This window comes from Sinohyriopsis cumingii, unplaced genomic scaffold (assembly GCF_028554795.1).
Source record: "Sinohyriopsis cumingii isolate HCF-2022 unplaced genomic scaffold, ASM2855479v2 utg000695l, whole genome shotgun sequence".
Lineage (NCBI taxonomy): Eukaryota > Metazoa > Mollusca > Bivalvia > Unionida > Unionidae > Sinohyriopsis > Sinohyriopsis cumingii.
Window position 1 is genome coordinate 7,268,703 of NW_028315924.1, and position 72,089 is coordinate 7,340,791.

The 72,089-nt window shown below is 39.3% G+C and overlaps 1 pseudogene; it reads left to right on the top strand.

Annotated features, from left to right (window-relative positions):
* The first annotated feature begins 12,235 nt into the window (after positions 1-12,235).
* LOC149773319 (uncharacterized) lies at positions 12,236-22,150 on the top strand (annotated as a pseudogene).
* Positions 22,151-72,089: the final 49,939 nt, after the last annotated feature.

The window sequence follows — 72,089 nt, forward strand, 5'->3', positions numbered from 1 at the left end:
AAAACATCGATTTTCTCTAAATGATTTCCTGGGGATTTTGCCCTCAAAAACCAACCAAAAACGGTCAAAAAATGGCAAAAAACGACCAAAAACGGTCAAAAAACGACCAAAAACGGTCAAAAAACGACCAAAAACGGCCAGAATTAACAAAAACGATAATTTTTTTAATCATCCACGAGTTCGTCTATGAGCGTTCGATACGCACTAACGTCCATGATACCGCCCGTAAATAACCGCTTGCAAATATCAGCGGCCTCATTGATTATTTCCGGAGAGTTATTTCCGGCTCGTTTTCCTCCGATTAGTACCTCTAGCCGTGATATATCACTGAGAACACTGTTAGGACAGGTAACGCCGTAGGATTCTTTACCAACAGAGTATCCTTTTCCTTTTTTTGGTATTCTACTTTTACTTTATTGTGGAATGCGTCGTAATCGGGGCCATCACCACGTAGTAATGCACTCTTGTGTTTACTCGCTAAATACACCATTCTTGTCCAATCCCTTAACGACTTTATATTTTTCTCGTAGCCGCTATTGATATGCCTATCTCGTAAATTCTTAGCAAAATTGTTGGCGGCAAAATCAATTAATTCTTCATCGCTGAAGGACCTGATTTGATCTATTGTGCCCTTCTTGAGTACATTACTGGGTATATTCCTCTCTCTCTCTTTTTCTTCTTCTGGTATTTCTTCTTCCGGTATTTCTTCCGGTATTTCTTCCGGTATTTCTTCTTCTGGTTCTCTTGCGGTAGCACCTAGTTCTTCTTCGTCGGCCATTGTAACATAAGGTTCTTGTGGTTCGGTTATAGCGAGTGGTGGTGGCCTCCGTGTTGTAGCAGCCGCTATTTTTGCAGGGAGTGTTTCTAAAGACCTTTTTGTTTGTTCGGTCTGAGCCGCTATCTTTTCAAGCGCATCGAGGACGGGCACAGTTGCCGCCGTAACATCTTTGGTCGCTTTAGTTACCGGGGCAAAGAGTTGTTCGCTTCCAACAGTAAAATCGGTTTGTAGTTGCTGCCGCGTTTGAAGTTGTTCTCGGACCCTGTCTCGTAACGGTATGAACTTTTTAAGCGCTGCTAGCCGCTCTCTGGCTAGCCGAGTAGTAAGTGATTCGCCTACCATTATTGCAATTGCGAAGCAATTTCTAATTTCTCGCCGGAGTTTTCGTCTATAATCCTTCTAATGTCTTTGATCTTACTAGAAATCTCCCGGCGTCGTTCATAAACACGTCCGAGTTTTTTTCGTATTATTTCAACGGCAGTGAATAGTCCAATGAATGCATTTGCGTCATTGTGGTACAAGTTTTCATTGATCGTATGTTGTAATCGTTTTATGAAAAAGTACTCGCGGGCCAGGGTAAAACGCCCCCGTTTCGATTGTTCGTTAATAATCTCATAATCGGATAATATTTTTTCACTGTCGAGACCATCAGATAATTCAATTCCTTGATTTTTTAATTTTGAAATCTCGGCTAATATATTTTTGATGTCTTCGATATTCATTATTCTTATAGAACATCTTGTTTTTAAATAATAAAAAAAAATGAAACCCCGTGTATCAATCCCGAGGTGTTCAACAATACTGAATACTTTGTTTTCTTCCGGAATGGACAATTTATTGTCATGGCGACTTCGTCAGCGCCATAGGCGCCGGTGACTTCGTATCTATATATAAAAATCGAATTCTATGCCCGGTCTTTTTTGAGATTGCTGTTTGATATACTCGTTCTGCTACTTTTCGTATTGAGGCGATACAAATGTCAAAGTATCTACTGGCTTCATTCATCGACTGAAATATTTTTTCCTCGTGAGTTGTTGTATCAAATGACTTTACGGGTTTTGCTTTCTTTGGGTATTTACCGGTTTGGCCTTTTTTGGTATTTTGACTCTGCGAGACAGCTTGCAAGTTTATAAGAGAATTATCAGTCTTATTATTATTAATATGATCAATCACAAGTCCATTTTCGATTAATCCGTTGAATACCTCAAATACCGCCCTATGAACATGGTACTTCTTCTTTCCGGCACCAAACATCAGATACCCCTGATTACTTACGGTACCAACCGGCTTCTTCAGTTTGCGGTTTCTAACAATGCCGTCGCGAGATGCCTCGTAATTGACGAGCACAGGATGCGGCTGAAATTCTTGGTCCATTTGTATAATAATACTATTTGTCTAATTTATTATTTGGTTTAATTATAAATCTTTCAACGTAGTCTTGGGGGGTTTTGATGACGAAGTCGGCGGTGGGGTCAATGACGGCGTTTTTAATTCGCTTGTCATAATAGCGTTTTAATTCCCTGTATCGCTTTCCGCCACAATTGATACACAACTGCGATTTTCCTCTTACACCGACGTGACAAACCAAGCACGGGAGGGGGCCAAGAGAACCATTACGAACGCTTTGTAAATGATACCCGCAGAATTCGCCTCTACATGATTTATTGCACGGGGTTGTCGACCCAATCATCAACCATTTGCAGTGATTCATTATACTATATTCTTTCATTTAAATACTTGTTTTAATTATATGGATGAGTTCGAGAGATTAGCAGCAATTAAGCCCTGGAAAAATACTAAATTCAATCTCGATAGAGCCCTCAAGGACGCACCAAAAGCGTTAATAAACGATAGAACCCTGCTGAGTAAAATACGCGATTGTATCGATGAATTCAAGCGTGATGGCGCATCTCATAGTTGGTCAACATTTCGAATTGATGGCGTTGTTGATGCTACCATGAACGACAACCGCGCAGCAACGATAATATCACAACTTGACGGTAAAAAGTATTTCTTCAGAGTAAAATTCATTGTCCTGGTGGAATCAGGTGATTGGATCATACGTGATAAATTTGAACCAGTTCTCAGCGACAAGAAAACAGTCATTGTTAGCCGCGACTCCAAGCCGGGGCTGTTAACCGGAATTTACAGACCATACTATGAACGGGCGTATCCTGAAACAGCAGTTGTTTATGGAATATACCCGTTAAATAAGAAACCTGATATCGGAAAACTGAAACCAATGAAACAGTCAACGGGGATAAATTGTGTAGCAGAACGAGTAACAGAGCATTTTACAAATGCATGTCGAGGAAACAAATTGACTGATTTACGACGTAGCAAAATCAACCAGTGGGAACTAACCGTAAAAGAGCGTGGAGCAACCATCAGCGACATAGCGAGATTAGAAACATCGCTGAGATTTCCAATAACCGTTACAACGATAACCGGTGAAGTATTATACGAATCAAAGTATAAATCAAATGGGGCCCCAATCAAAATTATTGATCATAACGAACACGCAACGACGCCCGCGATCACAGTGTTTCCACGGGATAGAACGGTAAAGTATATCCCGGGGGAATTCCTGGAAGAGAACGGGTTTCTCGCGGAGAGGAAACTATTTGATGCTATTGCTTGTTTGTGTAAAAACGACCCTGTATCAATGTGGTTACTTCGCAGCGCTGATACCTTTGATCAGTTTGTAAGACCAAACGGTGAATTATATCGCACTGAAGCATTTCACAACAAGATTAAAAAAACCGCCATGGAATTTGAAGAGCATGATGAACAACTGCTAACAAATTGTTTTACGATTCCATCGGTTGCGGCTCATGTTGCAGCGAGGAAAAATGCGTGGAGCCCAACGCGCAAGGAATTTCTACCGGATGTACAATCCAGTTGTTTGGAGTATTATCACGGTGGACTATGGAACACTGAATACAACCGCGACGCTATGATCTCGGTTGATATGGTTGCCTGTTATCCAGCGAGTTTTCTCGGGTATGGATCCGCCGCTGAGTACTTTAGACGATTTGGACACCCCAGACATGAAATGACTCGTGTTGCTATTAATGGACCACTGCCTGATTTTGATTTAACCGGATTCGCTCGCGTAGTATCATTTGAGTTCGCGGCAGGACTTCATCGCTGTTGCTATATTTGGATCGGTAGGCACATGGCTGAAAAGAAGTGGCTGCCAGTAGCGCTGCTACGGTTTATGATTGATTGTAGCATGCTTGTATCGTTGATTGTCAGTGACGCGATTATATCATACCGGGCGCAGACTGAAGTCTGGTTACCAGAACCGGAGCGTCTAGATAGCATAATTGACGAGTCCAAAAAACACATCGATGCCGACGAGGAATATATCATCGAATGGTCCAGGAGGATATTCAACCAACGAAACCGCGAGGCAAAAGATCTCGGTAGAAGAATAATCGGTAAGTTCACACAAGGTGGAAAAAACTGCGACTACAAACGATATTGCTCACGGCTGATTATAGATGACGCAGAATATGATTTCGTAATCAAGGACGCAGTGGCGAAAAATAGATACGTGAACTGCGAAACAGCTTTCTTGTCCAATGGAACAAGGTTGGGTACAGTTGTTACCTACAGCGATGGAGACAGCCCAGCATACCCGCATTTGAGGGCGTCTATGCTGGGTTACGCCGCTATCAATTTATTCTCGATGATAAATAGATTTCCTAACACCGCCGTTAGAGTAGCCGTTGATTCGTTTTATGTTGACGTAGCGTATCAGGAAAACGTAGCCGAGTTTACTAGTCCGGACGAGAGTTGGGGTACATGGAGAATTAAAAATGAAATACGACGCGATTATTCCCCGTCATCAGATGTCACCGTTGAAAACAATTACCTACGCGGTGATGAATTGTCAGAATGGTCTAATGCACCACCGTGTTCTGATCCAATTTGTAGGCACAAGACGGTTTATTTCAGCGGCTGTGGCGGGTCAGGAAAGACGACTCGGGCAATTTAATTATTTCGAACGCGGGCAAGTATGATCGTGCTTACACCGACCCATAGACTAGCGCGAGAGATAAAACAACGAAATGTTGACGCCGTTACTTATCACAGCTTTTTTCGATACAGCGGCGGTGAGTGGACTCCTGATCGAATGGGGGAAAAATTTATTCCTGGGGTTATCATTTGGGATGAGATATGTACTGTTTCGTTAGATGTTTTACAAATGTTTCTTGATTGGTTGTTGCTCGCGAATACAGCGGTGATCATGTGTGGCGACCATGACCAACCACCACCATTTGTCGGCGAGGGTCCACATGATTGGTTAAAGGGTTTTGTGGACTATTATGAAGAAACCGATACTGATTACCGGGCACTTGATGAACAACTGCGCGGGGTTAAAAAATTAATCAGATTACAACCGGATAGAATTCAATGTGAAATAATCCGCGAGGTGATTCCGGAAACGCCGTTAAATGAATTCTGGGAAACATGGAGACCAAACGATTTAATTGTAGCGAGTAGAAAGATAGTCAGAGACACACTTCAGCGAAAGTTGTTTACGTTGCATAAGGAAAAGTTTCCAACGCGTCCAGTGCCGTTATGCTATAGACCCGCGGACACACGGCGGCAGAACATTGAAGTTGAAATTCCAGGCCGGACAGAAAAACAAATTCTCGTGCTGAATGATATTGTGCTCGTTGATATCAGCGTCGTCGAGGACGCGCTACGTGCTGATAAATCCCCGTGGACGCTAGGATACGCAACAACAATACATTCCTCGCAGGGACTAACCATCACGGACACAATTGTTTGGATGGTTGATAATCGCATCGAATGGTCGAATCTAGTCTATCTTGCAGTGTCCAGAGTACGGAGGATAAATCAGCTTCGAAGAATTGTTATTGACGGAGTCAGTGACGACAACGACATCATCGATGCAAGCGTCATTGATAGAAAACTCTCGGGTTACCGCCAACAGGATAAAAAAAAACAGCGGCGTTTTGATATTGATGCCGAATTAATAATTGCGTTACGACAACAACAGAATAATCACTGCGCGAGTTGTAATTGTGTAATGCGCTGGCGTTATTCGGATAAAGACGCTCGCCAATTTACCGTGGACAGGATCGATAACAGTCTCGGTCATGTCAAAAACAATGTGAGGTTGACCTGTCTTGAGTGCAATAGACGCAACGGCGCTAGTTAAGACCACGCGGGGGTAATTGAGTATCGTCAGGTATCACTTGTAGTTGCTCGCGTGTAAATCCGCGCTGAGGAGCAGTTGAATCCAGTCTATAGATCGGTGGTCTACCAGTTGATCGTGTTATCGTTGATATGTTATGTGTGGTAACACTCCAGATAGGATCAGTAGCTCTTTTTTTACCGCCTTCAAGCTCTCCTGGTTCATACAGATATCTCACGGTGACATCGCCGAGAATCGGCTTGGAAACGCTATCTATTTTTGATCTTCCGGGTATATACTCGTATTTAATCGCGTCGCTGGGCTTCATGTTGATTGCTCGGGTAATCTCGTTATTTAACGCTGCAATTACGCCTGGCAACCTTTTGACCCATTCACGAGATCGTTTTTCTTGGATGAATTCCTTCGCGTATTGATATCCAAATAACCGTTCAGCAACAGTCCGATTGAATCGTTCAACAATTGCCTGATCACGATGTAGCGCAGTATGACCTCGTCGTATCGCGACGCTATGATGTTTCAGCGTTGATAAAACAGCGCCGCGAAATTCACTACCAGGATCAACTTGTAATAGATTTGGCCAGCGCAGAGGACCTCTTCGATAAATTCTTTCAAACGCAGCGGCTACTTCAGTTGCTGACTTTGTTTTTAACGGCTCCGCTTGTTTGTATCGACTCGCAACATCAACTACGGTTAGCGCGTATTTGTAACCGTTGTCATGCGGCAAAAATAGTATATCAGCCTGATGAACTTCATTAGGTACGCTGACATCAAAGCGCGAGAAGTTGATTTGTTTAGGCGGTGGTAGATATATTTGCCATATAGCCTGTCTGGATAACCAATTAGCCGCAGTGGCCTTTGTTACCTTTGCAGCGCTTGCAAGCTTACCAATTGCGGCCTTTCCCTTCCAGTATCCTCTCGGAGAATAATAGATGGATTCCATGTTGTTATTATAAACGCTAGCGTTTTCAATTACCAGCGCGAGAAGCTCCGCTTCCAATCATTAATTTACCTTTCATAGCCGATTTTACCAACCATGAGGCTAATTTTTCTTTGAAGGATTTATCAGGAATAGCATTTAGCGCGTGAATTAATTTTACGTCCGCGATATGACGCTGTTGCAGATCGCTACTTTTGTAAGCAACATCATGAGCATGACACGCCTTATCGATAGCGTTTATTGGATACTCACCGGGCCGGGGTTGATTTTGATCATCGAGTCTGATATCTAATCGTGTTCCGGGGCCACAGTAGCTATATCCTGGGAGGTGTTTTTCTCCTGGATACTTTGCCCACGGGGTTCCGGGGAGTTTTGATAACTTGGCTGCAATATCACCTCCTCGCTTTTTTTCAAAACATCCCCGGGTTTAATAGAAATAAATCTAAATTTCTTTATACCGCATTGTGCACACTTGCCAGTAAGCGCCGATCTGTTATTTCTTGTTGTAACGGTTGTCATATCATTTGTGCCAGTACGCACTCTACACTTTACACAATATAGATCCATAATTTATGTATAGAGACATGAATATAATTGACTTTTCAGCGACTAAAACAAGAGAACCAGTTAAGCATGTTGCAGCGTTACCAAACTCGATCCGGATGATTATCATCGGACCATCTGGATCCGGCAAGACGCAATTGTTACTCAATTTAATAATGAGATGGATGAAGTGGGATAAGTTGTATTTGGTTGCTCCTAGCGTAGATGATCAACGATGCTACGAGGTGTTGAAAGATTTCAACGAGAATGCATCAGCGATCGCTAAAAAAAATGTTATTGAGTTTATTACGGATATCAATGATGCACCAGGTATCGATGATATTGATGGCGACGTTAACAATCTAGTCGTGTACGATGATGTTATGTTAGACAATCAAAAAAACCCAGCTAGGATATTTTCCAGAGGCAGGCATAAAAACACTGACGTGATATATGTCACTCAACGATACACTCAGATTCCAAAAGTAATCAGAGACAACTGCAATATTCTTGCTGTATTCAACGGCGTTGATACACACACGCTACGAAATATTTGGCAGACATGGTGCGGCGGTGACATGGACTTTAATGTTTTTCGAAACTTTTTTAGTCATGCTCAGTCGACCCCACATGGATTCGTAACGATAAATTTACATGATCCTCGGACACGATATCGTATCGGACTTGACCAAATATTCGGTTAGTTGTAAATAATTTTCATTGTAAATAACCACTTAGCAGCAGGGGGGGCGATGACATCGACGCGGTCGTCGATGTGCTTACCGGACGCTGACGACGCTGGGGATCGACGCGCAGAAGGTATTAATTAAACCAAATGACGTCCGGACGATCCCCTCGACGACGACGTCGTTTTTTTTTTTACCAGGCGCTGACGACACCGGATCCGCTGAGTGCAGAAAGTAATAATTAAGCAAAATAACGTTTGGACAAAATGTCGGATTCGCCCCCCCTGCTGCTCATTGTAGCCTCGCGTTCAAAAGTTAGGCGCAATTTTCAAGGTTGAACCGTCATAATTTAGCTCGTTAACTCGGTATATTTCAATATATGTGTAGCAACCTATCCTATAATCCGAGAGATAATTTAAAGTCACAGAGTTATCATGTTAGTGAGTAAACTCAAAGGTGTGTTCTATTTTGCCATTGTTCGGGACTGTAGATTGGCGGTAGCGTTCTGTTTAACGTTTATGATTAAAATTCGTCAAAAAATGCCTTTATAATGATGCTCCACCCAATGATTGCAATGACAACTCTGCAGATCATTAATTTTTATTACTGCGCTTGCAAAACTGCAGTAATCTATGAAGTGCTGTCAGTTATCGACAATAGGGCTACGATGTTATAACATTGCACGCACACTTGCGAATCTCATTTCCATTATTCTTGCGGTCTTTTTTCCTCTCGCATATCAAATATAACGATTGATCAGAGGCTGTGACGTTGATTTTTTCATCCTCAAAGAAGACACGAGTTATTTTATTTCAAAATATCTGAAGGTACATAATCACTTTATCGGATTTGTTTGTTTGTTTAAAGCTCCAAGTGTCATTCGTTTGACATGTGTCATAGCCCTTTCAAAATGGATGGTAAAACTAAACTTGAGGAGCACATTAAAGCATGATCTTGAATAGCACTTACTGATATTTTTTGGACTTGATAAGTGATTTTGGAATGTTGAACTAAAAATGAAATGCTTTTGTCAAAGAGTTAAATACTCGATTTTGTTCCCTGATTACGTAGTACATGTTGCTGTAATCCATTTCAGTGGATGATACCTGAATCACATCAGAAACAGATGAGGATGCAGAATTTTATTCCGAGAATTTTGTTTAGAAGAGGGGGTTCAGAAAATTCAAATGGTAAACATTCTTGTTTTCACCTAATAATTTATCATTTTTGACAGATGAGCGAGGGAACCTAACCATTTGATACCATGCTCCCCCAAATGCATTTCTAAATTGAAGTTAATTAGTAGAACATTTTCAAAGCCATACAGAACAAAAGTATAAAGACTTTCCTCACACAGATCCCATTCATATGCTCTTATTTTTATCTGATTAAATAGTATTAAATGATTTGATGACATCATTCTTTTTTTATTTCACTATGACAGTAAAATCTCATGCTAATTAATGTTTACCATATATTAACATTTTCATTTTAATATTTGATATTACATACTTTTCATACCTCAAGAGATACAAACATGAAGGTATATGACAATGTTTAGAAAAGTTTAATTCATGCCATATCAGTTTTACTGATGCAGCTAGCTAGGTCAGCTTTGTTTGCAAGCTCGCGCAAGCGTGTAATTAGTAAGCTTGCACAAGCTTGTAACTGGCAAGGTTGCACAAGCTTGGGAAGCTTTGCGCGGTTTGAAATCTATAAGCTTGCAAGCAAGCTTGCCGCAAGCTTACATAACATGCTCGCGCAAACATTCCAATTGCATCCTTACCAATTACAAGCTTGTTCAAGCTTCACTATTACTAGCATGTTCTTGTTGTTTGCATAGGGTTTAACGCCAGCACAAGATAGGCTTTACATGGCGGCCAGTATTAATGGTGGAGAAAGAACCCGGGAAACCCCCAGAAAAAACCACCGACCCACGAGAAGCTATCAGCAAGCTTTCTCACATATCCACTTACTAGCATGCGCTACCTAGTAATAGGAAAGCTTGCACAAGCTTGCAACTGGCAAGCTTGCAATTGGACAAGTCTGCCACGGTTTCATATCTAATCAAACCTAATGATCATATTGATTGTGAAAATCATCTTCTCTTCTGGCCATGAAAATCTCATCGAATGAATTCATTTTCTCCTTCAAATCGTCTGCGAGATGTTGGGTCATCAGTGTCCGTGCACAAAGCACTATACTGTGTTGCTTTAAAATCTTTTCCATTTTTACAATTTATTTTCAAAAATTCCAATTAATAGCAATAAAAACAAACGAAAGTTGGCTTTCCTATGTTGGCCGACTTTGTATGTATGTATGTATGTATGTATGTATGTATGCATGTATGTATGTATGCATGTATGTATGTATGAATGTATGTATGTATGTATGTATGTATGTATGTATGTATGTATGTATGTATGTATGTATGTATGTATGTATGTATGTAGGTAGGCAGGTAGGTATATATGTATGCATGCATGCATGCATATATGTAGGTAGGTAGGTAGGTAGGTATATATGTATGTAGGTAGGTAGGTATGTATGTGCAGATTAACCTTTGAAGGTCTGTGATTTAGTGATGTGCCAAGAGTATATTTTTGAATCACAATAATAAAGAATCAAACAGTATATGGTTATTTGAATTTTATCATGAATCCATGTCTCTATAATTCAAAGAATTTCCAGAGAAGAATCAGTTGAATTAAATAATTTGAATAAATAAATTCCACCCCAAGTGAAAATCTGAACACACCATTAATACAATTGGTTCTGCTTAAATATTATAGCAAAATTAAATAATTCTTTCCAGCAACAATATATATAGTCCTCTACCTGACCTCAGGTCACAATTATTACTTTTTTAAAACAAAACTACTATCTGATGAAAAATATCATTTCAGAAGGCTCCAAATGTTTATAAAATAAATATTTAGTTATAATTAGATGGTCTGATACTAAGCTTATAATAAAAAAATGGATAACATAATGTCCTTGAATCAGACCAACATAGTTGTACTTTTATTAATTATGAACCTAATGCTAAACCCATCCTCATAAGGAAAATATTGTCTACGTAATAGTTGTTTATAAAACAAAATAAAATAGTATTGATTCAATTCAGGTAGAAAATGAAACTGATTTTGGAAAAGGCTAACGCCAAAATGCAATTATCCATAGCATGTAATAAATTGGAAAAAATTATATCAACACAACTGAAATAATCCAGAGTCAGCATCATGAGTTAGTTCGCTTTGTAATAAAATAACCTTTGTACTTGATATCATGTTGGTAAGTTCAAACAATGAGTTCATTGCTTGATACATGTGTTTATTCACCACCCAGTCTCATATTTGTTTGGCATCTGTATCATAATTGATACATATTGGCAATGAAGTCTGCTGGGTAAATATTATACACAGCAATAACTTGCTTCAATAACACTTTTTGCAAACTCATGCTAGCGAAAAGATTTTCGGTTGCACTCACAATGAAAGTATTTTCAAATAATGACTTTTATTTTGCACGATACTGTCATTTAGTTAACCTGGATATATTACAATCTTGTTACATGTACTTTGCACCTTACACTATGTCATGTATGAATGGCAATGCCTTCAAGCAATTGGTTGGTATCTCTCTCTCTCTCCCTCTCATTCTAATTTGCAATTTTGTTTGTCACAGTTTTCAGTCTAATAACATATTTAAGCCTTTGAGTACAATAACAAATGATTCTTGTCTCTATAATTTCATACATGAACAATGTGTCATGTGTTATCTAACATAAGCAATACACGCTACAGTATGGATGGATATGCTATATTTGCAGTGTTCGTGGATATACTGTTTCATTAATAAAGGCCTCATGACGAGGAAAAAGATGAATAAATGATAACAATACTAGGTTAATCTTTTCATTGTTGTACCAAAAACGTGTTTTCTTTATCTACTTTATTTTAACATGCTTTGGTGGGAACATCTCAAGGTATACAGAAAAATATAACAGGACGAACTTAACATGTGTATATTTAATTTATACTGTTTGCTAGGATTCTTTTTTATTTCAACATATGCTACCGAAAACGTGACGCGACATGGGTCAAGAAAGGTACATCACCACCTTCAACTTGGATTTAATTTGGATTTTCACATAATTGTATTCAACCTTAATTCATTATGACGTTTGTCTGTAATTCTAAAATTTCTGGGAGATTTAATTCGTAATGCCATAACTTCTTTCTTTAAAAATTTTCGCTTATATTATAAGGAAATAAATTATTTGTTGAATTTTACAAAACTTTTTGCTTCTCACTTTTATATATTACTTACTTTAAGACTATAGGAATTCATGGCATTGTTTACTTTAGACATCTTTCTGCTATTAATGTTGATTATGCCATGTAGTCGGATATAATTACATGACTGTTTAATTTAATATTAAATAATGGTTCTTGATGTTGCAACTCTACTGATATTACTGCGTTAACTGCACTTTAATTCCTGAGAGAACTTGAAATTCATCTTCCAATCAATCTGTGACTCAATGGAAACTATTGTATTTTGGTAATATTTATATAAAACAAATGTTGCAAACATTTAATGTATCAATACATACATTTTTAATTATAATGCTAGGAATAAAGACAGAAAAGTCACAAAGATTTTGTAGATAACTTATAATGTTTCTGAATTGATGGTAGATATCTAAACAGCAATCATCTGCATCTACCTGTTTTGACAAACCATTTGCCAAATTTGGTACAATGCTTTCAAATATAATTCAATTACATCAAAATGGCTTTAGGGAAGATATGTTCTTCAAGTTTTCTCAATTTCAATGGCAGATTTATATCATTTGTATGAATTTAGAGGCCCATGATATTAAAATTATGTCTATTAAAGACATAAAACCTTAGTAAAAATGAATGAAATTATATATTTCTTTTTTCAGTTCAGAATTACTTATTTAGACTAATAATTATGATTCGTGCCCTTACTGAAGCCAAAATCAGGCTAGTATCGGAAATTTTGTTGACAAAAACCGCGATTTTTCATTATTGTCTGGCAGACAGAAACTTGCTGTTTGCCACGCCTATATTTATGTAATCTCTTAGCTGACCTCTCCGAAGATTAAGAATTTTAGCCATGCGCAAACAAGTGTTTACAAATATAAAGGCGGAAAGCGAAAACTTACGGATTCTGAAAGGAAAAAGAATAAAAAAGCTCTCTGGGCAAATTATGGCAACAAGCGCATATGTATTCGTGACCAGCATGAACGATGGAATAAAATGAAGTACACTTTCAGCCTGAAAACTAATCCAGAGGTCGCCAAATTCTTGATGGATAGATGCATAGGGGCTCGTTACAAAGAAAATCAAGGGATGGGGATTCTAACCTGTAATAATATAACACAAGGGAAGACACCGGTCCGCACCCCTTAGTAGTTCCAACACTGCTAGTTTATCCTAATTGCGTCTGCTAATTTCCAACTTAGGCCTGTCGTAATCAAGAATAGTTTAATTTACAAAACAGCTCGACACACTTCGTTCAATTTGTGATATAATGGAAAAAATGCAATAATTGTTCGCCGATCTTGACTTCTGGACAACAGCCCGACTAGAAATGCAGTTTTGCATTCGGACAGTCTTGGATTTCACCACTGACCGAAAGGTAAGATCCGAACAAACTCGAGTGTGTATAAAATATTGAACACAATTTTACATTTAGATAATTAGCAGTATATACGCTACTAATCTAATTATACCATGGCACAATAAAATTGCCCATTTCTTTCTTTGCTATTGTCTGCTCGTATTTAGCGCTCAACTGCGCACTAGAGTTTGTTCGGATCTTACGTTTACGACTGGCCTAAGTTGGAAATTAGCAGAGGCAATTAGGATAAACTAGCAGTGTTGGAACTACCGAGGGGTGCGGACCGGTGCCTTCCATTGTGTTATATTACTACAGGTTGGAACCCCCATCCCTTGATTTTCTTTGTAACGATCCCTTATGGACAGGTGAGTCTCAATTTTGCAATGAACTGCCAATTTTAGATACCGCCATATATTTCTGTATAGTTAATTATTTATCAGATCTTTTAAATTAACATATTGTATTTAAACTGACATTATTCCATTTATCTTGTAATAAAATGTTATAGCCCTGCATGAATATAGCTGGACACGCGTGTAAACCATAACATGAACTGCTGTTGTTTTTGAGTCTACCTAAGGGGAATTAAGGATCATCTTCATTTTCGCAGCAACCATAACACTTTATTTAGAGGAAAGCAGTCACTGCTGGGCTTTTTATGATGCAAAATGGTGATGATTGTAAAGGAAAGTAATGCTATACAGTTGAGAACATTTTATGCATACAATTTTTGTAAAGTATATAGAATTATTGTGTCTAATGAAACATTTATTTTTTCCTGGGTATATTAGTTATGAATTGAATGGCAGTGCAAGGAAAACGGAAAGAGATTCATCAGAAACAGAGATAAATGTCATAGAAGATATGGCCACAACTTCTACACCTGGGCCAACAGTTCACCGTATACCAATTCCTGCTGTGTCTGATATAACCACATCAGAATCCGATATGGCAGCTGTGTAAGTATTACTACAATTTATTAAAATTGTATGTGTATTTATTTGTTTAAAAATGTTTTGGTAGATGCATATCTAAGGAATTTACTTATTACATGGAAATTTATCATTCTATATTAGTGAAATATTTTGCAGTTGGTAAAGATTGTACATTTTAAAAAATATGGTATGTTATTTTCTTTTCTTGTGCCTTACATATATTTAGACTATGAATCAGAATAATATTTTTGTTTTAAATTATTTGCTGACATTTGTAAACATAAATTACAACAAACATGAATCATTTGGGAAAAAAGAGTGCATAAGTAGCTAAAGCAGTAGAAAAGTTCCTTGTGTAATTTTTTGCAAATGATATTTGCTTTATAATTGAATGCTCCTCATCATGCAGTGGGTATTTTTGTTATAGGACCTCAAGGGAGAATAGTCCTTGACTAAATGAGTCACCCTCTGTAAATAAAATATGATTATTAGTATTATTATTATTATTATTATTATTATTATTATTATTATTATTATTTGTTGAAGCATTATATTTCATTTCCATCATAATAACCGTGATAAATGATAGTGCTTTGTTCTTGTTGAATGATAAAAAACTAAAATTTTCCAAGTTCAACATTAGTATTTACAAATTTCAAAATTGTAGTATTAGGGATTTAGCTTTGCAGGGAGTTGAAGAATTTCAGGAGAAGGAAAGTTTTATGATGAAAAGTTTAAAAGTTTTATCATCCCATTTGAGTAAGTATACTAACAATAATAATTGTGATACATACATAAAAGGATAGTATTTGTGGAAGTAATGTGATACATGCATGATATATGTAACTAAACTTAAAACAATGGTTTATATATATATATATAAATATATATATATTTATATAAATATATATATATATATATATATATATATATATATATATATATATATATATATATATATATATATATATATCACTAGATGGTATTTGTGTATGAAATAGAAAGTTGCTCCTACAAAAGCTTTCTTTTCTCTGTATGAACATACAAGTTACAAAAGTGTAATTACAATATATCGTAAATATAGTATAGATGCATAACTGAAATCATGAACTGGCTATCATCGAAAGGAAATGAATACATTGTATTGTAAATTCAAACCACACTAAGGCCATAGTTAGGGGCCGTCCATTTAATACATATGCATGGAAGTTGGAGGGGTGGTTAACCCAAATGCATATGCTTGAGTACGGGAGAGGGTCTACTGATAATGTTTGTAAACATAGGAAACGGCGGGGGTGAAACCTAGATAATAATTTGTCTAATAAGTAACCTGTTTACTGAGTTCAGGCGGTGTTTGATTTTAGTGGACACTAGACAAACTTTTTAAAGTTATGCAGCTTATTTCTTTGATACAACCAGACATTCAACATCGGTGGACTGTCTGTTTTATTAAACATGTTAATATTATTAATCCTTGATCTTTTCTGCATGGATTAAATATAGGCTGTTCTATAGAATTGGGGGGGAGGGGTGTGCTTGTAAGAAAGTATGCATGTGTATGGGGGGAAAAGCTTTGCCAGATTTTTGCGTACATATTAAATGGATGGCCCCTTAAGAATGTTCAGTTTTCACTTACCTATCAAACTGAGCTAAAAAGCCACTGACTCAAAATTATATCTTTCTGACTTTTTTAAATATATCATATTTTTTCTTTTGAAAGTAAAAGCTGGACTTTCCCATATCTGATGCGCTTTCCAACACACAACAAAATATATAAAAATGTCATACTAACCTACCAAAATTTGAATGTTTGTTATGAGAGAGAGGTATAAATATTTTTCGCATGACCTGACACTATTATTTTTTTTTAGTCTTACAATGGAAGTTTTTGAGAGCAGCTTTGAAGCTGATGACCATATGTCAGATGAAGATTATGAGCCATGTTTAAATCTTTCATTCAAGTAATGAAAATTTTAGTATCTTTTCAATAAAGAATTTGTATGTGTTTAAACTGTTATCATGTATGTAACTGTGTAATTGATAGTGAAAAGATAATGAAGCTACTATCATACTGCCTGTTAATATCATCGGATGTGTTTTTCATCAGAATCTCTGAATATGTATGTGAAAGCCAACAAATATTAGATTTGTATACTAAAACTTCATAAGATATAACCTTCTCTTCTTATAGCATTTTATGAAATCTCATAAATATTTCATTTTTATCTTTAAGACCAGACAGTAATGTTTGTTTGGAAGATGCTAAAGAAGATGACACAAATGATGAGGATGATGGTAGTTATCAACCATAAATAGAAGAAGGACCTGTATTTGGCGTATCCGTACTGTTGAAGATACCTTTAACTTTGTTGGTTACAGTCCTTTTTTAGTTTATTACAGTGCACTTCTTTGTCTTGCGAAGACAAATGTGGCACTTACTTGCAGATCTAGGGATGTGGGACAGAAATATCACTATGCAGGCAAGTTGTTGCTTCAGCATTATATTTAAAATGGGTAAGGTTGCAGCTAAGTTACATTCCAGTGTAATATGCATTTTTAGTTATTATTTATATTGCAATTTAAGATTTATCAATATTTTGTTTACTTTTACAAAGATACATTTACTCCATTACCAGCAAAACTGATAGATGTGCTCTGAAAGGTATCAGAGTTTTGCAAACTGAAGGATGTTATTCACATTATATTTATTCACATTATATTACTATACATGTTGTCATCATATCAGTCCACGTATAAACTAAGGTTACTGAATTGTTAGACTTGTTTGTGCATACTGTCCTGGTGGTCATACATATATGTTAGCTGTTAATGTCAGTGGGTTCACATTTAGTAAATGGCAGAATAAGCATAAACATATATGTAAAAGTCACTATTTTTTATACAAAACTGCCACACTAAAAATAAAAAAGAACTCTTTATGGTATGTAAAATAAATCAGATTTTATATGTATCTAAAGGTATGTGAAAATGGACATTGTGCCAAGAAATGGTGTTCACAGCCTCTGCTGAATCGGCATCTACATGTGGTGATTTACGTTTGGCATCTACCGTATTAATGTCTGGCAGTACCTTTCAGAAGATGGTCATGTTTTCGAAATTTCTGAAGCTACCTATTTTAAGTTCTACGACATTTCATACAATTCAAATGACGTATTTAATTCCATCCATTGACCAATATTGGATTGACCATCAGGACACATATTATAATCGTTACAGGTAAAGGAAGTTGTAATTCTTGGTAAGTCAAATTAATATAGAAAAATTTCAAATTTATCTGAAAATTAAATGTATATCCAAGATATACATGTTCTTTCAAAATTCAAATATCATGAAAACACCTCTAACCCAATTAAAACAACATAGCTATTGATGTCTTTTGTCATGCTCATCACTTGGTTTTGATATAAATTGTAACCAGTATTATTGTCGAAAGATGAACGAAGATAATCCATGTGATCAAGATGCTTACCTTGTTACTCAGGCTCTCTTAACATTATACAAAATATTTCGCATCTTATCTGATCTTAACACGTTGACATGAAATTTGATCATTCAGCTTGTAAACATGTTTGGAAAATTAGGTGGGAAAATACAATTTAGGCGGTGAAAGCTGGATTTCAGCATTTAGTCATTAATTTCATGCTAAATCCAAGATCTGATCATGTTATAGGTTACTCAAAAACAATGGGGCAGTCTTTATTATAAGATAGCTATTATTATTATTTATTACAAATGCTTATATGAAACTTAGAGCTAATATGAACTGCAACATGCTTTTTAGGGGATGGTAGAATGGACAGCCCTGGACATTCAGCCCAGTATTGCACATAACATTCATGGAAAATTCCAGCAAGAAAATGTTATGCATCATAATAATGGACAAAAGAATGACAGACAGGAAAAGCACAAACTTAGAAAATGCATGCTTTGTAAAAGTGCTGAATTTCTTAAAAGAAAATAAAATATAAATGTTAGAAGACATCACAGATTCACATTTACAGATTACTGCTCTGATGAGTAAGTTGGCTTTAGCTCAATTACTCTGATATAATGAAACGACCTGAACGAATGTTCATGTTTATTTTCTTAATAAACAACAAATATAAATTATGATAATTTCATTAAATATATAAAACGTGATATAAGCATGTACTGAATGCTGTATAGCAATATCTTTCATCCCGAGTAATACCTAATATCGAAATTCAATCTAATGCCACTTCATGAAAATAATGTATATTTCTCTTTCATTGTGTATATGATATTTGAATGATAATGAACTTAAACTCTAATGTCCTTAGGCTATCATATCAATGTTGGTTTGTCCTGCATTCGTGCACTAAGAGCGATCAATGATATGAGGTTTACATTGGGAAGATAACCACATTCAAACAAATCACAATTATTTATATATATATATATATATATATATATATATATATATATATATATATATATATATATATATATATATATATAATCCACGTTACTCATAACAGGTTATATATTTGGTAAATAAGGTTACACAATTTTGTGACCATTGACTCCTTCAAATACATTTGTTGTGCATAGTTATGTCCTTGTGACAGTTTGCTTAATTAAACAACAGTTTGTGTCCAGCACATGAGACATTTAATAGTTAAGATGTTTAGTCTGCAATATATTAGTTCTGAAGCACTGACGGTAAAATCAGAAACTTTATTTCTAATGATAAGTGTATTTAAATTCAACAGTTTATAGTGAAATGTGTCGGTATTTACAAGTGCATGCCACTGATGTCTTTATTTTAATCCTCAGAGAAAGACTTTCCAGAAATCAAGCATTCACATGATGTATTGCATGGAGCAAAGAATTTAGGCAAAAAACTAATTCAAGTAAGTCACAAGACAATTTTAGTATGAAATATGAATTGAAATAATTACCAGTAGATATAGAACTTGAAAAACAGCAATCTAATATTTAACATAAAAGATAAGTTTCGTATGTATCAAATGTTTGAATGAGAACTAATAATTAGTCCTTTGATTTGTAGGCTGGTCAGGAGAAACAAAACAGAAATATGTTGAAGTGGACCAAATATGTTGTTAATCATTTCTGGCACTGTGCACAAATTTCTGACAACAGTGAGGATTTTACTGTAAGTAGATATATAATACTCTTGTTGCATTATAATGATGTAAAACTGATTTTTTTTCAGCAAAATGTTTCCATTCTTTTTTTTTTTTTTTTTGTTTACAACATTTAAAGTTTAAAATACATTGTATACATTGTTTCATATTTATAGGGTATATGGAGTGGTAATTTGCAACATGTTGTAAATGATGTGATGTGATTTTGATTTTTAACGTAGCTTTAACAATTTTTCAGTCATATCGCTACGATGTCTGCAGTGTGGCAGTTTATAGTGATGTCTAGCACTGGGGCATCATGCCGCAGACATGCAGCATGATGTCCCACCCAGTCACATTATCCTGACACCAGGCCGACCAGTCCTAACACTAACCTCTTAATGCTGAATTCCAAGCGAGGCAGCTGTTAGTACCATTTTTTGTAAGTCTTTGGTATGACTCGGCTGGGGATCTAACCCACGACCTCCCGCATCCGAGGCGGACGCTCTAACCACTAGGCCACCGGAGCTGTTGTAAATGAACATGAATGGTTATTACCACATAGTCAAAGATGAACAAATGCATGTAATCATGGACCTCTTCCCAGTGAAAGAAGTAAAGAATGGCTCAAAAAGGACTGTCCACCTCATGTTGCACTGAGCAGAAATGTTCTGGATAAAAGGCTCTTGAACCGGATTCCTTACTACACTACCTTAGCTTTAGGTAAGTGTGAAAAAATGTTTTGGTGTTTTACTGCTGTTCTTTTAGCTACTAAAATGATTAGTTTCTAAACGTGTGTACTGCATTTTTGTTGTATTAACTCATTCAGCCCCAATCCCGCCTGTAGGCATGATGAGGCTGTATCCTACTTCCAAAGTGGGCAGTATTACAAAAAAAGCAGACAGGTGTTGCTCTAAAATGATGCCCAATAGTCTGCACTTTCTAAATGCATTACAAAATGCAGATGGGAAAAACGTACTTTTTGAGACCCGATTTTTTTACACCAAAAAGTCGGCCATTGTTGGAATCAGATTTTGTGACTGGATTTTAGTTTTTTTTGCCTGCGATCTGATTCAAACCAGTCTGAACTACACACAGACAGGTGAACCTTTGCAAAAGTAGGATAAGTTGGGGATTGGGAGTAAAAAGTGGCCAGGAAAGGAAAATCATGGGTCAGTAAACACAGAAAAGAAAAAACGACTCCAACTTTTACTCTCCTACACATGCCAAACGATGTTTCTAGCACACCTAGGCATCACTCTAAGAAACAACTCTTGGAAGCAGATGTATTTGGATGTATTCAGAATTAAGCCCCAAAATGCATTCCCTACCCCCATTTCAGGTGAAAATGAAAACAACCTTTGGGGCTGAATGAGTTGATTATTCTCTGCACTGTATAAATAATGTTACTGTACAATATTTTTATTTTCATCAAAACAGATTATTTTATGTCGATTTATAAATTTAAAATAGTTGTCTGCATCTGAATCAATTTATTCATTAAGTCATTTTACTTTAATTTTCAGAAGTACAGCAGAGCTGGATAATTTCCAGAATTTGGTTTTATTGTATGCCTCCAAATCATATAAGCCACCAGCTTTCAGAGCTAGGAATTTGCTGGCAGCTCTTGACCATAACAATCATATTGACAGAGATGTGATTGTTAACAAAGATGGAACAATAAGGTAATAAACTTGATTTTTGTTTTTAATGTCGTAATTCATTTCTGTTAAAACATTAATGCTTCACCTGAAGGTTGATAAACCATCTGTGTGTGGTACAATTTAATCTAACAAAATAAAGAAGAATATTTTTATAACTTAATTTCATAAACCAATTTTGGCTAGAATTAGCCTGTAATTTAATTAGAAAAGTCTGTATATAATCTAAACCTTTTTATGATATCTTGGTAAGATACAGGCGTGCTATATTGACATTTCTATCTGTAACAAAATGATTTGTTACATGTAGTTTTATGCTGTTTATGCTTGGTCTTTCTAGAATTTACAAAATATGAAATGACATTGTCAGTAAAATGTTTACATTTTCTTGTCAGATACCAAAAAGTGGGAGATGGTCTGCAAACCCAAAGAAAGCTGATAAACAGTACCTACATATTCCGGAAATAATTACGAAAATATTGAAAACGAGGTTAGATGATGGAGTTGGCATGAACCAGACAGCTAAATGATCCTAGAAGAATATCTGCTGTACTCGCTCCAATACCACCACCGCCTACAGAAGAGATTGTTACAAAGCAGAAATCTCGTTTTATGTTACAATGATGTAGGCCTTTTAGGTCGCATTTGATGAACTAGTATTTTAGTCTTGACACCTTTTTTGAAGTTTCTAGAGCCATTTTGGTTGTACTGAAATGTCATAACGAATGAACAGTATTATGCTGGATAGAATAGTATCCTAGTATTTGTCGTTCTGTTGATATATACAAACCGATCTGTATTCATGAAACACTGAAAGAAGTTTTCCTTTCTCAACTCAATATGAATCTGCATTATTTATCATTTTATTTAATGTGCATATGCAATAATACAATCATGTTCACCCTATACTTTTGTACCTTACATCCTTTACATCCCATGACAATGCTAGTCAACTTCAATTCATCCTATGATTTTAATAAACTTTCTGTATAATACCAGTAGTATAATACCAATAAATAATCTCCTCACAGTTGCTTTTAAGACACAGCCATACATATAATTATTCTTTACCGGGTAGGTAGATAATAAAATGTTTAGCAAAACTTGTTGATGCAAAATAAAAATTGCATAATACAAAAGAAATGCTTTATACAACTTAAAATAAAATCAAAATCGGGTAATACATCTCTGATATATTTAATGTACAAGTATTCAATTACAAATTTAAGATGTATGCCTAATAACACAATTTCTCACCCATGTGACCAAGAAATCTAGCCATTTTGCTAAACTTGCTTTTCTTATCTCAGCCTGGCTGTCTACGTTTTAAAAGAAAAACCCTTGTTGTCTTCTGCTTTGCCGGATGGAATATACATATATATATATATATATATATATATATATATATATATATATATATATATATATATATATATATATATATATATAAGAACTTTGCTCATAAATTAAAGCAACTTAGTTTCTCCAACTTTGTTAACACACCTTACAAAATATTTTGAGACAGACACACATACATATACAAGAGGATGATCTATTTGGTAGAACTGCAGACCCACAGGCAATATATGTCACTGGTTAAAACAAACCAAATTCTCTCAAGAACTACTGCAAAGCCAGGAACAATCATAAATGTGTTATGTCAAACTTGTTTGTTTTTATCAAAACTAATCAAACATCTGAATCTGCCCCAATTGAATCAAACATCATAATGAGATTGCATATGAAAAGTCACGCACTTGCTATTTCACAAGATTTTCATGTAGTGTACCACGACACTAGCAATAGCAATACCTGCCACATTTCCAGGACAGAAAATATAAATTTCCAGGTAAGTCATGAATTCAAATCTTATCAAAGTCATTAATACCTATTTAGAACTGTGCACCCAGTATTGCACTGCACGCTATCAAGCTGCTGCATACCACAGAATGTTTTCCAAATTGAGGAAACTTAAAGGTTAGGAGTATATAAGCTATTAATTACTTATTGTTACTTTTATATAACATCCTTGAATTAAATGTCATAATACAGCAATAACATCAAATGGTTATTTTTTCTTTCAATTTTCTAATGCGTGAACTTGAGTAATTAGTTTTGACAGGTCACCCAATTGCCCCCATTCACATATTTGTATCAATATTCTGTATTTATACACAATAGCGCAGTGTTCCAAATGCTTATTGTGCAGTACTTCCAACATGTAACAATTATAACTTTTTTCTTTATTTCCTTTTTTAAGAGCAGCATATGTAGCTAGATTATATTTAGGTAATTATTCTTATTTTCATACAAGAGTAAAATACCTGATGACTTTATATAAAGGGAGAGGCAATTATAGTACTTGCCTAATAGGTGTTGAATGTGCTAACTATATTGCAAAATTGCAGGGTTCTTATAATTGGAAAAATTGGGTGAGACAAATAATATACGTCAGTGTTTGTACCAAGACAATGAAATCCCAACCTTTGATTGGGATTTCCTCGTCTTGGTGCAAACCTCATCATAGATTCTATTATTCACACATCATATCACTGGAAAGATCAACCAAGTCTTCCTTGAGTAAAGCCACGGCACTGGCCAAAACTATCTGGGTATTTATCCCTTATACGCCATACACAACAGCTTGGAATGACACGTCTGTTGCCAGCACCAAGGTATCCATAAGTCCATAAAATAAACTGTCTATAAGCAGCATGCCTTTTTCCCCGGTTGTAATCATTATCTTCTTCTGCGGCCAGGACATTTTGCCTATACCTCTGTGCAACAACAAGCACAACTTCATCTAAAACAACCAGGTCAATGTCCTGCGGAAATTTTAAAAATTTGTCAGTAAAAAATATTCTAAACACATAAAAGCATTAAATGTTCTGTGGGAAAATATTTATTCTTGTGTTATGTAATGAAGCAAGCATATATAATGATAAACAAGTGTTTCAATAAGCTGCTTAATTCACTAATACCAAATAATAAATAATAAAAATATTAACTCTGGATGGGCAATTGAGGCAATTTACAGTTGCGAGACTTATGGAAAGTAGAACTAGAAAGACACAATTTACACAAAAATTGCTTACAGAAAGCCTTGAATAGCGGTTTGACATTATTTGTTTGCAGCACTGCTTTTCCTCATCAGTTGGCATTTCACGGCAGTTGCTACATATGCACCAACTTGGTGATTCACCTCCTGGTCTTGGATAATATCCTAGTTGCTCTGTTGATGAGCCATTTATTACTTCAAGGACCATGTTGGGGTGTTTTTAGCATATTCGAGCCAAAAGGTTATCTTTTCCTTCCTTTGTCATATTGGCTGTGCATTCCTGTAAGAAATGAATTCAACAATTTTTAAAAAAAAAACTGACAAAAAAATAAATCATAATTTTACAAGTCTTAATACAAAAGCTAACTGTAATGGGTAACAAAAATCATGTTTACCTTCAACTGATGATCTCTGACTTCAGCTGTAGGAACCACTTTTGTCCTGCTAAGTGATGGTCCTTGATTTCCTCTTGCTCTCCTTTGCCTTGTAACTCTTCCTCTACCCCTACTACCTGACTACTTTCCTGTAACCCTTCTACTTGACTCTCTTCCTGTACCCCTTCTAATAGACTCCCTTTGTGTACTCCTTCTAATAGACTCCCTTCTTCTAATACCTCTTCTTCTTCTAACATCTCTTATTTGATGTTGGTCTGGGCTATCAGTACTGTCATAAGTGATGACGTCCGAGATACTGATTCACTTACAGTGTTATCTGAAACCTATAATCAAATCATATGTGATAAAAGGCAGAAAAATCACAAGTTTTTTCAAATGTAATATGGGGGGGGGGGCTTTTTTATTTTTTGTTTTTAATTGTACTTGGCGAAGCTAATACTTGTATCACATAACAATGTACCATATATTTCTTACTGACATAGCCATGAAATGGACATTTATTTAGAATGGAGATTGCCCACTACACTATTATTATTATTATTATTATTAGTAGTAGTAGTAGTAGTAGTTATTATTATTATTATTATTATTATTATTATTATTATTATTATTATTGTCATCATCATCATCATTATTATTATTACTAAAGCGTAAAAACAAATGCGCAAATCATATCGAGTATCGGATACGTGAGCCTGAGGTGGTAATGCAAATGTTCAAGACAATCAACTTCATTCTGAGCCAAAGAGGCGACTTCAGCGAGAACTTTTAATAGTGGTTCTGATTACAATGATACGAATGATCATATTTTTAGTTAGTTTATTTTACAACATAACACACAATCTCACAAACACGACAAGTAATACGGAATGGAAATTTCAAGAATTGCCCCTTAAAGGAGCCCCTTATTGTCATGATACTCCATCATATTGCCTTTTTTGCCTACTTCTTGTAATTTATTATATACAATGAGAAATCTATACGCAATACATTTATTGCGCGTGACTATAAAGAACTAAGGAGAAGGACAAACGAAGAAATATTAAGAATAAGGCAATAATTACATCAAAAACAGAAACACATGCTTACCTCGACTTCCATATTTGTTGACGCTCGTCACGTGACACTGCGACTTCGGGGAATATCGGTAAATTCCGTTTCCGCATAATTAATTAGCAATCCGTATATAAGTGTCAAGAAAAACATTACATTTTCATTGATTAAACTGACGGTTGTACAATTTATGAAGCTGAATGACGTGTAATTACTCATTATTTGTACTATACGTTTCATAATATCATGCACTTGCAAGAACAGAAAAAGTCGAAAATCTTAGGTTGTATGCCTTTAAATGTGTTGCAAATTCCCTGCAGGACTTGTAAGAAGAGGTTATTTAAGAGTTGCCTTAACTGATGACAAATCGGCATAATTCGTTTTAGAAATCATAAAGTCTAGTTGCTAAATTCCATAATATGTTGGTCAGTGTTTTGATGAGAAGTAATTATTTTAAAGTAATAGCAGCCATTTTTGATGACATTAATAACATATGTGTAAAGTTCAAAGGCTTTGGAATTATGTATTATCTACGGAATTTCACTTATTTGCATGGAAATACGAAATAGACAAGTATAAATGTATTAATGCAAAAATGATCTTTGTACAATTTGGTGAAAATCTGTCAAGTTTTGTTTGAGGAGAAATCAAAGAAAGAAAATGTGAAGAGATGAAGGTGAATGAAGAGGCACAAAATAAACAATTTGTTTTATCCAGTGAGTTGTTCTTCGTGGTTGTGATAGGCATCTGTTTTCATTCTTTTGAATATTGATTCATAGTCTGATCAAATTAAAAATTGCCAGAACAAACTGCTATATAAAAAAAATGAAAAGGGGCATTGGCATACATATACTTACATTCCACAATTACGCTGGTTGATTCTTCTCTCTGTAGTAGAACACGATTATAATTTGTGCTGGAGCTGCTGGCCACACAAGTATAGGATCCTGTGCTGTTTGTTAGTATGCTAGGAATATGAAGAGTATTGCTAGGGGGATTCCTGTCCTTCCATTGTACAACGGGCTGGGGGTTTCCTGATGCCATGCAAGTCACTGTCAGATTGCTCCCCTCCCTAATCCTCAAAGGCTGTACTGAAGGGTTCAGGGTAATAATAGGCTTGTCTGTTAATGAAAAGTCAGCATGGCTTAAAATGTGATTTATTCATAGTTACAAGGTGTTATTAAATTGAGTGCTAGAACACGATTCAAGCAATTGTAACAATCAGGCACACTATCTAAATGCTTTTCAAAGAAACCCAAAAAACATGCTTCAATTCAGTTTAAAGAAGTTAAAAAGGTGTACCAGGTATGGCTTAAATACCTCAAAAGGTTTTTCACTTGACCAGCAAACGAAAAATGTGTCATTTCGTTTTCTTCATTATTTTCAACGAAAGATGAAAAATACTCAAAATGGTCAATTCCAAGCTCGTAAATGGCCTTTAACTTTTAGTTTGAAATATGTACCAATATAAGCAGAAATATTTCAATAAAAAGAGTTAATATAAGCGCTGTATGACTGGTAATGTAGTAAAATCATCAAATTCAACAAAGAGATACAAAGCTAAATGAAACGTGAACAAAGACTGGGGAGAAACTATCAATAACAGCACAAAAAGGGATTAGATGGATATCAAAATGCCAAACAATGACTCTTGTAGCAATATGTTGAGCACCTAAGACATCTGAGATCTGAATGAAATACAAAGAAAGACGGACAAACACTTTATTCCTCTTTTGGATGGCTGGTATGATCATCCATTTGTCATAAATGACCAGAGTTAATACCTGATCTAATACATATTCAAGATGTGTAATAAATTAAGTATGGTTGACATTAATCATCATTGGTCAGCATCAATTTCATTTAGGACAAACTAGATATTGTAACATTCTTTCAGTGAAAACCTCACCCACATAACATACTAATTAGCACTGAGTTTTGTTAAATCTATAAGTAATTATAGTTTTTATTGGGGAAGTATAATAACAAACCTATCTTTCTGGTATAATTAAAGGTATTAAACTGTCCACATTTTATTGCAACCAGAATAATTCAAAAATAGAAAGTAAGAGACTGGTTGTTTATGACCCTTTCATGAGTCGGTAACGTTCAGTCATTATAGAAAGGATGCAACCATCATCTGCTATGCTTGACCAGACCTCTAAAAAAGGCCAGCTAAGCACCTATGGGTATGTTTGTGAGAGAGATATATTGCAGGAAAAAAGTTCCGGTCCCAAGGGATTTACTCAATATCCTTCAGGAGGAAAGGAAAGAGGGTTGGATGAAGGAGGGTTGGATAACTTCCTATTTGGGGGTATTCAGCATCTTCCCAAGCACCATGAACCTGACGTACGGGGAGGTCTAGTTTGAGTTGTCTGTTGGATTGAATATGTTTGCAAAACATGGCAAACAGACGTTGAGGGCGATTTGCATTTCCATCTTTTTGCATATAAAGTGATGGCCTAGGAGTGGTTGATAAAAACCGATGTTGTTGGTCCAACAAGTATTGGGAAGCCACTATATGGATGAGTGCCCCAATGTGGGTCGCTGATTCAAATGTAGCAGCCCTTACAAATTCTTTACTATGGATAAACCAGACCTTTGAAGAATGTGAAGCAATGTCATGGAAGATATGAAGAAATTCAATGGATAATGCCATGCAAGAGAAAGTGGGTGTTTATACATCTTGGCCACTAATTCCAGCATGCGTTGTGTGGCATCTGGATTCAGTGATGGATCGTTCAGCATACTAAATGATGTAGTTGAGAAGATGTCAGCATGTGAAACAATGGTGACAAGTAACATGCCTGTTTGTTCCATGGCTTCAATTGTTTTGATCAGAAGGCAAGCCCAGGCTCCTATTTAATCTAGTTCATCCAAAGTGATAAGGTTTAGTAGGCGACTTTTTGGGATGTACCCGGCGTAGTAGTCAAATTTATCCCCTTCTTAAAGTTTCCCCAGGGAAAGAATTGGCTAGCCGATTTTTCCCCTATGAAAGGAACAACTGGATAGCCAATTATTCCCCCCTACAGATGAAAATGTTCCCCTTAACAAAAGAATCGGCTAAGTGAATATTTTCCCCCTTCGAATTACACATTTTATACATTAGAAGAACTACTTAGCAAAACGCAGTTTATAGAAACAGACGCTAACTTACTTAAACAATTTTATAAGAACAAATGCTACCCAAAAATGAATATTTATTTTTAAAACCAACCGTACTAAAATAAATATTCATATTACGACCGACCATATTACAAACAAATATATTATTGCCCCTACTTGATTGATCGGTTTTTACGTTTCTATTATTTTGTTTGGATTTTATATATAATCAGAATATAAAATGCCGAAGTATAATTATTTTAAGGTCTCACTTGGAAGAATCATGATTGTCCTAATTGTCAGTTTTTACTAGAATAGGTAAAATAATTTAGTAGTAATTAAAGTTGAATATCCTTAATGTTATTAGTTCTTGACTCACAAGCATGGATGATATGTCACACATTGATATATTATCACGTGTTAATGATAGCACATACCCAGCAAATCTGGCATCTACCAAAATTCTCAAAAATGAAATAGCGAAAAGCGCAGCATTCTTATTAAGGCTAAAAGTTTTACTGCAGGCAATGGGGAACTTTATAAAGATAACCGCAGTGTTTAAAGAAGAAATGAAGTATCAACAGTCCTAGCAAGCCTTTATTCTGGTAAGTGAAAATTAAAATATTGGTAATCATAATATAATATTAATGCAAAAGTCTAAGTTAATCAGTTAAAATGTACAGAGTCTGGGTCTATTGCACTTCTTCTAAGATAAATAAGATATAAATATATTCATACTCTAACAAGAACAATTATGCATAATTAATCCAGGGAGTGATTATATTTAATTAGAGGAACTGCATATTACTTGGTTAATTAAATGACCATTTCTGGAATTAAATGAATATGAATTCCTCCTTATTAGAGTATAAGATTGGATATATTTTCCTTTAAAGATATCAACTGTCTTCGAAACCTGTCTTCACTCTCTTATGTCTCTCACTGTCTTCCTCTCTCTTTCCCTGTATTCCTGTTTTTCTCTCTTTTCCACTCAAGTTTTCTCTGCTCTCTGTCTACGTCGTTGTTTGTATATATCTTCACATATGTCTTCCTCTCTCTTGTCTCTCTGTATGTAATACCTCTGTATTCTCTCTTTCTTGGCTATCATCCTATTTTGCTCTCTCTATATTCCTTATGTTTTCTTCTCTTTCTTCATCTCTCTCCTCCTGTCATCTTCTGGCATCCTCTCTTTCATCTCAAACTCTCTTCCACTCTCTCCTCTTTTCCTCTCTCTCTTCCTTGTCTTCTTCTCTTTTTTCTTCTCCCTTGTCCTCTCAATCCGTTCCCCGTCCTACTCTCTCTCTCTCTTTTCCTGTTTTCCTCTTTCTCTCTCTCTACCTCTCCCTCCCTTCCTCTGTGTCTTTGTCTTCCTCTTTTGTCTCATCCTCTATTCTTCTCTCTCATCCTCTGTCTTCTTCCTTATGTTTTCTTCTCTTTCTTCGTCTCTCTCCTCTTGTCTTCTTCTGTCCTCCTCTCTTTCACCTCTCACTTCCACTCACTCCTCTTTTCCTCTCTCTCTCTCTCTCTTCCCGTCCTCTTCTCTGTTGTCTTCTCTCTTGTCCTCTCACTCCCTTCCCCGTCTTTCTCTTGTCCTGTTTTCATCTCTCTCTCTCTCTCTACCTCTCTCTCTCTCCTTACGCAATTCTTCTCTCTCATCCTCTGTCTTCTTCTATCTCCGACCCTCTCATTCTCCTATCTCTATTCTTCTCTCTTTCTTTCTGTATTCCTCTCTCTCTATTTCTTTGTCTCAGTCTCTAACCGTTCTTTTCGCTCTCTCTCCCTCTGTTGGCCCGTCCATTTTCACCATCTATCTCTCTAGTACTCTCATTGTTCTCCCTTTTACTCTGTCTTCTCTTTCTCTTCGTTAGTCTCACTCTTACCCTGTCTCTTCCTTTCTGTCTTCCTCCCTCACGCTGTCTCTCTCTTACTCTCTAACATTTCATTCACTCTACTATACAGGTGGATATGAAAACCTAGAGAACAAATCATTAATGCCAGGAAGGGTATTACTGGAAGGGGATGAGACAAGATGTAATAAAATATGTCGGTAACTGCGAGAAAGGTAGTAGTGAATCTGGGGCTAATACAAGTAGCACCTCCACTGAATCCTATACCAGTGCTATCCAAAGAGTGGACCCTAGTTTGCAATCAATATTGCAGGTACTCTTCCTATGAAAGACAACGGGAACAAATATATTGTTGCAGCCACAGGTCATTTTTCCAAGTGGTCTGAGGCTGATTGTCTCTCCACCAAAAGTGCTAATAAAGTAGTATCATATGTTGCAATGGTCTATGGACTCAATCATAACTGATCAGAGAAAAAGAGTTCACCAACAAGCTCACATATCAGCTAACAAGCGAGGTGGATATAGACCATAGGATATGCTATGCATACCATCCACAAACAAATGGGCAGATAGAACATGACAATAAAACCCTGAAAGAAATGCTATCCAGGGTAGGCAATGACCAAGCAATAAACTGGGATGTCTGGTACCACAGTACACTGCTTGCGTACAGGACAAGTGTACAAGCATGTACCAAGGTCACGCATTTTGAGATTATGTACGGTAGGAAGGCTTGTATCATTTCTGCACCTAGCGAAAGAAGAGATTGCAACGAATTCTCTCGTGACATATTGGCAAATATTAAGAAGAGTTTATTGGTCAAAGTGTAACAGAACACAAGAAACATCCACAGATCTGCAAGAAGCAAAACTTGTATAAAAGAAATAAGTCATTTAAAACATTTGAAAAAGGAAGCTCTTGTTTTTATGAAGAACGCAAATAAAATAAGAAGATTTGGCTGCAAACTGGCACCACGATGAGTGGGCCCTTATGTAGTAAAATATGTCCTTACAAATGGCAAGGTAAGACTGCAACATGAATATAGTGGCAAGCCGCTGTCTAACATTCACTGTGGCTATTTGAAACTGTATACAAGTAGTTATCTAATGACAAAATCCACTACCACGAAATATGCCAAAAATTACAAGAAAAAACTGAAAGAACTATTGAAAAGACAAATGAGACAACAATTGAAAAGATCCCCAACAAGACATTCAACGAGGCCCCAGGTACACGAAGAAAACAAATACATTCATAATATCTTCATTCCACCTACAGAAGAACATTATGCAAAGATAGTTGCAGGAAAATACAGATTATCTTTATGCAGCAACCAACGGATAATTTACATAAAACATCCTCAGTCCCTACTAAACTGCAAATTGTACACGGTAGTGGTAATTGTATGTTTAGAGCTATCGACTTTGCAATTTCAGGAAGCAAAGAGAGCTACAACCTTTGGCCTAATAATAATGTCAGGCATATGCGCTCCAAAATGTTTACTATAATGCGTAACAATTACCTCAACAAAAATGTAAATAAGTATTTACTGGAGAGTAGTAATGGAGTCAAATACTGCATCGACAACTAATGCTGAGATTATGGGGGCAACATCGCTGTTATCCACAGACATTTATGTGTACTCTGCTAGTGGATCAAATTCAAAAGGAGTAAAGCAGTGTCATTGGTTGAGGTACCCATCATCCTTTTCCTTAGACACTTTCTCTCAGTCAGGAATTTATTAACAAAACCATGCAAATGACCATTTTGATGTAGCCTTTGGTTGTTAAGAAGAAGCATGAACATTAATTAAAAGTTGTTTCTTATCCAGTGTAAGTGCTGTCTGAAAGTGTGTTAGTCTGATAATGTAATCTGAATTAATGTAAAGGCTATGAAATAAACCCTATGTGAGAGTTCGTTAAGTGAACCATTACATGAATTATATTTCACAAGTGGGACTGAAGCAGATTAGGAAAGAGTTCATTAATGAACGGAAACCACTTGGTCGTAGTGGGGAAAGAATCTGCTAGCTGATTATATCCCCCCATTTGTTCCATGATTCGTTTTTGGATATTTCACTCACTTCCAGACCTTGAGTGAATTACCAAAGAGCCCACCAATGAAAAGAAATTATTTGGTACTAGGGGGAAATAATCGTCTAGCTGATTCCGTCCCCTCCCATTATTTGTTAAGTGACCCATTACATGTACAGCATTTCACATGTGGACATTAGGCTTATTACCAGAGAGATTATTAACGAAAATAAACTAATTGGTTGTCCATGGGGGTGGGGGGGAGAAAAAAGGGGAAAGTAATTTCATGTAGGGGAGGAAAGAAATAGCAAGAGGGGGAATTAATAAACAAGCTGATTATTTCCCGGTAAAACTCTCACGCAATTGCGTCAGAAAAAATCTTGCTTTTACGTTAATCTTACTTTTCGCATCTTTGTCTGGTTGTCACAGTCAGGTTGTTTCAGTCATGGTGTCCATGTGTCTGAAACTAAATTCTCAATGGAAGCAACCATTGTTGTCTTCTGCTTAGATCGATGGAGTTTTTTTTTGTAATAAATATTCCTTATTTATTGTTAATTTCATGCAATATCCATCTACAGAATGTGATAATACCTCAATACAATCAAACGTTGAGTATTGCTATTTGCTCTCACCTAAATTGTATACTTCGGACAGACAGGTCATGCCACAGCCTTCATCAACATATTCATCTTAAAACACCATATCAACATTTGCACATTGCGTTAGACCTATTCTCATTGCTTACTATATGTACCATTTATAATTGTTAAGTTATAGCTCTTTGCGGGTGAGGGTGTATGAGCTGTAAATATAGGTGGATTCTACTGAGATGATTATTCTGATTTTCCTAAAATTTTATAAGACAAATGATGTACAGATAAATGTGATGACATAATAGTCAATGATGAGTATGTGCTGAATGTGCTAAACTATATTTCAAAGATAAAAAGTTATTTTAAGTATAAAGGAACACATTGGGTAAGAACAATATTCTAGGTTTGGTTTTCCACTGAGACAAGGAAAACTCAGTTAAGGGGTTACATTAATAGTTTAATAATGAATAATGTAAACCCTTCACTGGGATTTCCTAGTCTTTGCGCAAACCCCACCATATATTATGTTAGTCTGTCTGCCCTATATGTTGCGACACCCCTATCCTTACAATTTTATGTGACCTGGTGAGAAGGTAATGGCATGTCAAAAGCAGGCATCATTACCTCTACTGTAAAGGCATAATGACCCTGAGATGGGTAGCCCTGTAATGTTATTTGTTATTGAAGAATAGCTGCAGAAAGTGGTATATACTATAGATTATATACAAGACATCAGTACAGTTAGGAAGTGGAGAAAAGACTGCCCAGGAAGCATTTTCCCCATGGAGCTTAAACCTTAGTGAACATATAACATAAACCAACTGTTGATGTATATCAGTTCTACTCCAGTGTGGAATGTCTGATTACTTTCACTGTCAAGTGATATTTCAAAACTAATTAGATTAAGGCTCACACTACATCTCCTCTCCTGAGTATGTTAACATTAAAACGAAATGACAAGCTACCTAAGTCTTTTTCAAAAGATCGGTCTCTCAGGTGGTTTTGACAATCTTCCCGAACGTGTGAAATATCCGTTTTGACTGTTCGGCACTGCTTTGCTTTCATCTCAGTCAGGCAAAATATCAGGGTCTGAAAAAATCACTTTGAGTTGCTCCGATAATGTGGTACGCATGAGAATTAATTTTATATTATTAGGCTGTATCTCTCCCTCGTTAGTTACCACCGTATATGAAAGATGCGTAGATGCCACAGATTTAACAATGCCTGAAGAAAACTGATCTTTTCCATACTTGATTCCCTACCTTAATCTTTTCATATTTCGTGCACAATGTCGACGGTCATAATTTTTCTTTTGAGTTTGTGTTTGATAGTTTTCCGATTTCTTCAATTTTATTAAATTTGGCCATTTCAGCTGTATGTTTTCTGGTGACACTGGCAAAGTAGTTTGTAATTTTCTTCCCATCAATAATTCGACAGGGCTGTGTCCATTCGGTAATGGTGTTGCGCGATATATCAAAAGAGTTATGTAAGGATAGTTTGCTTTTTAGGTATTCTTTTAATTGCCTGAACAGCTCTTTTAGCGAGACCATTGCTCTGTGGATATTTTGGACTACTTGTAATATGTCTTTCTCCATAATTTGTCTCAAATTCTTTGAATATTGCATATATGTAATGCGGAACATTATCTGAAACTAATACTTCTGGTATCCTGTGTCATGCAAAAGATTGATTTGAGATGACTGACAATTGTTTTTGAACAAGTGCCTTGCAATTTAGCTATTTAGATGTATCGTGAAAATTAATCAAGCACCAATTGATACGTTTTACCATTCAGTTCAAACAATTGTGATGACATTCTTTGCCAAGGTCGACTTGGAAATTCATCTGGTATCATTGGTTCAGCTTGATCTCTTGAGTTTGCGGTGCATTTTTGGCAACATTTCACCAGGTGTTCTAGCGGAGTACTTAGTCCTTTCACCAAACTAACATTTTGGCGCATTCTCGGCATTTAACTATGCCTTGGTGACCATCATCAATTGTCTCTAGGACCTCTTTTTGAAGTGATTATGGTACAACCTGTCATGTACTTTTCATTAAGAAACCATTCTGAACTGTAAATTTACCTCTATAATCCCAGTATAATTAAAGTTTTCCGTCAATAGCAGATTTATCTGGCCACCCCTTTTCACAGAATTGTACATGTTGTTTGCAAATCGAATCATTTCGATATTTAGACTTATTTGTTCAAATCGAGTAATTGATGCGGGCAAGTTAATAACTAGGAAATAAACATTAGCGTTAGTTTCTGCCTTAAGTTCTCTGACACTCTTAGAGTGATAAGTTAAAGGTGCTCTGAATAGAGCATCAGCAGTTAATATAGATTTGCCAGCAACACGAATTATATAAAAGTTAAATCTCATCCAATACAATCTAAAGCGTTGAATTCCAGATGCTGAATCCCCAATGATTGTTGCGACCATTAGTGGTACTAATAACGTATGGTCAGTTTCAAGTTTGAATTGTGATCCAATTAAATAATTACTGAAGCGTTCACATACCCAAGCGATTGCAAGGGCCTCTTGTTCTTTTTGAGCGCAGTGATGTTCAGTTTCTGACAATCCTTGCCATGTTAACCCCACCAGTCCCAGACTGCTGCCATGTTTTTGCTGTAGCACAGCACCTAGTCCAAAGAAGATGCATCTGCGGCTATACCGGTTTCTCTGTTTGAATCATAATGTGTTCAAGTTGGTGACAATATCGTTTCTTGTTTGATATCTCTAAAAGCTTGTTCTTGATCTGGACCTCAAGTCCACGAGTTTTTTTCCTTTCAAAAGCTTATGTAATTGTTTTGATTTTTATTGCCAAATTTGGCCTAAATTTACCACACCGAGAAATCGTCGTGTATCTTTTACGCCTTTCGGTGTTTCCATTTTAGTGATAGTTTTAACTATTTTCGGATCAGGTCGGCAACTATTTGTTTTCTTCAAAAACAAACAGAAGAAACCTATTGGATGATCTAAAAAAATTCACACGTTTCGGCGTTCAAAGATGCGCCAGACTTTAGAATTAATTTCATGACCATTTATAGTCTTTCGTCATGCTGTATTTGCGTTTCCTCAAAACTAAGAACATTGCCCGTGTGGCAAAATGTTCCGCCATGTCGTTTTAGAGTTTCTGACATTCTTTTCTGAAAATATTCAGGCACGGAACTGATTCCGAATGGAAGGCGATTAAAATAATATCTACAAATACGCGTAACGAAAGTTGTATGGCGACGTAAATTTACTGACAGGTTTTTCTGCCAAATGCCTGAGTTTGCATCAAGTTTGGCGAAAAACTTTGCACGTGTAAGTTCTGCAAGGGACTTTTCAACTGATGGTAGTGGGTGGTTCTCTTTTTTCTGATTCATTCAGTTTAGTGAGATCAACGCAAATTCTTACGACACCCTTTGGTGTAGGAACAATCATCATTCCCGTGCAACACTGACTTCATCTGCATTTGAAATAACACCCATGTTTTCATTCTACCCAACTCGTCTTGAACGTTATTCAGTAAAGGGATAGGAACCTTTCTTTGGTTAGGTAAGGCATAAGCTTTGTTATTTTTGTCGAGAGTTATTGTATAGCACCATTTTGCTTTCCCTAGGGCTTCAAACAAATATGGGAATTTATCGTGGTAATCCTTATATAAATCTATGGAATTATCATGAATTTCGCTTGCATTTTGTTGGGTTTCATCTGAGGGATTTACTAAAGATATATTTACCTGTTCAATAATCTTAAAAGACTGAATCACGGGCCTGCCCAAGTGTGCCTGATTCAGTTCATTTGCAACAAATATGTCGTACACGGAATGCATAGTTCGATTCCAGTTCACATGTACATTTTCCTAACGCTTTAAGGTCATAGTTTCCAGGTCCATACAGATTTTGATCAGACCATGATACTTTTTGGTCTCCGATTTTTCATAAATCCCTCTCAGGAACTACAGTCACATCAGCTCCAGTATCAATCTTGAATAAAAATGTAGCGTTGTTCAACCTCACCCGCGTTATTCACAGCTGACCCTTCTTTGTGATAATAGTCCCAAGAAATTCAGGTTCCACTCATGATTCTATCGTGCGAATTGTTGATTTTGACAGCATTTTGCTTAGTGTACCATTTTGTTACATATGTGGCATTCTGCTTCTTTTGCTGGACATTGGTCCCGAGAATGATTAACATTGATTCCACAATTCATGCATCCTTTTCTGCTGACATTATTCTGTTGAACGTTTGTGATTTTATGTTTCTGCTTCCCATATTTCAGCAAAGAGGATTTTACTGCATCCATTACAGTCATTTGTTCTCCAGTTGCTTTTCACTACCCCATTGTTATGGAGCTTAATTAACGGCAGACTCTACAGTTAGATTTGTATCTAATGGCATTGTTTCCGACCGTTTTGAATCTCGCAGTCCAAGTACAAGTCGATCTCTAATCATTTCATGATGTAGTGGCCTGAAATTAAAATTATCTGCTAACACATGACGAGCAGTAACAAAACTGTCAACTGTTTCTCCCTCCTCCTATTTTCGTTAATTAAATTTTGCTCTTTCAAAAATTACATTCGTCTTTGGAATGAAATATCGCTCGAATATATCTGTCATGGGTTTCCACTTGTTTTGATCTTCCTCTGTCAGGCGGAACGAAGACAAAATGTCATCAGCTTCACTTCCCATGCAATAAATCAACGTATTACAATATTAAGTATAATTGGAAATAGAAGCAGCATGTGAAATCATACATAACATAGATATTGACGAGTTGTTTAGTTTTTAAGTGGAGTTACATTCCTCTTCTGGATGAAAACTTCACATCATTTATTGTTCTTCTCATCTCAACCACTTTCACAAGTGATCATCAGAAATAATTCAGCTTTTATTTCTTTTTCACTTGCTTTCCATTATTTGTTTTAAAAATCAAATTAGTTATACATAATGGCTATTTATATTTGGCCCTAGTCCACAATGAAATTAGCTGGCATGGAAGGTTGGTGGCAATTTAGTATACTATCCCCAAAATAAATGTGGGAGAGATGTACAGACCAACAGCAGCAAAACAATATGTAATCTCAACCGTAACACCCTGATTTACAGTTTTGAAGACTATGAAATTTTATATTTCTAATATATTGAAATTGATCCACATTAGTAAGTCCCATACAAGGAAATCTGCATTCTTATGCAATACTTCTTAGTGTAATTAGGTTCAAACATACGTTTTATATTGATTGTAAATAATTCTATTTTATAAATTATCACTTTTGATTGTCCTTAGTACGATAAGTGCAAAACAAATACAACTCATTTTTTCATCGCCTGCTACCACATCAGGACATCAGAACTGGGTGGGAGGAGGGTACTTGACAATAGCCATGGTTAAGTATTGTATAATTCAAATTCGTTACACCCCTATAAAACTACATTTTAGTAGCCTCAGTATCTTACCCATGGCTATTGTTTAGCTGAATTTGTCAGTAAGGAGGGTTGGCTGATGCTCATTTGAACTGATCAAAGGCAAAAACTGGAACATACACACCACTAGAGAAGAGGTCCATGTTATGGAAGGTTTGTATTTCTCGAGGCCACATGTAATATAATGATGGGACCCAGAGAAAAGATGTCAGCGGTTTGTTGTAATAATGAGCAGAGCTCAAAGGAGGAAAAGATGTTATGGGAACGCCAAAATGCTGCCTTCATGGTGTCCTCAAAGGAGGAGTGATTAACGTAGGCCCAGGAGGTAGCAATGGCTCGAATCTCTTGGGGTTTAACTTCATAAAAAGGTATCGATCAGTAAAAGATTGGTACGCTCTTTTGATCGTGGTGACAATATATCGTGAACAAAGGTAGCTTAAATTTCTACAAAGCCCTTGAGAGGGAGAAAAAGACGTTTATTTCCTTTCCTTTTCTTTCGGATACCTTAAGATAGAAACGGAGTGCCCTCGTTGGACATTCAAATGTATTTGTATCAGCTACGGCACAGATTCAACTGAGACTGGGGATTTCTATTGGTAACGGAGCTATATAAGGCATTTTTTCTTTGGATAAACTTCCTGGTTGACAAAGGAGCAGCAGGGAGGGCGAATCGGACATTTGTCTAAATCGTCATTTGGTTTAATTAATACTTTCTGCACTCAGCGGATCCGGTGTCGTCAGCGCCTGGTAAAAAAAAAAAACGACGTCGTCGTCGGGGGGATCGTCCAAACGTCATTTGGTTTAATTAATACCTTCTGCGCGCCGATCCCCAGCGTCGTCAGCGTCCGGTAAAAAAGCGCGACGACCGCGTCGATGTCATCGCCCTCCCTGCTGCTAAGTGGCTATTTACAATTTAACCGAATATTTGGTCGAGTCCGATACGATATCGTGTCCGAGGATCATGTAAATTTATCGTTACAAATCCATGTGGGGTCGACTGAGCATGACTAAAAAAGTTTCGAAAAACATTAAAGTCCATGTCACCGCCGCACCATGTCTGCCAAATATTTCGTAGCGTGTGTGTATCAACGCCGTTGAATACAGCAAGAATATTACAGTTGTCTCTGATTACTTTTGGAATCTGAGTGTATCGTTGAGTGACATATATCACGTCAGTGTTTTTATGCCTGCCTCTGGAAAATATCCTAGCTGGGTTTTTTTGATTGTCTAACATAACATCATCGTACACGACTAGATTGTTAACGTCGCCATCAATATCATCGATACCTGGTGCATCATTGATATCTGTAATAAACTCGATGACATTTTTTTTAGCGATCGCTGATGCATTCTCGTTGAAATCTTTAAACACCTCGTAGCATCGTTGATCATCTACGCTAGGGGCGATTAAATACAACTTATCCCACTTCATCCATCTCATTATTAAATTAAGTAACAATTGCGTCTTGCCGGATCCAGATGGTCCGATGATAATCATCCGGATCGAGTTTGGTAACGCTGCAACATGCTTAACTGGTTCTCTTGTTTTAGTCGCTGAAAAGTCAACTATATTCATGTCTCTATACATAAATTATGGATCTATATTGTGTGAAGTGTAGAGTACGTACTGGCACAAATGATATGACAACCGTTACAACAAGAAATAATAGATCGGCGCTTACTGGTAGGTGTGTACAATGCGGTATAAAGAAATTTAGATTTATTTCTATTAGACCCGGGGATGTTTTAAAAAAAAGCGAGGAGGTGATATTGCAGCCAAGTTATCAAAACTCCCCGGAACCCCGTGGGCAAAGTATACAGGAGAAAAACACCTCCCAGGATATAGCTACTGTGGCCCCGGAACGCGATTAGATATCAGACTCGATGATCAAAATCAGCCCAAACCCGGTGAGTATCCAATAAACGCTATCGATAAGGCGTGTCATGCTCATGATGTTGCTTACTACAAAAGTAGCGATCTGCAACAGCGTCATATCGCGGACGTAAAATTAATTCACGCGTTAAATGCTATTCCTGATAAATCCTTCAAGGAAAAATTGGCCTCATGGTTGGTAAAATCGGCTATGAAAGGTAAATTAATGATTGGAAGCGGAGCTTCTCGCGCTGGTAATTGAAAACGCTAGCGTTTATAATAACAACATGGAATCCATCTATTATTCTCCGAGAGGATACTGGAAGGGGAAGGCCGCAGTTGGTAAGCTTGCAAGCGCTGCAAAGGAAACAAGGGCCACTGCGGCTAATTGGTTATCCAAACAGGCTATATGGCAAATCTATCTACCACCGCCTAAACAAATCAACTTTTCGCGCTTTGATGTCATCGTACCTAATGAAGTTCATCAGGCTGATATACTATTTTTGCCGCATGACAAAGGTTACAAATACGCGCTAACCGTAGTTGATGTTGCGAGTCGATACAAACAAGCGGAGCCGTTAAAAACAAAGTCAGCAACTGAAGTAGCCGATGCGTTTGAGCGGATTTATCGAAGAGGTCCTCTGCGCTGGCCAAATCTATTACAAGTTGATCCCGGTAGTGAATTTCGCGGCGCTGTTCTATCAACGCTGAAACATCATAGCGTCGCGATACGACGAGGTCATACTGCGCTACATCGTGATCAGGCAATTGTTGAACGATTCAATCGGACTGTTGCTGAACGGTTATTTGGATATCAATACGCGAAGGAATTCATCCAAGAAAAACGATCTCGTGAATGGGTTAAAAGGTTGCCAGGCGTAATTGCAGCGTTAAATAACGAGATTACCCGAGCAATCAACATGAAGCCCGGCGACGCGATTAAATACGAGTATATACCCGGAAGATCAAAAATAGATAGCGTTTCCAAGCCGATTCTCGGCGATGTTACCGTGAGATATCTATATGAACCAGGAGAGCTTGAAGGCGGTAAAAAAAGAGCTACTGATCCTATCTGGAGTGTTACCACACATAACATATCAACGATAACACGATCAACTGGTAGACCACCGATCTATAGACTGGATCCAACTGCCCCACAGCGGGGGTTTACACGCGAGCAACTACAAGTGATACCTGACGATACTCAATTACCCCCGCGTGGTCTTAACTAGCGCCGTTGCGTCTATTGCACTCAAGACAGGTCAACCTCACATTGTTTTTGACATGACCGAGACTGTTATCGATCCTGTCCACGGTCAATTGGCGAGCGTCTTTATCCGAATAGCGCCAACTCATTATACAATTACAACTCGCGCAGTGATTATTCTGTTGTTGTCGTAGCGAGATTATTAATTCGGCATCAATATCAAAACGCCGCTGTTTTTTTTTTATCCTGTTGGCGGTAACCCGAGAGTTTTCTATCAATGACGCTTGCATCGATGATGTCGTTGTCGTTGGTGACTCCGTCACTGACTCCGTCAATAACAATTCTTCGAAGCTGATTTATCCTTCGTACTCTGGACACTGCAAGATAGACTAGATTCGACCATTCGATGCGATTATCAACCATCCTAACAATTGTATCCGTGATAGTCAGTCCCTGCGAGGAATGTATTGTCGTTGAGTATCCTAGCGTCCACGGGATTTATCAGCACGTAGCGCGTCCTCGACGACGCTGATATCAACGAGCACGATATCATTCAGCAGGAGAATTTGTTTTTTTGTCCCTGACGCTGTCGGGGCCGGGATTTCAACTTCAATGTTCTGCCGCCGTGTATCCGCGGGTCTATAACATAACGGCACTGGGCGAGTAGGAAACTTTTCCTTATGCAACGTAAACAACTTCCGCTGAAGTGTGTCTCTGACTATCTTTCTACTCGCTACAATCAAATCGTTTGGTCTCCATGTTTCCCAGAATTCATTTAACGGCGTTTCCGGAATCACCTCGCGGACTATTTCACATTGAATTCTATCCGGTTGTAATCTGATTAATTTTTTAACCTCGCGCAGTTGTTCATCAAGTGCTCGGTAATCAGTATCGGTTTCTTCATAATAGTCCACAAAACCCTTTAACCAATCATGTGGACCCTCGCCGACAAATGGTGGTGGTTGGCCATGGTCGCCACACATGATCACCGCTGTATTCGCGCGCAGCAACCACTCAAGAAACATTTGTAAAACATCTAACGAAACAGTACATATTTCGTCCCAGATGATAACCTCGGGAATAAATTTTTCCCCCATTCGATCAGGAGTCCACTCACCGCCGCTGTATCGAAAAAAGCTGTGATAAGTAACGGCGTCAACATTTCGTTGTTTTATCTCTCGCGCTAGTCTATGGGTTGGTGTAAGCACGATTATACTTGCCCGCGTTCGAAATAATTCAATTGCCCGAGTCGTCTTTCCTGACCCGCCACAGCCGCTTAAATAAACTGTTTTATATCTACAAATTGGATCAGAACACGGTGGTGCATCAGACCATTCTGACAATTTATCACCGCGTAAGTAATTGTTCTCAACGGTGACATCTGCTGATGGGGAATAATCGCGTCGTATTTCTTTTTTAATTCTCCATGTGCCCCAACTCTCGTCCGGACTAGTAAACTCGGCTATGTTTCCCTTATACTTCGCGTCTATGTAAAATGAATCAACGGCTACTCTAACCGCGGTGTTGGGAAATCTATTTATCGTCGAGAATAAATTGATAGCGGCGTAACCCAGCATAGACGCCCTCAAATGCGGGTATGCTGGGCTGTCTCCATCGCTGTAGGTAACAACTGTACCCAACCTTGTTCCATTGGACAAGAAAGCTGTTTTACAGTTCACGTATTTATTTTTCGCCACTGCGTCCTTGATTACGAAATCATATTCTGCGTCATCTATAATCAGCCGTGAGCAATATCGTTTGTAGTCGCAGTTTTTTCCACCTTGTGTGAACTTACCAATTATTCTTCTACCGAGATCTTTTGCCTCTCTGTTTCGTTGGTTGAATATCTTTTTGGACCATTCGACGATATATTCCTCGTCGGCATCAATGTGTTTTCTGGACTCGTCAATTATGCTATCTAGACGCTCCGGTTCTGGTAACCAGACTTCAGTCTGCGCCCGGTATGATATAATCGCGTCACTGACAATCAACGAAATTAGCATGCTACAATCAATCATATACCGTAGCAGCGCTATTGACAACCACTTTTTTTTAGCCATGTGTCTACCGATCCAAATATAACAACAGCGATGAAGCCCTGCCGCGAATTCAAATGATACTACGCGAGCGAATCCGGTTAAATCAAAATCAGGCAGTGGTCCATTAATAGCAACACGAGTCATTTCATGTCTGGGGTGTCCAAATCGTTTGAAATACTCAGCGGCGGATCCATACCCGAGAAAACTCGCTGGATAACAGGCAACCATATCAACGGAAATCATAGCGTCGCGGCTGTATTCAGTGTTCCATAGTCCACCGTGATAGTATTCCAAACAACTGGATTGTACATCCGGTAGAAATTCCTTGCGTGTTGGACTCCACGCATTTTTCCTTGCTGCAACATGAGCCGCAACCGATGAAATCGTAAAACAATTTGTTAGCAGTTGTTCATCATGCTCCTCAAATTCTATGGCGGTTTTTTTCATCTTGTTGTGAAACGCTTCAGTGCGGTATAATTCACCGTTTGGTCTTACAAACTGATCAAAAGTATCCGCATCGTTTTCAGCGCTGCGAAGTAACCACACTGACACAGGGTCGTTTTTACACAAGCAGGCAATAGCATCAAATAGTTTCCTCTCCGCGAGAAAACCATCTTGTATAAATTCCCCCGGGATATACTTTACCGTTCTATCCCGTGGAAACGCTTTGATCGCGGGCGTCCACGCGTGTTCGTTATGATCAATAATTTTAATTGGGGCTCCCTTTGATTTATACTTCGATTCGTGTAATACTTCACCGGTTATCGTTGTAACGGTTATTGGAAATCTTAACGACGTTTCTAGTCTCGCTATGTCGCTGATGGTTGCTCCACGCTCGCGCACTGTCTCCTCCCACGGGTTGATTTTGCTACGTCGTAAATCAGTCAACTTGTTTCCTCGACATGCATTTGTAAAATGCTCTATTATTCGTTCTGCTACACAATTTATCCCCGTTGACTGTTTCATCGGCGCTAGTTTTCCGATATCAGGTTTCTTATTTAACGGGTATATTCCATAAACAACTGCTGTTTCAGGATACGCTCGTTCATAGTATGGTCTGTCAATTCCGGTTAACAGCCCCGGCTTGGAGTCGCGGCTAACAATGACTGTTTTCTTGTCGCTGAGAACTGGTTCAAATTTATCACGTATGATCCAATTACCCGATTCCACCCGGACAATGAATTTTACTCTAAAGAAATACTTGCTGGAGCCAAGTTGTGATATTATCGTTGCTGCGCGGTTGTCGTTCATGGTAGCATCAACAACACCATCAATTCGAAATGTTGACCAACTATGAGATGCACCATCACGCTTGAATTCATCGATACAATCGCGTATTTTATTCAACAGGGTTTTATCGTTTATTAACGCTTTTGGTGTGTCCTTGAGGACTCTATCGAGATTGAATTTAATATTTTTCCAGGGCTTAATTGCTGCTAATCTCTCGAACTCATCCATATAATTAAAACAAGTATTTAAATGAAAGAATATAGTATAATGAATAAATGCAAATGGTTAATGATTGGGTCGATAACCCCGTGCAATAAATCATGTAGAGGTGAATTCTGCGGGTATCATTTACAAAGCGTTCGTAATGGTTCTCTTGGCCCCCTCCCGTGCTTGGTTTGCCACGTTGGTGTAAGAGGAAAATCGCAGTTGTGTATTAATTGTGGCGGAAAGCGATACAGAGAGTTAAAACGTTATTACGACAAGCGAATTAAAAACGCCGTCATTGACCCCACCGCCGACTTCGTCATCAAAACCCACCAAGACTACGTTGAAAGGTTCATAATTAAACCAAATAATGAATTAGACAAGTAGTATTATTATACAAATGGACCAAGAATTTCAGCCGCATCCTGTGCTCGTTAATTACGAGGCATCTCGCGACGGCGTTGTTCGAAACCGCAGACTGAAGAAGCCGGTTGGTACCGTAAATAATCAGGGGTATTTGATGTTTGGTGCCTGAAAGAAGAAGTATTATGTTCACAGGATGGTATTTGAAGTATTCAACGGATTAATCGAGAATGGGCTTGTGATTGATCATATTAATAATAATAAGACTGATAACTCTCTTATAAACTTGCAAGCTATCTCGCAAAGTCAAAATACCAAAAAAGGCGAAACTGGTAAATACTCAAAGAAAGCAAAACCCGTAAAGTCATTTGATACAACAACTCACGAAGAAAAAACTTTTCAGTCGATGAATGAAGCCAGTAGATACTTTGACATTTGTATCGCCTCAATACGAAAAGTAGCAGAACGAGTATATCAAACAGCAATCTCAAAAAAGACCGGGCATAGAATTCGATTTTCATATGTAAATATCAGCGAGTGACGAAGTCACCGGCGCCTATGGCGCTGACGAAGTTGCCATGACAATAAATTGTCCATTCCGGAAGAAAACGAATGTTAACACACTGCCTAGAGTTCATTGTTTTTTATTTAAAAACAAGATGTTTTATAAGAATAATGAATATCGAAGACATCAATAATATATTAGCCGAGATTTCAAAATTAAAAAATCAAGGAATTGAATTATCTGATAGTCTCGACAGCGAAAAAATATTATCCGATTATGAGATTATTAACGAACAATCGAAACGGGGGCGTTTTACCCTGGCCCGCGAGTACTTTTTTATAAAACGAATACAACATGCGATTAATGAGAGCCTGTACCACAATGACGTAAATGCATTCATTGGACTATTTACTGCCGTTGAAATAATACGAAAAAAACTTGGACGTGTTTATGAACTACGCCGGGAGATTTCTAGTAAGATCAAAAACATTAGAAGGATTATAGACGAAAACTCCGTGGAGCCCCCGATGGCACATACACCCCCCCCCCCCCCGCCACACTCGGCGGGAAATTAGAAATTGCGGAGCAATTGCAATAATGGTAGGCGAATCGCTTACTACTCGGCTAGCCAGAGAGCGGCTAGCGGCGCTTAAAAAGTTCATACCGTTACGAGACAGGGTCCGAGAACAACTTCAAACGCGGCAGCAACTACAAACCGATTTTACTGTTGGAAGCGAACAACTCTTTGCTCCGATAACGAGTGCAACCAAAGACGTGAAAACAGCGATATACGGGGATATTCCCGACGAAGAAAGAAAGAAAAAGGCGTCACTGCTTGGCGTACTTGAAAAGATAGCGGCTCAGACCGAACAAACGAAGAGGTCTTTGAGGCCACCACCACTCGCTATAATGGACCCACAAGAACCTTATGTTACAATGGCCGACGAAGAAGAACTAGGTGCTACCGCAAGAGAACCAGAAGAAGAAATACCGGAAGAAATACTGGAAGAAATACCGGAAGAAAAAGAGAAAGGGGGGAATATACCCCGTAATGTACTCAAGAAGAGCACAATAGATCAAATTAGAAGCTTCAACAGCAGGGAAGAATTAATTCATTATACTGCCTCTAATTTTGCTAAGAGCATACGAGAAAAGGAGCACATCAATAGCGGTTACGAGAAAAATATAAAGACGTTAAAGGATTGGACAAGAATAGTGTATTTAGCGAGTAAACACGAGAATGCATTACCACATCGTGGTGATCCCGATTACGACGCATTCCACAAGGAAGTTGAAAAAAGGGCAAAACTAAAAAAGGAAAAGGATACTCTGTTGGTAAAAAATTATAAAATTGTCGTTTTTGTTAATTGTTGTTAATTTTTGTTAATTTTTGGTCGTTTTTGGTCGTTTTTGGTCGTTTTTTTGTCGTTTTTTTTTGTCGTTTTTGGTCGGTTTTTACGGGTGAAAACCCCAGGAAATCATTTAGAGAAAATCGATGTTTTTGCTGAAAAAATCGAAAAAAACGACTATAGGCAACAAAAAATGACCAAAAATGACTAAAAATCAAGAAAAAACCAGAAAAAAACCGGATTTTTATCGAGGGCAAAAACCCAAGGAAATTTTGACAAAATTTATTCCGGTTTTTCAACGCGGCGGTGGGAAGGGGGGGGGTCAATCACTAATTCGAAAACCGGTGTGTTTATAATAAAGATGATCATACATTACAACCATGATAAACTAGTACTCGTCTACGTGGTAAACTCGCGATTGCCTGTTTACCGCGCGTACTATGGAGATGGTCTCGGTAGCACCATTGCGGGGTTATTTACAAGAATGGCTCCAAAAGTAGCGCCGTTAGCCAAACAATTAGGAATGAAGGCTATTGATGTTATTCGTGATAAGGGTATTGATGTCGCCGGAAAGGCGCTTTCAGCCGCGCGGGACAAACTAATGTCGTTGGTGAGGAGAAAAAAACAAAAAACACCGGTGATGCCATCAACAACAGTGATGCCTGCGAATGTCAGTAAAGTAATAAATAACGCCGTGGAAGAAAAACTAGAGTCGTTGGCGGCGACGACTCCCTCGTTGGCGGCTCAGTCATCCGCCGATGCGGCAACCAACGCGCTCATGAACGCGATAGCGGGAAGTGGTCTACGACGAAAAAATCGCAATTGAAAACATCAACATGAATGATAATAAAATGTTTACGCGAACCGCTGATCCCGCGTTTGATATGGACGCCCCAGTGCGCAGGGATGATTCTGTCCGCGATTATGAATTTTATTCTTATTATGCAGCGCAACCTGACCTACGATCGCGAATTGAACTTCAAGTCCAAGATACCAGTAAATACTTTTTGCCGTGTGAAGCGTTTATCGAAATTGAGGGAGAACTCGTGACAAATGCTGCCGATAATGCACCGTACGCAGATGACGATCGTGTTCGAGTTGGTTTTGTCAACAACGGTATCATGGCGTTATTTGAGAGCGCCAGATATCTTATTGACGGGCGAGAAATTGAATCAATAGAACGCGAGGTTGATGTTGCAACGACGATAATTGGGTTAGCGAGATACTCGGATGATTATACAAGATCGGCGGGCCCATCTATGATGTTTGCGAAGGACACCACTAATAACGCTGATCATCTTCAGTACGTTAACGTGCTGGCGGAAAGAGATACCGCAGTTGACCCACAGGCTGAAGCAAATAACCCAGACCGCAGAGCAAGACCAGGCGCTAATTTTAATATTATAAAGAGTATCAACAATGATTACAATCTAGGATTCGCAGCACGAGTAGGGATGTTGCAAAGACCACGCCGACAGTTTTCATGCGCGATTCCACTCCATCACATATTTGGATTCTGCAGAAATGTCAGAAAAGTTATCTATGGGGCTAAGCATACAATCGCGCTGACGCGAAGGGGCGATGATAACAATGCAATATGGCGTGCTGCTGGCGTCGCTTCCGGTAAGATTGTTTTAACTAAAATGGCATTGTGGATGCCGGTGCTGACTCCATCAATTACCACGGAAGCACGATTGTTATCATTTATGGAACAGGGAGGAAAATCGTTGTTGAGTTGGCTAGCGGTAACAACTGATGCTAAAGAGGATAACGTCGCCGATACGTTTACATGGCACTTGGCGTCAAAACAGGGTGTTTCAGCCCCGCGTCATATATTCATAGCGCTACAGAATAGGGAACGATTGGGTAATCAAGAACGCAGCCATATGATATTTGATCAATTAGGAGTCAGGGACGTTTCGTTGAGAATAAACGGACAACAGGAACCATCCGAGGATATACAGCTTAATTACGGCGACAACCATATCGCACGTGTGTACCATCGATTGCTGTCATATATGGGTCGTGATCAAAACGTCGACACTGGTTTGCAAATATCACAATTTGATTTTAAAAACCTGTATCCGATTTATTATTTTTGCTGAAACATCTTGATTTAACGAGACAATCCGTCGTTGATATACACTTCCGAGCTCGTATAGCCCCGGGTGGTGCCAATTATAGAGCGGTTGCTGTCATTCTCAGCGATAAATCAATGCTGCTAGAAGGTGTTGGTGGACGAATGAGAATCGTTGATGCGCCAGTAGAAAACATGTAATTGAAAACACAAACGCGTTTACAACAAAATGTCGTATAGTGTTGTCAGTGTAGAGTTGACTGATGGTCAAGTCAAGAAATTACGATCAAAGTCGGCTAAACAATGCGGGACCACAATAACGCTGAAGCCGTCGCAGATGGTGGGTGGTAATCATAAGATATCGTTGACGGCGCGTCAAATAAAACATTTCAATGATGCGATGAAGAATAAAAAGGGTGCTCAAATAACTTTTTCAGCCGCAGCGATTAAAAACATGGAAAAGACCGGTGGGATATTTCCGCTGTTAGCTGCGATTCCAGCGTTGATTGCCGCGGCCGCACCAGCAGTGGCTAAGGCGGCGGCGTTGGGGGCCGTTGGTACCGCGGCGGTGATGGCTTTGAAGAAGGCAACCGGGAAAGGCTATACAAAAAAACGATCCGTGGCCGGAAAGGGTCTAAGACTACCGGGAACCCCGTATTCATGGTACTCGGGAAAGGGTCTAAGACTACCGGGAACCGTTTATTAACTCCTATGTCTAATTTTGATTTAATAGACGCCGCAAACGCGCTAGCGATAAAAAACTTCAGAGGTGTTTTTATGATGGATCAATTACCGGCGGCCCCAAGGAATATTTTAACCGGCATAATTAACCTCGATGGGTCCTCCGGAGCGGGAACTCATTGGGTTGCGTACGCGATTGATCCGCGTGCGATCGTCTATTTTGATTCATACGGGTTAGCTCCGCCGAAAGAGTTCATGCGGTATATCCGGGCGTGTTCAGCCCGGGCGTGTTCAGCCCGGGTTTTTTATTCCACGCTGCCAACACAGCGATTAAGTGACCCACCGATATGTGGCCGTGAGGTATTGAACGTACTCGCGGCGATTTCATCATCGCGGAAACCACCTCATGTGGTTGTAAACGAATACACTAGTGGGGTCGTAGAGGCCCGGCGGGTTAATTAGAAACGCTGTTTTTTTTTACAATAACGATGATTGATATTTGGGGACGACCGGTTTCGGCGCTGAAAAAGTCAACGGAAACGCCCGCCACCGATGACATAAAAAAACTAATCGAGGATGAAATCGCTGATACGTTGAATTTAACAAGTGTTGACCCAGGTGAAATAGTTGTATTTCAAGACCGCCAGGGTAAATTGAAATCCAGTAATGTGTCGCTGGATGACGTTTTAATACGACAGCGTAATGCCGCCGAGAACGCTATCGCGCTGTATACCAGCGACGGACGGCTCAAACCGGGTGAACATCTGTCGACGGTGACGGATAGGGTAACATTAGTCCAAGACGGTTTTATACGGTTAGATAGATCGGTGACCGAACTTGACACGCGGGTGAAAAAATCTGTCACCGATATACAACTCACTACCGCTAGTTTTTTTTGGGACCCCGACGGTAACCGAACCGAATCTTGCAACAATAAAAACTACTATTTCGGAGTTTACAACGCTGTCGGGCCAATTTTACACGTTACGAAAAAATGTTAACAGGATCGATGGCAACTTTGATAAATTCTTTGGTAAAAAAAATACTAAGCTGGATGAAATCACAACAACTATAAATGATATCACTGCGTATAGACAGGAAATATAAACAATCAAAACTAATGTTGCAACGAGCAAAGGGAATGTAGACGTGCATGAACGGGAAATAGGAATAATCGGCGCTAATGTTGCAACGATCATAAATAATGTAGACTCGCACGGACGGAAAATAGAAACAATCAAAACTGATGTTACAACGATCATAAATAATATGGACGCGCATACACAGGAAATAGGAACAATCAAAACTGATACTGAAGCGAACAAAAAAAAATATAGACGCGTATTGGCGGGGAATAGGATTAATCAAAACTGATGTTGCAGCGAACAAAAAAGGTATAGACGTGCATACATATGAAATAGGAACAATCAAACTTGATGTTGCAGCGAACAAAAAAAGTATGACCGAGAATACACGGGAAATAGAAACAATCAAAACTAATGTTGCAGCGAACAAGAATAATATAGACGCGAACTTGCGGAGAATAGAAATAATCAGAACTGATGTTGAAGCGATTAAAGACGGACTACCGAGAGTAGCAGAGCAATTCGAAAAAATAAAAAACCCTCATGAGAACATCATCAACACAGTATACACAATTCGGCATGGATCATTCAATTGGACTCCTACACAGAATACAGTAAATATTACCGCAACTGTTAAGGGCATTTATCGATTGACACTGGTTTCAATGATGCAGTTTAATATATTATCGTCGAGTTCATCCGGGTTTAACAATACAATATCAACAATTATAGACAGGAACGCAACTGAACCGATTACAATTTATGCCGTTGATAGAAATTTAGCCGGGGCAAACATTACATGGTATGTGGAATTTGTAGCGGATCTAAGTAATTAAAAACACTAGCTCTTTTAAAATAAAAATGACCACCAGGGTAATTGAATCAGAGGTATCACCGACGTCACATCAATATCGATTCGATACCGCAAAAGAGTTCTCCGCGAATTTGAAAACGCTTTCCGAACAATACCGCGCAAAAATAAAAAAATACCGCCGAAAAATAACCGCCATCGACGCGGTCGTGTACTCGGTGTCGGGTATAGTAGCCGGTACCGGTGTTATTTTATCCACGGTGACCACGATAGCCCCGATCGCTGTTCCAATCGCTATCTCCGCAATGACAACAGTTGCTGGAGTTGCCAACGCAATCACTAAAAAGATATCATCGTGTTCTCAGAAAAAACTCAACGAGTATACAGTAAAACATCAAATAGTATCCGACGCGTACTCGAAATTATCCGGGTTGATCTCGTTGTCGATTGATAATTTGTTCATATCCGATGTTGAATTCTCCACGATGGTCCAGTTGTATAGCTCCGCGATGTCAAAAATCGAGGATTTTCAACTGGAAGCCGGAAACCACTTCCATGGCTTAAAACATTCTCCTGAAAACAAACAGGTTGTTAATATTCGGTGTCAAAATTAGACACTAAAGACAACGAATAATAATAATGTCGCAGAACCCCGAAGGGTTTCAATTACTTCAGCGGATCGCGGAGAATACCACTCCGGTACAAACAAATATGATATCGATAACGTCAACGAACCCCGAATTCAGTGTGAACTTCCCATCACCGGTTCCAGTGAAGGAAATAGCACTGGCAAAATTGCGAATATATCACAGTTGGCCTAATATCCGAGCGGAAGCATTTAACGGACAACAACCTAATAACTCGCTGGTTTTTGCATGGACAAATAAACCCGATGGGACCCCAGACTCGAAGGAGGTTACAATACCAACTGGGTCATACCAAATAGAACAAATCAATGAAGAATTTCAACGCAGGATAAAATCGATCACAGGAAAAGAATCAAAAATCGCTATTACGGTTCATGAACCGACGTTATCGTCGACGATTGAAATAAGCACACCGGGGTATATGGTTGATATTTATGGCAGTTCAATAAGAACCATACTAGGTTGGCCCAAGAATCCACCTCATGAAATCCCCGAGGACTTGCACACGAATGAGCAATCGTATCATGAGATTACCCCCCGGTATCGAACTGATTGGTCTATTATAAAAGGCGCGTTATTACCCAGCAAGTTTATATTTCAAGACAGGAATACCATGCAATGGCATTTTCCGTATAAGGAAACTCCTAAATTATCCGCCCAGGCCACAGTTGGTTTAAATGATATCACTGATGCGTTTGCCGAGATTAATCGTATTTGCCAATCACAACTAGAACAACTACGGGAAACAAAAGCACAAAAACACGTTGAGGTGTTAAATCAACTTATATCAGACATGGACTATATCAATGAACGAATCGTTAAAACAATATCCGATAGCAGCGATGATAATAAACAAAAATTCCTAACCGAGTATAATATCACAGAAGCCGATTTACCCGATTTCAGGTTTCCAGGATACAACGCGCCAGAACTAAGAAAGTCTCTTAATGATTTTCTCAGTCCATCAACTATCCTCAGACACGATAACGGAGATGATGGTAGGCATATTGCTCCATACAACGTAAATATCGCATCGGTGATAGCAATTAATCTAGTGTGTGATGCTATCGAAGGGAGTTACCAGGTAGATACCAAGCAATCAAATCAAACTCAACAGGGGTATATCCTTTATTCATTTTCACCAACAGCCCCTCCGGGATTTTTAATCGTTGAGAGTCCGATTAATCCGGTCTATATGCGATGCCATAATCGGTTTTTAACGAGAATTAATTTTAGAATTACCGATCAGTCAAATAACCTAATTGATCTACAAGAGGAGGAGTTAGTGATCACTTTGTTTGTAAAATCATTGTAACCACTTAGCAGCAGGGAGGGCGATGACATCGACGCGGTCGTCGCGCTTTTTTACCGGACGCTGACGACGCTGGGGATCGGCGCGCAGAAGGTATTAATTAAACCAAATGACGTTTGGACGATCCCCCCGACGACGACGTCGTTTTTTTTTTACCGGGCGCTGACGACACCGGATCCGCTGAGTGCAGAAAGTATTAATTAAACCAAATGACGATTTAGACAAATGTCCGATTCGCCCTCCCTGCTGCTAAAGGAGGGAAACCAATTCATAATTCCCATTAAACCGGAGACAGCCAGTGTCAATAGATAAGGCATGAATCTCACTATGTTGTTGTACAGAGTAGAGGGCAAGTAGAAGCACAGTCTAGAGTGTGACGTCATAAAATGAAGCCACGCTCAATGGTTAATAGGATGTTTTGATTAATGACTGTAAAACACAAGAAAGATTCCATCTAGATGTAAGAAACCATGAGACAGGTCTCTGCAGCTCAAAATACTTAATAACATCGGCAAGGTGTGAATCCGAACCAATTACCATGCCTTGAGAGAACTTTAGTGTGTTACAAATGGGACTTGGACAGCCCTTGATAGTCGAAACAGGGCATTTGTTTTTCTCCGAGAAAACAAAAGGAATTCAGCAACAAAGGCTAAAAGGGGAATCTAGAATTAACACGTGTCCTTCTGCTCCTATTACAGAAGTTTGTCCGCCTGGCATAATAGGCCTGGGATGTAGAAGCTCTCCTTGCCTAAATGATGCAACTGGCAACGCAACCCAAAAAGATGTTCTGGCGGAGATATCGCTTGAGATGAGTTAACCGTGAAGATGGAGAATTTGTGGGTTGTTGTGGGAGCAGGATTTCCGGTATTGTGCCAGAAGATCCCTCCTGAGAGGAAGAGGCCTGGGTCGACAGATCAACAGGTCTAGAAGATCACTGATCCATGAGGACTGAGGCCTCATAGGGGCTATGAGAATTATCTGAGCAGTGGAAATTCTGACTTTCATCAGCACTTGAGGAATCAGTCAAAAGGGTGGGAAGGCATAAGCGAAGATCTGATCCCACTGGAGACTAAATGCATCCACTGCCCAAGCTCCTTGATCCAGGATAGGAAACATGTAAAATGCGAGTCTGTTGTTGAGCCTGGTTGTAAATAGATCCACTAGGAGCCTTCCCCACAACAAAAAGGGGGACTATGTAACAGAGCACTAATGAGTCCATTATGTGAGGACGGCATCGCCAATTCTGGAGAGACTTTCCACCAAAACATACCCTTACCCAGAATATGCCGAACTCTGAGAGTTCTGTTCTTCACTGTGGCACAGAACACGAGGTTCCAGACTTCCATATAAAGAGAATAGGCTTGTGTGCCTCCTTCACATCGGAGATTAGCTACAACGCAAGTGTTGTCGGGGAGACCACTACAGATCGACACCTTACTATGTGGATGCAACCTTGCAATGCTAGGTATACAGCTTTAATTTCTAGGTTGTTGATGTGGAGAGATGATTTGTATGGTTTTTAATATCATTGTATAATTATGCCTTCTGGTTCTAAATGAGCGTCTAATCGGAATCTGACGTGTCGGCGAACAGATGGTAGGGTTTAGGTGCAAGTATCGGGACTCCAATCATGAATCTGTCCGGAATGATTCCCCACTGAAAAAAATGCTGGTAATAGAAAAATCAGCTTTGACATAGACTTTTTGTGATGTTTCCAACTTGCGAGAAGGAGGAACTGTAAAGGTCACACATTGAGACGTTCTAAGATCACCAAGGTGGCAGCGATGTTCAAGGCTCCCAGAAAGGACAGGTACAGTCGAGCAGAACCACGCCAGAACGAGGTATGAGATGAGGTGTTGCTGCTGTTGACCAAAGAACACAACAAGCTAAAAGCTTTGTGCAGTGGACTGTACGTCGTAACCGGGAAGGCCAGGAATCAGACGTACCGGATTCGGTTACTAACTAAGAAGAAACTGGACCACGCCAATACCCTTAATAAATACAGAGAACGAGATTTCACTAGCGATTCAGTAATTGCCACAATAATCACCATGGACACCGAAAGGCGACTCAAAAAGGCAAGTACCGTTCCAAGCTGTCATTGACGAAGGCTGAGACACCCTCAGACGTGGTGTGTCACCTTATGCTGAATAGGCAGCATTGGAAGGAGAGAGACGTTGCTGACAGGATATTATAATGTACTTACGATGCTACCAGGGAGAACGTCGCTTGTCGAGTTCAGTATAAAGCTATAAAGCCAGTTGAAAGGAAACTCCAAATGAAGGAATAAGTGGTAAGAGAAGAAATTGAAAATATGACTGCCCTGGGAGTAATCGAAGCCTCCGACTGCCCGCACAGTTCCCAGCTGTCCTAGTACAGGAAAAAGATGGTACCCATCGGTTTTGCGTTGACTATAGAAAACTGAATCAGGTGACGAGATTTCAAATCAAAATGCTACCTGACCTTATTTTCACCACTGTGTTTAGGGCAAAATATTTTTCATAGACGGATTTGTCCAAGGGCTATTGGAAAATCGCCGGAAGAGAAGAAGATAGGTCAAAACTTGAGTCTGGAGTCCTGAACGCACCAATGATCTTCAAGAGGACGATGAGAATGTTATTGGAACGCTTGAGTGATAAGGGTGTTTACAACTTTATGGATGTTCTCATATTAGCCACGGAGATGTGGAGTGAACACCTAACTATACTAGCGGACGTCTTAGAATGGTTATGTCAAACTGGATGGACGGCTTGTACATGAAAGTGCCATATCGGATTTCGGTTCATGGACTATTTAGGACAAACCCAGACCCAGGCCACCCTGCCACCAGATAAATTTAAGGTAGAGCAGCTGCTAAACCCCACGCGCCGACAACGAAGACCAAGGTGAGGTCATTCTTGGGATTGGCTGGTTGCTAAAACAGATATTTTGACACTTTCAGCGTTGTCTGATCTTCGCTTGAAACAGGACCGAAACAAGGATATTTATACGGATGCATGTGAGTATGCCTTCCAAACTTTGAAAGATAGACTGACCTCTGACTTTGTTGTCAGTCTAACAGTCTAATAGATTTTTCCGAAGAATTCGTGTTATCCACTGATGCGTGTAATACAAGTCTTTCAGCAGTGTTATTGCAGGAATACGAGGTGATACGTTTTCCCATCGCATGTGGCAGTCAGAAAGAGGAAGACTTGGAACAAAGGCTTATGTGGATGCTTTCAGGGTGGGATATGATGCCACTCGAAGAGAGAGTAGAAGACGTGGAGAGCATCGGAGAATATGCAGAGAACCGAAACAATGGTACAGAAGTACCGACACGGTGGAAGTTGCAAATGGGTAACATAGAAGAGACATGGGAGGAAACACTCTCACCTTTAATTTTACATGATAAAATAATTGGCAATTTAAATAGGTTTTGTGTTGATTAGCAACAACTGCACTAAAAATGTGTCCTGTTATTGTTGAATACCGTGATATAGTTTATTGTTATACCTTTCACCTTATTCTTTCATACTTTATACACCTAGCCCATTGGCCTTGCTGATTGGGGGCTTGGAGCTGTTAAATATTTTAATTTTCTGTCCTTCCCGGTGTTAATATCAATTACGTAGGGGCATGTGACAGTCACAAGGTATAGTGGGAACAATAGACAAGATTAATTTGATGTTGTCTTCATAGGAAAATAAAATACTTGATTTAAGACGCAATGAAACCAAATGAAATGCTAACCTCAATGATAATATATTTCACTGTCGAGGTTACAACAAATATTATCCAGGGACAGACATAGAGCAGGTGGAGGAATTGTTGTATATATTAGGGAAGATGTAAATGCAGAAAGTCGAGCTGACTTGGAGTCACAAGAAATTGAGAATATTAGGATGGAAAGATTTCAAAATAAAGCAAAATCTTTCCTATTTGCTTTCATTTATAGCCACATTCCTCCAAACAATTTGGCATCATAACTCATTTAAACAAATGTAAACTGTTCTTGCACAGGAGAAAGAAACATATATACATGTCAGTGTAAATAGGGACTTACTCAATATTCAAATAAGGAACAACTGGATGGAATTTACTAAATCATTAGGCCTTGTCCAGCTGGTAAACGAACCGAAAAGGGTAACATAAATTACAAACACTCTTACTGACCACATTTATACCAACCTACCAGAGAATGTCTGAATGTCGGTCTTGATGACCACTATCCTACTTGTTTTTACAAGCAATATCAAATGCATGATATAGAAAAATACGTTACTATTAATTAGATATGTTTCAATGAAGAACAAGTCATCGATGACCTATATACAGTTCCGTGTAAGATAATTCACAATTTTTGTGACAAATGAAGCTCTGAGGGTGTGGACTAAAGTTATTATGGGTGTAGTCTCTAAACAGGCACCGTTGAAAAAACATCAAGTAAAGCATAGAATCCAACCTATCTGCCTTACTACTGAATTCCTAGATGCCATAAAAACTCGAGACCAATTCAAGGCTATGGGAAACCATGCACAATATAATCTAGGGAGAAAATAACAAGTATAATTAAAAAGATATAAAATTAAATAATCAATTAATGCTTGAAAACAAAAGAGGAACTCAGATTATGTTTGGAAAGTTTTCAGTGAACTCATTGTGGGAACAGACCAAGATCAGATCATTACAAATCACCCCTTCTGGTAAATGATACCATTGTCACTGATGGCACTAACGTTGCCAATGCTTTCGATTATTTTTTTCACCAACATTATCACAAAGTTAGAGGAACCAATGACTGAAAACAGCCTTAATAAACTGAAAAAGTTCAGCAGCAGCAACATCTCTAAGGAGGTATGTTTCTCTGAAAATTTTACAATGTGATGAAAGCACAATTAGATGGTATACTTAATACGTAAGTGAGAGAACACACCATCTTTATGTGAATAGTGTTCTGTCTGAGCCTGGATCAATTAGATATGGAGTACCACAAGGCTCAATTCTAGGTCCATTACTATTTATGTTATTTATTAATGACCAACTACTTTTACTGTGACCAACCATTTTTACTGGATGACTCAATTTCAGATCTCCATGCAGATGACATAACATTGTCAGACATCCAAAACACAAAGCATTAACTCGAAATTTCTTTACAGGATGCCCTAAACAAACTAAACAACTTGTGCACGTGCAATGCCATGGAGGTAAATACTGGTTAAATTATGTCTGTGTTTTGGTAGATAATAAACTATCACAGCATGATCATATCAAACATATCAATAAAAAGTTAATTCAAGTTTATGGCTTCTCAGTATTATAAGACATTTTATCCCTGAAAGGCAGAGAAAACTATTTCATATAAGTTACATACAAACCTATTTAGATTACTGTAATACAGTATGGGTAATTCAAATGATAAGAACATAGCAAAGATAACACAGTTTCATAAAACAGCATTTGGGCTAACATTAATCCAAAAAGAAAGCAAGATAAATTTAGCTGGTAAGTTGCAAATATTACCTATTAAAGACCTAATAGTAGTTAAGTGGGATACCCTAGCCTCAATGGGAATTAGCATTACAGAGACCCCTGGGACACTCTAGCCTCAATGGAAATTTAACATGGAGAAAAATCGTGGGACACTCTAGCCTCAAGGGGAATTTAACATGGGAAAATGTCTTGGGTCACTCTAGCCTCAAGGGGAATTGAACATGGGATTTTTTTTTTTTTTTAATTTTTTTTTAAAAAAGGGGTAGGCAATTGAAAGGCTATCTCTTTTCGAGAAATATGGCTGGCCCTGAAAAGGGCCTTTGGGTTTATGTTAATATTAATATTAACATAGATGGCATCTGTCACATCTTCTTCTTCTTCCTCTTAAACTCCTTCTAACTGCCGGTCCATACACAAGTACCCTCTTGAGACATCCTTGTCTTTCTATGTAAACTCTCCTCATCCATTGACTAGTATCTGTCCTATCAACAACAGTCCACTTGGACCTGACATACATGAGCATGTCCGTCCTAAACATCATGGAAGACACAAGGGTGGATGACTCAACTGTGGTCCACATCTTGAAGCGACGAGAATAGGTGAATCAATGCAGTGAACTGCGCTTATTTATAGGTACAGGAAGGATTGAAACGGATTGAATTCATTCACCAATCCGAACACGCGTTACAAAATTCAGTCAGCTCGCATCCAATCCGAAGAGAGCAGTCTGTGACGTCACGTGGTCTATATAGATTCGTTAGCGCTTGTGTGCAGTCAATCTATGCGACAGTGATTCAACATGACGGAAACTCAGAAAACGATCCATTGGGGTGCACCAGCAGGGGAGACTGCCCAAGGGAACCCGGACTTACTTTCAGAAGAGGTACATTGGGATTTTGTGGATTTTCTTACCTCGCAAGAATTTGTTCCGGAACCTTCGTTACCTTCTTCATTACCGCAAGTGGAGAATTTTAGACAGAGACAGAAAGAAGAATTGGAGAAATTTATGCAACGACAAAAGGAAGCGGAACAAGCTTTTCTTCTACAGCAACAGCAACAGCAACAAGAAGAGGTAAGAAAAAAACAACAACAAGAAGAAGTAGCAGCAAAGAAACAAGAGGGTGAAAATCAAACGGCTACGGTACTGTTGGACATTTTAGCGGAGTTAAGAAGTCTGAAACAAATGTATCAGACTTCTTTATCACGACCGAAGAGAATACGACCTTCCCGAGCTAAACACGCCAACCCTGTGACTAAGCCTATCGTACCACCCTTAGTGATTTCAACCCAATCATCAGAAGTAGGCCTCGGCCGTGGCAAAGGCTTAAGGCAGTTAAAGTTGATTGGTTAAACTCACCCCTACACCAAAATAAAAAGGCCCTTTTCAGGGCCACCCACATCTCTCGAAAAGAGATAGCCTTTCAATTTGCCAATAACTCAAAAATCAACAAAAAAACAAACAAACCATTTTACCCTTATAGTACATGTCTGTGTATGAGTGCGTGAGTGTAGCTTCTTATTTTAAAATCAAAACTCAAAGACACTTACCTTATATCATTCATGTATTCTTTTATCCATTTTTTACAATCCAATTCACAATTCACCACAGAACACTTTAATTAAAAGTTCATTGACTTCTTCTTTCTCCTTGTTTAGTCTCTCTGTTTTTTTGAATTTCTTCACCGTTTTTTCCTCATTTTCTTCCCTTCTTCTTTTCTTCTCCTGTTTCTTTGCTTCTTTTAAATAGAATTGTCTTCGTTCTTCCTCTTCTTCCTCTGAAGAATCCCTCTCTTCTTTCGAAGAATCCCTCTCTTCTTCCGAAGAATCCCTCTCTTCTTCTGAAGAATCCTTCTTTTCTTCTGACTCCTCTTGTTTCTTTTTTGGGCAATCTGGAGACCAATGTCCTTTTTCTTTACAATAATAACAGGTATCTTGACTTTTGTCTTTTTTAGCCCCTGTTTTTTTTTTCTTTTTTGACGGTCTGGACACTCTGAAGTCCAATGCCCTTTCTTCTGACAGATATAGCAAGTATATTGACTTTTATCTCGAAAGGAAGGAGAGTAGTCCGTCGGTTGGTCTGAAGAGAATTGTCTAATGACCCCTCGCAAAGCTCTGACGAAACGTTCCATCTGGGTAGTCTCTTCCATCGTTGTGCTCGGCTTGAGAGTGAAATGAATACTGAAAGAACAAGACACACACCCTTTTATATACGCTGGTCTGCCATGACTATACATTAGTCTATGGTGTTTACACTTGAGTCATTTGACGTTTTGCACTCAAGATGAAACGATCCCATTCGTTCGAGAAGAAAGAAGAAGAAAGTAAGAGGCAGAAACGTGATCTATCGCCTCGTACCAGAGCTGAAATCTTGGCACAAATTCATGCCAGTGATTTTGAAGAGGACACGAGTGAACCAGAATTTGAAACCTCTAAACCAAGTTCGTCACCCTTAGTCAACCCTGAAAAATACTATTCCATTCGAGAGACGGATAAGCGTTCCTCTAGCAAATTTAGAACCACGGCTTACAAATACACGATGAAGTTTAAAGATTTCAAGGCTGAAGTGCCGTTAGAGAAATCAGAAGTGTTCATCACTGGGGTGTGGGATTCTTTGCTCACCGCACTCAAGCGACAATGTCAACCCAAAGAAGACGATCGCTTGAGACTTTCCATACAACACGACGGTTTGAAATCCCCTGTTTGGATTGAGTTTAGCAGACCCGCAGAACTAACCCCTTCCAAAGTCATGGACAAGATTCAACACGTACAACAATCTAATGACCAGTTTGACATCACCGATGGTAAAGCCACACTGAAAATGGCTCACGTCTCTCTTCCTCAAGGGACTGGACGCAAAAAGATGTTATTGGTGGACGACCTTCGCAACACCAAAACAAGTCTCGTCCGAATTAACAACCCTCATGACCAGATGTGTTTAGCCCGAGCCATCGTGGTGGGACGAACCTATGCCAACAAGAACGACACGACAGAATGGAAAAGAGCCTGGAAAACTATTCGACAAACGGACCCAGCCAAACAACGAAACGAAGCAGAACTCCTGTTGCAACAAGCTGGTCTGTCCAAAGACACACCCTGTTGCATTCCTGAGATGCAGAAATTGCAAGATGCCCTAGCTCCACGCTACACCTTGAAAGTGCAACCTCAAGAAATGCGTGGGTCTCTGTTGTTTCGAGGCCAAGATTTTAAGGACGGAAAATACATTCACCTTTATCATCACGATGACCATTTCGATACCATTACCAGTATCACTGCATTCCTGCGATACGGTTATTATTGTGAGAAATGTGATTATGGTTATAACAATCGAGAGCAACACAAGCATTGTGGATGGAAATGCTCAGGATGTTTGGCCTCTCAACCCTGTCTGAGCGAAGAACCAGTGCCTTGTTCAACTTGTTTGCGCACGTTTGTCAGCCCTACCTGTTACCAACAACATTTGAAGACGCAAGGTTCACAGAAGAAATGTGCTTGTCAACTCCTGAGATTGTGCCCTACCTGTGGAGAAGGCATACTTACCAATAATGCCAAGGTACACGTATGTCGAGGAAAGAAAAAATGTCACATTTGTCACCACATCGTGGACTTGGAACACCAATGCTACGTGCAAAAATACCAACCCCCACCAGAGAAAGAGGACGGTCACAAGAAGAAAGGCAATTTCATCTTTTTCGATTTCGAATGCATGCAAGAGACCGGCATTCACATTCCTAATTTCTGCGTGGCTCATCGAGCGTGCGAGAAGTGCATTCAAGAACCTATCTTCAGTCATTGCCCTCACTGCAGCAAGATTCCCGGAGGGCGTGAAAAAATCTTTCGGGGACCAAACACGTTAGCCGATTTTGCCAAATGGGTCTTAGACCCCATCGACAAGACATGGAGCCAAGAGGACATCGAACGTTACGGAGATTGTCATCGTCATGCCACGGTGATGGCTCACAATTTCTCCGGATACGATGGACAGTTTCTTTTGAGGCACTATACGGAACATGGCACCGAGCGTCCTAAAGTGACTTTGAACGGAGCCAAAATCATTTTCATGCAAGTGGGACAAGTGCAGTTTAAAGATTCGATGAGTTACTTGGCCATGCCTTTGAGTCGAATGCCTAAAACGTTTGGAATGACAGAAATGGCTAAAGGGTACTTTCCTCACTTTTTCAATACAGAAGCCAATCAACACGCCGTTCTACCCCATTTACCTGAGGCTCACTATTACGACCCCGACAACATGCGTACCGAACAACGAGAAGCTTTCTACGCTTGGTACCAGGCTCATGCCTCTGACCCCTTCGACTTTCAGGAAGAAATGTTAAAGTATTGTCGTTCCGACGTGGACATTTTACGACGTTGCTGTGGAAAATTTCGAGAACTGTTGAGGGGTCGATCCTTTGAAAGAAGCTTGCACCATTGCCAAAGCGTGTTCCTTAGTGTATCGACAACGATTTATGCCTGAAAACACCGTGGCTGTCATCAGTCCTCAAACGACCAACTATGTCAAGCGTCAATACTCGGTCAAAGCCCTACGTTGGTTACATTACTTGTGCGACAAGGAAGACAAGTGGATTCAGCATGCCCGCAACGGAGGAGGCGAAAAGACCATCGGAACGTATTCGGTCGATGGCTGGGACTTAGAAAACCCCAAGATCTTGTACGAATTTAACGGTTGCTTATTTCACGGATGTCCCGTCTGCTACCCTGACCGTGACACTAAAAATCAGTTTTTACAACGGACCATGGAAGACTTGTACCAGGACACTTGTCAGCGGCGCCTAAAGTTAGAACAGCAAGGATACCAAGTGGTGGAAATGTGGGAACACGAATACGATCACCGTATGAAAACCGATCCCGAGTTTAAACGCCTCGTGGAAAGTTACCAGTTCATGGACCCGCTGAACCCGAGGGATAGTTTGTACGGAGGAAGGACCAATGCCACCTGTTTGCTGTACCAAGCCGACGAAGAGAAAGGAGAAGAAATCAAATACTTGGACGTGTGTTCGCTGTATCCCTACGTGTGCAAATATTGTCGCTTTCCTGTAGGGCACTCGCAATTTCTGACGGAACACATCGACCTGAAAAACATTCGACAATACGAAGGCTTGATCAAGTGCAAAGTTTTGCCTCCCACGAACCTATACCATCCCGTCTTACCTCACCATTGTCAAGGCAAACTGATGTTTCCCTTGTGCCGTACTTGTGCCGAAACGTGCAACCAAGATCAGCCTTGTCATCACAGCCAGGAAGAACGTGCCTTGACGGGAACCTGGGTCAGCGTAGAATTGTTCAAAGCTCTGGACATGGGATACCAACTGTTAGAAGTGTACGAAATTTGCCACTTTCCCAAGACACAACAGTACCAAAAGGGTGACCCTACTCAGAAAGGCATTTTCGCCGACTACGTGGATGCCTTTTTGAAACGAAGCAAGAAGCCAGCGGCTATCCTTCCTGGTGTCACACTCCCGAAGACCAAATACAATTCAAAGAGAAATACTATGCACAAGAAGGCATCTCTTTAGACCACATCGAGAAAAACGAAGGCAGGCGATCGTTTGCCAAAGTGATGTTAAATTGCTTGTGGGGTAAAATGGCACAACGACCGTGTTTACCCAAGACGGAATATTTGACAGAACCTTCCCGCTACTTCCAGATGATTCACGACAAAACCAAATACATGAAACACGTGGACGTCGTTCGAGAGGATTTGATCTTGGTCAATTACGAAGAAGATCTGGACTTTGTACAAGACGACCCTTTTGGAAATGTCATCATTGCGGCTTACGTGACAGCCCATGCTCGCTTAAAATTGTACGAAGCTTTAGAACTGTTAGGGGAACGCGTCCTGTACTTTGACACGGACAGTTGCATTTACATCCATCACCCGATTCAGCATCACCCTGACATCGAAGAGACCGTTTAGGAGCCTGGACAGACGAGCATCCCGACGACAAGATTCTAAGTTTCGTCAGCGGCGGCCCCAAAAATTACGGCTACGAATACCGGGACAAACAAGGAGAAGTGCACACGACGTGCAAAGTGAAAGGACTGACTCTGAATCATCGTACCAGTCGAGTGGTCAACTTCGGGGTATTGAAAGAAGCCTTGCAATCGGGAGAGGATGGAAACTTTAAAGTGACCACTTATTAACCGAACAAGATTGTACGTTTACCCACTCACCACATCGTCAGTCGACCCATGGAAAAAGTCTATCAAATTGTATACCAGAAGCGAGTGCGACTTCCCAATCACTTTACGTTGCCGTACGGTCACGTCGGTATTGGTCTGTATATAAAAAGGAACCCTAGGCAAGATCGATAGTTCATTGTTCATTGAAGAAACTTACCATGTCGTTGACGAAGAAGAAACCAGATTGGTTTGGCTTGGACCCAAGAGGTGGCCCAGTATGCACGAGAGTTATTCAAGGAAAAAAGTTACTTTTCAACCCGTGTTAGTGACGGTGCCAGAAGAACCCGTCACCCAGGACGGGATTGTCGTGGACAGGCCTGAAAGACCCTTTCGGGAGGACACTTGTGTGACCTTACCCCCTACTATAGAACTGGTTAGAACTTTACCCAAAACATGTTGTACAGACACTTGTGTTTATTCCACGTTCATGGTTATCATGTGCCTTTTATTCTTGTACTTAAGCCTTTGGCTTTTATGTATTTTTGTCGTTCGTATTTATCTTTGAAAAAAAACATTCAATAAACGTGTTCTGAAAAAGTATATAAACTCTTGTCTTGTTTATTTTCGTGTCACAAGTGACATTTCTCACACCATGGCTACCTCTGCTGTCTCTGCTCCTTCTTCCTCTACTGTCAAAGTCATCGACGAACACTTAGATCGTGCCAGTTGGGAGGCTTTGTATATTCGCCATCCCTTTAACATGCTCATTGCTGGACCTAGCGGTTCAGGCAAAACCGAATTCGTCAAACGTTTGATCGAACATAAACATCATTTGATCGATCGGCCACCTCAACGGATCGTGTGGTGTTACAAAGAGTGGCAATCGACGTACAGCCTCTTGCGAGAAAGTCAAGGCGATTCCATCGTGTTTGTGGAAGGCATTCCTAAAGAAGACGACGGCATCGTCTCTGACTCCCGTCAAACCCATTTGGTCATTTTCGACGACATGTTAGGAGAAGACGAAGAAGAAATTAAACTGTGGTTCACGCGCAAAGGGCATCACCGTAATGCCAGTGTCGTTTACATCACCCAAAATTTGTTTTAACAAAGTAAAGCCCATCGCACCATCAGTCTCAATGCGCATTACGTGGTCTTGTTTAAAAGCCCTCGAGATAAATCGCAAGTGCAAGTCTTAGCCAAACAGTTAGGAACGCCTTGGCTGACTCAGGCGTACGACGATGCCACTCAAACGCCACACGCCTATTTACTCGTCGATTTGAAACCTACGACCCCCGAGGATTTGCGATTTCGTACCCACTTGTTTCACCACTGGTGCCAAGACGGAGGGCCTGTCCTGTACACGTCTCCGTCCTCGACTTCATTTCACTCCCCATAAAAAAATCTATGAAAACCTCAGACCCTTTTTCGTCTGTCTCACACAGTGTGAACATGACGTCCCTTCAGTCGCATCTTCCCGTCAAATTGATTCGTGCCTTGTATGGCATCAGTCGAGAAAAAAATCCACAAACACGAGTTCGTGTCTTAGAAGCTAGTCTGAAAGAAGTCTTACGATGGTTCACGGTGACGGCACGTCAATTACTCCAAGGAATCATTCAGATTCCTCATCAAACCAAACGCTTTTTCGATCGAAACAAAGTCGCTTTGGTCCAACTGGCCGATCCCCGCATCGACACTCAAACCAAAAAACAAATCATTTTGAAACCTGGAGGGAGCGGTACTCTAGGAGGGGTCATCATTCTCTCACTTTTAAGATGGGATCCCAATGCCCCCAAAGTTATCCCGAAGACAAAAGTCCAACGAAGTCCCAAGAAGAAGAAAAAGACCAGGTCCCCAAAGAGAAGAACTTCTCCAGTGGCAGGACCCTCCTCTGACCAGACACCACCACCCCGGAAAAAGAAAAGAAGCCCCCAGAAAAAGAAACAGAGAAAAAGTCCCCAGAAAAAGAAAAGTCCACAGAAGAAAACTAATCGCAAGAGAGGCACTTCGGCCAGGACGCAACCTTACACTCGCAAACCACGATCTGCCACGGCAATGACTGCGTCTCCGGCATCCTCACGTTCATCCACTTCTCCGTTAATGACACCCAGAACTGAAGAGTACTTGGAGACGTTGATTACACCAAGAACATCTCCGTTGATGACCCCAAAAGAACTTCCCCAGTGGCAGGACCCTCCAATTTAGTGGCAGTGGCTGCTGCTCACAAAGTACCTTCTCCCAAAATCAAAGTCCAAGAAAGATCGGGCATGTTACAAAGTTTACTGGATTTGTCCAAGCAAGAACTGGCTCGATTTAGTCCGTTGCGTACCCCTGCACGACGTGTCATGCCTGTCATGAAGTTGATACGACGTAAAGACAATCAGTGGCGACGCGTTCCAGTATAAAAAAGGCCTGTGACCAAGTCGGGATATCAGTGTTTTGGTGCTCCTGAAGATGTCACCCTCCAGAAAACCCCAAGGAAAGAAAAGGAAAGGACTGCCTCCTCGTTTAGTCAAACATGGGGACATGTTATCTGTCCTGTCCAAAGCTTCTCCACCCCTACGAAAAAAACTCATTCAAACGGCCTCCAAAGAGGTCATCGATACCGTGTGCGAATGTTGTTTTAATGTTTTGAAAGGCACGATCCCTTTGTCCAAACACCAGAAACAATGCTTAGGCAAACACGTCACGTTCTTCGCCAAATGGTTCAAAAGAAAATTCCCATTCGTCAAAAGAAGAAGATGTTGGCCAAACGTGGAGGCATTTTGCCTCTCTTGTTAGGCCCCTTACTGAAAGGAGTCTTGGGAACCATGTTGGAAGGACTGGTGGGAGCAAGATAAAAAGGCCTTCGGAAGTCCCAAGATCTCAGAATCGACCCCTGACAACCCCATGGAAGGACGAAAACTAGCTTTAGTGCCTTACAAACGATGGATGGAAAACCATCGGTGACAAGAACAACGCACCCCGCATTTACCTCCCAATCCCCATTTGAGCGAGATGTCCCAGTTACAACACGAATTGCAGTCCTTAATGGATCGCCAAGATTTGTCCGAAACAGACAAATCGCAAAAGTACGGTCAACTCTTGCAACGACTGCAACTCTTTCACCAGAAAGCTTTAGACGAAACAGCTCTACCCACTCTGAAAGATTTTAAGACCTTGATGAAAAGTCCAGCACCATCACCAGTACCAGTACCACCAGTACCAGTGACCAAGACAGAAAAAGAAGAAGAAGAAGGGTTTCAAACTCCACCCAAAAAAGTACGCAAGTTAACAACACCACCTACCTCCAGAATTGGATGGATTAAAAAGATGATGGCCACCCCTTCTTCCTCACAAGAGAAAAAGAAAGTGAAGACAGAAGTGAAACAAGAACCGATATCCCCGGCTCAGACATCCTCCTCTTCAACACCTATTGCCGGTCGCACACGCAAAGTATTGCAATCCAAAAAAATACCCCAAGAGAAAAAGAGTAGCCTCTTCCAAGACTGGGTGCCTTATTAACACACCAATCAACACAATAAAAAAAAAATGGAAAAAGTCTTAGCCAGCATTTACTACGATCCCTCGCATCCTGCAGGTTACGCAGGAGTTCAAAAATTGTATCGTGCTGCCAAAACGCGACTGAAAAGTCTCCGTTTACCTCAAGTGCAACGATGGTTACAAGAACAAGCTACCTAAACTTTACACAAACCCTTCCAACGCAAGTTTGCCAGAAGTCGCACCCGAGTGGAAGGCATCGATCATCAATGGCAAGCCGATTTAGCCGATGTCTCTCATTTGGCCAGCTACAATCGTGGCTACAAATATTTGTTTTGTGTCATCGACGTCTTTTCCAAATTTGCCTGGGTCGTGCCCGTGACTTCCAAATCCAGCAGCGAGTTAGTGCGAGCCCTGCAACGAGTGTTGAAACAAAGCGGTCGTCACCCTCTTCGATGGCAAACGGACAAAGGCACCGAATTTCTGAACCAAGCTTTCCAAAAAGAATTAAAGAAACGTGACATTCGTTTTTTTACCACCGAGAATCCTGAAACCAAAGCCAGCATCGTGGAACGTTTTCAACGCACTTTGGAAGAACGCATGTGGACATATTTTACGCATCACCACACTCTGAAGTACAACGACATCTTACCGCACCTGGTGCAAGCGTACAACCAATCTTACCATCGAAGCATCGGACGTGCCCCGCAAGACGTGACTCCCGAGAACGAAGTGCTGGTGTTCGAGCGTCTGTTTGGTACGTCCCCGACAAGGGCTGTCCCCAAGAAAAGTAGAGAGTTGGCCGTAGGAGATTGGGTGCGCATTGGCAAAACCAAACGCACTTTTGACAAAGGTTACTTACCTAACTGGACGATCGAACTGTTTCGCGTCACTGGACGAGTGCATGGCCGTCATCCTGCCGTCTATAAATTGGAAGACATGAACGGAGAAGTGCTCAAAGGAACGTTTTATTTGCCCGAGTTACAACGTGTGACCAAAAAAGAAGACGACGTGTACGACATCGAAAGCATTCTCGAACGCAGAACCCGTAAAGTGGGCAAACGACGTGTCAAAGAAGTCAAAGTACGTTGGAAAGGATATCCGCCCAGTTTCGATTCTTGGATCTACGCTTCGCAAGTCATCGACTATAAAAAGAAGTGACCATCATGCCCTTTCACACATCAGACGCATCTACGTCGACCACTCCTCCTTCACCCAGTTCTTCTGTGCAAGATTTACAAAAACAACCCATGTGGGTGTGGTGTGGAGAACGTTTGCCTAAAACGCAAATCGTCTTTTTCTGCCAAATCTTCGTGGTGTATTGTGTAATCGGGGCAGCCATCGCCAATTTGAGTTTGCAACAAGGAGAAAAACAATTGTGGACCATTTTATTGAGCAGTTGCATCGGTTACCTGCTTCATAATCCCTCCCTGAAATTCACCTCGAACGGGAACCACGGGAACCTTGTGTCCAGTGCCAGTGCCAGTCACCACTCCAACCACAACCAGAACCCCATTTTGGGCGGAGACACGCCTCTGACGTCCACTAACCCCTCGGACAGCCACAGAACTCTGGAATTATGAGTCACCAAAACCAATTTTACTTAACCTTACCCAGTGACAGTTCCATGGAGGTGTTTCCCAAGAACACGTTGTGCTGTTACACGGCCAAATTACCTGAAGCCATCCAGTTAGATCACGAAGCCAATTGGGAAGTGGCTTTAGTAGAAATCATTCACCCGACCCAAGTCCTCAATGTCCTTCCCAATCAAAATTTTTTTGATGTGGAAGTTCATGACGAGCAAATGCAACAGTGGATGGATAGCAATGTCAAATATGACAAGAAAACCCGTACACAAAATAAAAAGTACACCACCTATTCCTTGTTCATTCCCCCAGGCTATTATTTTAGTGGTCAACATTTGGTCAGCACCATAGCCTCTAGGTTTAATGTCGTGTTTCTGAAAGCTTTGGAGCATGTCAACAAAAATGTCACCATGTAGTACCACAAAGCAGCTCGTCGCTTCTTGATGAAATTTGAACGGAGTAAAATCATGTCCATTTTATTTTGTCCTGAATTGTTTGACATGTTGGGCGGAGACATGGACATGAGAAAGGCCATGATCAAGAAAAACGAATTACCCATCGTTTACGACAACGAGTCTTTCAGCAAGTTATTTCGTGCCCCGGTAGAACTGAACCAAGGACTGAATTTGATGTTTGTGTATTCCGATGTGGTGGAGTACAACGTGGTGGGACACACCTCCGTACCGTTACTGCGTGTCATTCCTTTCAAAGTGGATTCTGCCACGAACACTGACGAGGAAGGTGGAAACACTTACCACGTCCACCGCGAATTTGTCCATCCTCACTATTTGCCGGTCAGCAAGTCGTATTTGGACACGGTCAACATTGCTATAAAAGGAGATTTGGGACAAAATATTCCATTCACCAAAGGAAAAGTCACGGTGAAACTCCATTTTCGAAAACGGTTCTCTCACGACTCGTAAGTAAGTCATGTATCCAGTGTACCGAGGGGTTGCTCGACAGCGAGGACACGGTTTAGGAGACATGTTAAAATCGGCCTTTCGTTCGGTGGCCCCA